Source organism: Chlamydotis macqueenii, chromosome 8, assembly GCF_036417535.1.
Source record: "Chlamydotis macqueenii isolate bChlMac1 chromosome 8, bChlMac1.mat, whole genome shotgun sequence".
Classification (NCBI taxonomy): Eukaryota; Metazoa; Chordata; class Aves; order Otidiformes; family Otididae; genus Chlamydotis; species Chlamydotis macqueenii.
This window is the reverse complement of record NC_141563.1, coordinates 1,059,224-1,112,520: the sequence shown is the minus strand read 5'-3', so window position 1 is coordinate 1,112,520 and position 53,297 is coordinate 1,059,224. Positions and strand designations below refer to the sequence as shown.

The 53,297-nt window shown below is 49.9% G+C and overlaps 1 protein-coding gene and 1 pseudogene across 1 annotated transcript; both read left to right on the top strand.

The window, feature by feature from the left end:
- Positions 1 to 12,698: 12,698 nt before the first annotated feature.
- Positions 12,699 to 23,101, top strand: LOC147599780 (olfactory receptor 14A16-like; annotated as a pseudogene).
- A 16,433-nt stretch (positions 23,102 to 39,534) lies between these two features.
- On the top strand, positions 39,535 to 40,554 carry LOC147599779 (olfactory receptor 14A16-like). Its single transcript, XM_086753550.1, has one exon. The coding sequence runs from the start codon at positions 39,535 to 39,537 to the stop codon at positions 40,552 to 40,554; it is 1,020 nt and encodes a 339-aa protein (XP_086609676.1).
- Positions 40,555 to 53,297: the final 12,743 nt, after the last annotated feature.

The window sequence follows — 53,297 nt, the reverse complement described above, 5'->3', positions numbered from 1 at the left end:
ATTCTGTAGTTGTTCAGGAGTGAAGTTCCAGACCATTGGAGGTGAGAAGTTCTCTAGGTACCTGCCCATCTTCTCCCACATACCATGCCACCCCTGCCCCTCCAACCTCAAGGCAGATCTCTGGGTGAATTTTTTAAATAGTTGTTTAATCCTAAACAACATCTGAAACCCATTCAGGAGACAGAGCAATAGGAGTATGCTGGCTTGCCCATCGCAAGGATATTCAAAATTCTCGAGAGCTGATGTAACTAGCTCAAAAGTAAAAGGTAAAGGAGTAGGGGAAGGTACCCTCCTCTGACTTCCCCATAGATTGGTTCTCCGGGGAGAAAAAGAAAAATGTGCAATTATTAATAATTCTTACCAAATGGCATCCAAAGTACGGAGTTGCCAGCAATGCCAAAAACAAGGACCAGACTAATTTCATGACCAGGGATGTTACCATATCCTAAGCCAGTAGGGCCCAGTAAATCAAAATAAGAATTCTCAACCATTTCCGAGAAGTGATAAACAGCACCAAAGGAAATATGTGATGCAACTTAGGACAGACATAACACAACCATGTGAACACGTAGTACAACATTGTGACCAGGGACTCAAATAAAATAATGAGCACTTGTAACAACTTTAACACACTCTAGTCAGATCTCTCCTTACCTCAACCCTTCGAGACCCACGTTGGGTGCCAAAAAGACTGTGATGGTTTAGCCCAAATCACCACACAGTTTCTCGCTCACCCTCCCCCTCCCCAGGGGGATGGGGGAGAGAATTGGGAAGGAAGGAGAACTTGTGGGTTGAGATAAAGATAATTTACTAAAATAAAAAGAGAAAACTACAATAATGACAGAATATAAGGATATTAAAAATATACAAAGTGAACAATATGTGTTTTCTCACCACCCGATGTCCCAACGACCGATACAGCCCGTCCTGAGCAGCGATCACGGAAACAAAACCGAGCAGCAAGCAAAGGAGCAAAAGGGAGCCAGCAAGGTAGAGGGAACGATGCCAGCAAAACGAGCAGGAAAGATGGATGCCAGGAAGGCAGATACCCAACCTCGCCTGCCTCCATGAGCATGACATTTATGGCATGGAATACTCTCTTTGGCCAGTTTGGGTCAGTTATTCTGTCTGTCTTTCTTCCAGCTTCCTGCATCTGCAAATTAGCGAGACTTGGAAAGCAGGACGGTGTCCTTGGTCTCATTCACAACAACTGGTATCATCAGGGTGTTTATCAACATTCTTCACACACAAAATCCAAAACATACCAGCTACTGAGAGGAAAGTTAACTCCATCCCTGCCAAAACCAGGACAGGGAGCGAGGCGTGTTTATTTTGTTCCTGTTTCCCCTCTCACATATGAGAAGGTTTTGATGAAGGTGGACATGCCTGGCATTTCTGCTAGTGCTATCTTTCTGCTACAGTGTGAGTCCTAGGAGGCAGAGGGACAGACCCTTAGTGCATAGAGAGGAGAGCTGGTCTGTCCATCAGTCTTGTTCCCAGATGGCCTTGGCTCACACTTCTTTGTTCTGGATGGTGATCACACTCAGATGTTCCCCTGAAAGGAAATTGGATACTGCTGAGAAAAGGGGAATCTAGTTTGAAAGTGCAGAGGATCTCCATGCTCCCATCCCTGGGGTAATCTGTCTGCTTCTGGACACCTGGATGCTCTGAAAATGAAGTGTCTTTATTGGAGGGTCAGTCATGCATCCCCATCCCAAGGACTATTGCCCATAGCCATCGTATGTTAGAGGGAGGATTGGGCACCTTGAACATATCTGCATGGTAGATTTGCAGGAGCAGTTGCTGAGCTGCTACTGAAACCCTCATCTGCAGAGAGAAAAATAAAAAAAAAAGAACAGCAGCAGCAGGGGCAGGTGGAGAAAGAAGAAATGCCCCAGTGCTTCTGCCCAGGGAAGCAAGGCCAGGGAGGGACAGAGGGGCACTCAGGAGAGTGTCCTGTGCTGGAGATCTGGCTGCAGAGGCTACAACTCACAGAGCCCATCCCACCCACCGTGTGCTCACCCCTGTCGTCAGGAAACCTCCTGGCAGCAGGACCCTGCCCAGGCCCATCTTTCTGTTGGCCAGCCCTAAGGAGTGGGTCAGAAAAACACTGAAGAGATGACTGAGCTTTCTGTAGGCAAAGGAATGATGAAGGAGCTTTATAAAGTTCCTCACAGACCTGCTCATCTGTCAGTGTAACGCTATAGGAGCGTCCTTCTCTTGTTCTGGTTTTGTTGGGTGGGGGGGGGCTAAGGTGGTAGCTTCTGTAGGAAACTGCTAGAAGTTGCTCCCCTTTGTTTAGTGGACTTGGCCGGGCCTAGGGCAGACCTGCTGCTGGCCAAGGCCGAGCCAACTGGTAGCAGAATGTCCCATGATAACGCCTCTGTGATAACGTATTTAAGAAGAGGGAAAACAGAAAAAAAAAATAGGGAGAGACGATGTCAGCTGAGCAGGGGGCAGAGAGGGGGAGGCGCGAGCCTTGTGGGCCTTGCAGGCCTCACCCTCTGGCCTCCTACTGGGCAGCCGACTGGGCCCAACTCGGCCCAGCCTGGCTGCAAGAAGTGGAGAGGAGATGAGAAGTGAATAAGATGTAAAAAGGATCCTGAGAGACATCTGCCTGCCTGTTGTGAGGAACGGCTGCAGACGCCAAGGTCAGTGAAGAAGGAGGGGGAGGAGTAATGCGGCTCCTGGCCAAGATTCCCCTGCAGCCTGTGGTGACGACCGTGGTGGAGCAGGTTGTCCTCCTGCAGCCCATGGAGGTCCACAGAGGGGCAGAGATCCACCTGCAGCCCGTGGAGGACCCTACGCCGGGGCAGGTGGATGCCTGAAGGCAGCTGTGGTCCATGGAGGTCCTGCTGGGACAGCTGTTCTGGAGGGACTGCACCCCGTGGAAGAGATGACCCACGCTGGAGCAGTTCCACGGAGGACTGTGGCCTGTGGGAGGGACCCCACAATGGAGCAGAGGAGGAATGCGAGGAGTTCTTCCCCCGACGATGATACAGCAGCGTAAAACAACACGTGATGAACTGACTGTGACCCCCATTCCCTTTTTCCCCCCTGTGCCGCTCAGGAGGGGAGGTAGTAGAGATAATGTTAAGCTTGGGAGAGGGAGGGGTGGGGGGAGGTTATCTTGTTCCCTGTCTCATTCTCCTGCTAGTTTTAGAAATAAATGAGTATTTTTCCCCAAGTCAAGTCTTTTTTGCCCGTGACGGTAACTTTAAGGATTTCTCCCCGTCCTTATCTCAAACCTCAAGCTGTTTTTCTTATATCGTCTCCTCCTATTCTCTCAGAGGGTGGGGGGAGCGAGAGAGAGACTGCGTAGTCTGGTCCCGGTCAGGGCTGAACTACGACACCAGTGCTCCAAGCTGCCTTGCGTTCATCGGACTGTTAACAAGCTGTGTGGCAGCCCCATGGACATCGGTCACAGAAAGAAGAAACATGTGGGTAACTATGGCTGGTGGCACAGGACAGGACACCATTTGTCTGTCTGTGTCATCTTCAAATAACCCTTTCAGAACATGCTTGGGCAATCTGCCAGATAATAGTAGGATGGCAACTCTGTGTAAAACAACCGCAGCCACAAACGCTGAACAACAAGAGATGGAAATTTTGGGATAAGTAAAGATGGACTTATGTCTATTTTTTTAACCATTCAGGAGCTAATGTTTCTAGAGGGGTAATGATTGTAAATGCTTTAAGACCTATACATCGCAATGACATAGTGTGGTTTAATCATGCGAGCCCTGACATATCAAAATCCAGCACTGCTCCAGTCGCCTCCCTGATGGTGTGTTTTTTATATATGGAGACTGTGCGTGGGCAGGGACACCTTTCCATAAAAAAGGGGGTCCCTGCACCATGGGAACTTTGGAGAAATTTATACCCAATAATACTGTGATTTTACAGCACAAAAAACCCCGAAATAAAGTACACATAGCTTTGAATCTGACTGCCAAGACAATATAGTCTTGGAACCTAAGTGAAATTATTGCCATTTCAATCTTTGCACCTGGTGTGGCAAGTGCCCAGGCGTTAGCTACACCAAATAAATCGGGCTGTTGGCTTCCTAAGCAAATAAATGCAACTGCATCAGCACTGTCAACGCTGTTAACTGATGTAGATTCTATACACTATGCTACTTTACAAAACAGAACCGCTGTTAGCCTGCAGAGCAAATATTTGACAGGCCTTGTTGTGTGCGCTGGCAACGCATGCAGCAACATCTGGTCAGTATTATTCTACTGAACCTGCTGACGGTGTAGATAGAGGTGACTCGAAGCAGGGAGAAGGGATCCAGAGAGCACAATGCGAACAACAGGGGATGCCCTGAAGGTACTGCGTCTGCCCCTGTTCACTGCTTTGACCCTGCTGATATTCACCCTCCTTCTTGGCGGAGTTTCCAGCATAGTCGGGTTGATAACGGAATAGAGTAACAGCAGATTTTAATTAGTAGTACAAAGTTACGGTTGAGAGAGTATTGATGGACTTTGCTACATGAATCTGTCTGAAAGTGCCATTATACCTAAAGGACAGGTGGAAAATACAGCTGATGGTGAAGAGAAAAGGAAACTGATCTCTCCCTGTGCTACTCCACGTACTCAGCTGAACACCTCTGCACTCTGCCCTGAACATCATGAGTAGGGAAAGGTTCGCTTGTCCTGCATGTGGGCTTCTGCTGTCCTTTCACCTCCTCAAAGGGATTCCCCACCAGCCTCCAAGAGACACCTTCAGGTGCTGCCCTGTCTCTCAGCACTGCCTCATTACAGCTTGCAGCCAGCTCCATGGAGAGGGATGCAAGATTTGCTTGCTGCTTTCTCCACTCATTATGACCTCACAAAATGTCTCGGAACAGCCCTGCTATGACATCATCCTGGTCTCTCAGCATCCTAAGATCCATCCCATCTGGTGCAATGGACTCTTAAGACTTGACCTTACCTAAGTAACCTCTGACTTCATCTCCATCCACTGCTGTGTTCTGGCTGGGCTCTGCCTTTTAGGCACAGGGAACTGAGAGACCTTGCTGGAGAAGACAAAGGCCGAGAGTACCTCAAACCTATCTATTACTCCTCTTACTAAACCCAGCAGTGGCCACACATTCTCTTCAGTTCTTCTTTCACTTTTCCTCAAGTAGGAACAGCTGATTGTTGTGCCCCTGAACTCCCTTGCAAGTGTCAACTCTGCAGCTTTCCTAAAACCAACCCTATTTCTGAATTCCTTCTTTCTTCCAAGTCTCTGCATCCATCTCCTGTATGCTTCCTTTTTGCCATGGAGCTTTCCCAGGAATTTCCTGCTTCCTCAAGCTTCTCTCCTGAAGATCTCTTCTTCTTTTCCTGACTCTTGGTGCAGAGGGTCTTGTACTTGCAAAGCGCTGTCCTTGAAGACCAGCTCTACTGAGCTCTGCTGCCCTTCTGTGCTGCTCACATGGGCTCCCCCACTAGAAATCACAAGACTAGGCCAAAGCCTCCTCCTCTGAGGTGGGGCCTCTGCACTTTTCTCTTTTCCTTCCTCAGTCATTGCTCAACTACAAAAGCAATTTTGATAAAGACTAACTCAGAAAGTCACAATCACTTCCCTGGCTCTGCTCAGGGAATCCGGTGAGGAAAACATGAGCTCAGCACTTTGCAGGACGTTCCTTTCCCCATGTTTGCACTGGTTTTACCTGCTGGTCAATAGATACCCAGGGAAAGTTTAAAGCTGCCTTCTTCCACTGCCTCTCCCGTTACGGCTGTGCTACGTGCAGGTCACCGCAGAAAACCCAGGGGCTGCCCTCGCACCTGCATCAGGGGAATGATCCCTCTGGCCCCTCGCCTCCTCCTACGGACCCCTCAGGGCAAAAAAACCTTGGGTTTTTTTACCCTGTTGGAACAGCTGCATAGGCTCAAAAAATTTGTCCAGTAATATCTGTCCTAAAATATTAAAAAATTGCCACATAATTGTCAAATCCATTTTTCTGACAGCTTACACTTCTCAGCTCACTAAATCTGTCACTCTCTGCAGTTCTGGTCAAAGAGAAATCTCATGGTATGAAATGCCAATTGGATGTAACAGGATGGTAAGAACATACCCTACACACACTGTGGGATTTTATTCTCCCCTCAGTACCCATGTGTAAGCCCAATTAGCATTGATTAGCATGAAAACACACGTTTACTGAGAGAATAGAACTCTGCGTTCAGGCAGAGGCAGGAGGAGGAAAGTTTCTCATCTTAAAGGCAATCTCTTCAGTACACAAATCATTTTCCCTAGTGTAATTAACAGGCAAGCTGTTCAGGATAAAAGACATGTTTAACAACTGCAGGAAAAAATGGTACTGTCACTTTATGCTGTTAAGAAGAGACCCAAAGTTCGACTTTGGAGGGTAAAGTTAAGAATTTTTCCTTTTTTTTTAATACAAACTCTAATAAAATCCTTGGCCATTACCAGCAAGTTAAAGCTGCAGTTTTCTTTCCTTGACAACGGCAGATGCTTATGCCATCTACTCAGAGAAAGAGAGAGAGGAAGATAAGTGAAAGGGAGAGACATTTTACATTTGAAAATACATTCTATATGAAAGAACAATAAAAGGGGATATTGCACCTTTATACAAGAGGGTCAAGAGACATGAAGTTGAAATACAGAAAGCAGAACAATCGAGCCAGGTTGTCAAATCTGATTAGCCCTTGCCTTGCTGAGGCTACTTTCTTACCCTAAAATATACTTTTCTTTTAGTCAGTGAGCCATCAGAATATGATTAAAGACAAGGGCGTAACTGCAGAGAAGCAGAGCTGTAGTTAATGCAATGAGAAGCAGTACAAACAAAAAGGCACTTGAGAGGACATACACTACCCAGTGCCAGGGACTTTTTTTGTTTAGCTTTTAGGCAGTGCACTCGCTTACCAGTTGTGTCTGATGATGGCACATATACTTTTATGGAGTTCACAAGCACAAAATTTAGTACAACACTGAAAAACATCAATAAATTTGACTGTCTTGCTTCGTAAACAGAGCTGACACACTATATCGGTACTGATGCAGCAGTACTTTCAAAAACATCCTAATCCTTCTTTGCCTATGCACAACACAAGCAATTATACACAAATACAGGTGCAGGAGTCCACCAAATTGCTGTTACTCCAATATTTTCTGGGCACGGAGCTACAGACACCATGTCCATCCAAAGGACCCCACTGAATACATTTTGTGACAGCACAGTAAAAACAAAATAATCCATTAACGGAAAACAAAAGAGAGGGAGAGAAAGAAAGACAAAATGAACTATAAACTCAGTCATACTTGGTCTCAACACCAGCATTTGATTATTTAAAATAAAACCAACAGAAAAAGCAGACTGTACATGATTCAGATTGTTAACACACATTGTTGTCCATGTTTGTCGGTTACACACTCATTGAAGCTCCTGAGAAAAGCTTGGCTCAGTGTTATCAATGCACTTTTCAGCCTGTACAGTAAAAGAAGATCAACAGTTCCCCAGCATGACCGAGCTACCTCCTTCCATCCCGATTCTCTGAAACTTCTCCAGCCGCTTTATGCCTTCATGCTTCCAAGTATGAATTCTGTGTATTTAGTTTATCTTTTTTTTTTTTCAGTTTTAGACCATCAACCAGTTCAAAATTGTAATTCTCCAGTGCAGACAAGTTCCTCTCTGACATCCCATTATGCCAATAAGCACAGTACAGGACAACTCCACAGATGGCTCCTAAAAGCACCCCGAGTGCGCTCATGGCTATGATGGTAATAAGAATTGGACCTAGGGTCTTCAGGACGTTGCCTGGTTTCCTGGAGATGTTATCAGCGTGGTCCTCACCAGTATGTTATGGAGGCGTAAACCGTGAAATGGAGGAAAGAATTGCAAAATTTTCAGAACTGATTCTTGTTAGAACTTTGTTTGATGAGTTGGAAATTTGGAGAAAGGACCTCAAGTTTTTTACATAACTTGCTACATAAATTGAAAACCTAGCTTCTTGGAGGTAGTCATAAATAGCTGAAAACTACAGTGCATCCCAAATAGTTGATTTTTTTCATACTGTTCTCCAGTCCTTGAGTCTGCTCTATATTAGTAGGGGTCTGATTCTGCCTTGGATTAAGTGGGAGTCTTGGGAATTAATCACCAGACTTTTTTTGCCAGCTCACAGTATTTAGCTCAAAAATATTAATTACATTTTATTTAGCTCAGTGCGAATGTTTATAGCCTCAGACACTGGTTGGGAATCTCCAGCCATTTTGCATCGATCTCCACTTCACTGACTTCAGGATTGGACCTTGAAATGGAAACAGTGACAGAACTGACACAGACGAGCACTCTGCCCGCCTGTGTAAAATATGCAATGGGTATCATAATGTTTTCTCTAAACTCTTTCAGGTAATGAAAGAGATACAATAAGCTTGCAAACCCTGCTAATTGTTGCAGGAAAAGCCAAAAAGTATTTTTGGACAAACCCTGCTTTCACTGAAATCAATGATAGCAATCTCGTTGACTGTAACAGAAAAAAAAAATAACCTCATTGCCTGAAAAATGAAAGTATATTTTATTATTGGGACAATTTGACAATTACAATGCATTTAATGATGCATTTACAGCTATCATCACTGAAAATGATAATGCTTTGTTAGACTGAACACAAAAGGACATTTTCAAAGAGGTCTGTGAAACAATTAGCCTGAAGATCTTTGAGCCTAATTACCTAGACACTGCATGAGTCATAAATTGGAAGATACAATGACAGCTGTTTCTTCAGCTATGGACAAGCCTTCTCAATAACAAAATATTAAGGAGATAGAGTGTGCATGCATATATGCAGTCAAAGACATCCCTGCTTCTTGCAGAGGTGTTGGACTAGATGACCTTTGAAGGTCACTTCCAACCCTAACCATTCTGTGATTCTGTGATTCTCCTTGGGAGGTGAGTCCCTCTTATCTAGTGATCATGACAACTAAGGCTGACTCTGGCTTTCACATCTCTCACGAGATCTTCCCTCTTGGTGAGTAACAGATGCAAATGAGTTTCACCATTGTTGGCCCATCTGACACCAGATCTACAGAGACCTGTTTCCCAAACTGTCCCAAGACGCTCCAGCAACCTCCACAATATTTGCCATGCTGTTTTACTCCCCTTCCAGGTACTCCCAGGGTCACTGCCCGTGAAATTCTCCATGAGGACTTGAATGGGTTCTTTGTCCTCCACAGCAGTGTGCTCCTCAGCCTGAGGACATTGGTGCATGTTTGGCCTGGAGGTGAAGCCCATCCCAGCAAAGAAAGAGAGGATTTGGAAAGTGGTTTTGGGTGTGGGCATCCTGTGATGCAGGAACATCACGAAACCTGTTGGATTAATCCATGGTGGTATCATCAATGGGAAGGGTAAATGATGGGGGAGAGAAGAACCAGGACAGTTTGAGAGTGACGGAACACTTGCAGAGACCTCCGTGTGAGATGTTTTGTGTTCATGTACTGCAATACATCTACTGGATGGAGAAGGGACAGCCCTTGTGTCTCTGCAGTGGTGGGATTCCGTCACTGGCCAAAGGCACTGAATTGGTCGGAGATGCCCTGGCTGGTGCCTGTCACACCGCTGCTCTGAATGGGGCTGGGGTTCCTGCCAGCCTGGATCCCCCACCAGCCACCCAGAGACACCTTCAGGTGCTTCCCTGTCTCTCAGCACTGCCTCATTACAGCTTGCAGCCAGCTCCATGTATCTTGGTCCACCTCTGGCACCTGAGATATCACCAGGTGTCTGTGTCTGAACAGCTCTCTCCTGACCTCCATCTCCATTAGTTACCATGGGAGCTGAAACAACGGTGTTTTGTGCACATCTGAGCTGAGGCAAGAGCAATCCTACCTGGTGTGGGTTTGCGGCAGCCGTGGGAGGGACGTGGGCCCTATTCTGTCCTCAGGACTGAAAACCCAAGAGGGATACCTCGATTTGCTCAAGTGAATCACTCCCCTCAGAAGGGGTAAAGGATATTCCTGCCTGCCACTGTCTGGGTGTCCTGCCTAAAACGGAGGTGTGAAAAGGTGACTCTTGAACCTAGAGCTGAGTATGGTAAGAGAAAGTTCACTGGTGGAAAGAACTCTCCAGCTGAGCGAGGGACCATCCCTGATGGCTTCAGGCTGTTTCCCAGCAGGTTCCCCTGCAGCCCCAGGGACAGCTGGAGGGAGCCCCAAGGGGACAGAGAAAGTGCTGCCTTGGGCTGGGCCTCTGCTGCTGAACTGGGCCAGGCTCCTGCAATGGAGGGAGCTGCTGGTTACAGGGCAGCGCTGCAGAGAGACAGCTCTGCCCAGGAGCAGCTCCTCTGCCAAGCGCAGCAGGGCTGAGGGCTCTGCCTGCAGGAGCTGAGGGGAGAGGAGCGAGGCAGAGAGAGGATAAAGGAAGCCTGGCGTGGGAGGAGAGAGGAGAGCTGACTTGGAGAAAAATCTTCACAGCCCTTTACAGGGTAAGTCTCTGGCTCCAGGGCAACCCATCTGTGGTTCCTCCTAATTCTGGCACATCCTGTACTCTATGGGATCTGTCAGGAGGACTCTCACAGTTTCCCCAGCGTAGAGAAAAAGGACATGCTTTGGAGCACAGCTTCCCTGCTGCACCGTCAGAGGGACAGAGCATGTCAGCTGTCTTCTCCCAGGGATGGCTGCAGGGCGGGAAGCCGAGTGTGCACTCAGGGGTACGCAGGCCTGTCCTTCAGAGCAGGGTCCCTGCACCCCAGGGTGCTGTGTGCCATGTAGGGACTCTGTGTGATACCAGGATCAACACTCAGCTTGCCCAGGGAGCTCCCAATAGTTTTCCAGGGAGATACTGTGGGTGGAAGAAGCAACTCCTGGCAGTAGAGGGTCCTTTTCCTGTGAAGAGGTTGCTGCGTTGGTCTAGGCTGCTCACAGCTCCAGATCACCCCAGGATGTTTCTGAGGGGGCTTTTCAAGAGCAAGGTCAAGGCAGAGTGTGCCTTAAAACTTAGGAGCTTTTTCAGTTTGTGGTTTCAGTTTCCTATTTAGAGGAGGATGAGAGGTGAAAAAAGAGAGAAGTAGAAAAGGAGCTGTCAAGCTTGGACAAGTCCTTGAGACCTCTGTACTGTAACTCTGAGTCAGCTGGTCTGCTAAGAGCCTCCTCAAGTGCCTTCAGCCACTCCTCTGCCCAGGGACAGCACCAGCATCACCCTTGCTGCACCCAGCAGGGTTGTCCTGCCCTGGCCTTTGGAACCTCCAAACAGGAACAGGCACCCAACCAGTGCCCTGCAAACAGGCAGGTGTGTGTAGGGCCAGGGTGAGTGCACAGAGGGTGGGATGGGGTCTGTGAGTGCTGACAGGGAAAAGAGATCAGACAGGGAAACAGCTGCCAGGAGGGAAATCCCCAGGCAGCAGGTTTATGATCAAGGAATGAGAGGAAAGTAAACCCAGAAATGTTGTGGGAGGGAGAATTCAGAAATCTCTGTATCATCCCCTCCAGTGCAGAGCCCTTCCTCTGAGCAAGCCCCCTGGCCTCCTCTCCCACCCACCCAAGCCTCTGCCCTCAGGGCTGTGGGGTCCCAGCCATGAACCCCCTCCTCTGCAGCCAGAGCTCCAGCAGAGCCATGCTGCAGCTCTCCAGCCACGTGTCCACGGCCCTCTGCAGAGCACAGGGGCTGAGAGCAGCTGCCCGGCAATGGTGGTGTCGGGGAGGGGGCACGCACAGCTGGGGGATGGGGACGCTGTCCCCAGTGCCCGCCTGCCTCTGCCCTGTCCTCTCTCAGCCGCACCCTGGCTGTATTTGCCCTTGTGCCTCCACCTCTCTGTGGTGTTGCTGCTGGGGTCTTGTTCTTGCTGTCAGGCTGTCTGGGGAGGGGAGTTCCAGCTGCAGAGTCACCCCCGATCTTGTGGGGGGGTGACTTGGCTATTTTCTTGGAGTGACATTCCAAGCTGTGAGCTACCCTCAAGGGTGGAAATCCTTCTCATACCATTTTTTTAATGTGTGTTTTCTGAAACTCCCTTGGAGCACTGGAGAGATGCTACCAGTGAGGAAATGCTGTTGGGTTGGTGAAACGAGCCATGGGTGTCTTTGGTTCGAAGTGGGATGCTGAGAACTTGAGAAAGGGTGAGACAGTTTCTGGTCTGCATCCAGCTTCAGTAGATCGCTCTTGTCTCAGCAGTGTCTGGTGGCTTCTCAGGATAATATGGGAGTGTGATCACTCTCCATCTGAGAAAGGTGTAATCCCAGGGCAGCTGGGAACAAGAAAGAGCTTACTGTGCACTAAGCCACTGCCAATCCTTTCCTTTGCAGCACTCTCTGTTTTATCTCTGAGTGCAGCAGAAATGTTGAGGCTTCTGACATCCAAGAATATTCCTGAGGGGAGAAGGAGGAAGAATCCTAAAAAAATCCCAAGCCCTTCAGCCTGCCTACTCCAATCCTGTTTCCTTAGCACTGGCAGTGCAGATCCTGACAAGCCCTTCTGCTTTAGGAGCGGTTTTATCTGAAAAAGTCAAACACCAGCACTGGCCCCTGACCCCGTCATTCTCATGACCCCACTGCCGCAGAAAGGCCTGACTCCTTGGTAGAGGCACTTCTCCTCACAGCAGTTCCAGGCAGAGAGCTGAGGGAAGGTCTCCCAGAAAATGTAAAGGACGTGCATAGCAGAGGAGGGTCTATGAGATACGGCTTTTTATCTGCTCAGAGAAATATTCCCTACGTTGTCACTGTCTTTCCTACCTTGGACAGGTTCACATGGCCAAAGAGACAAAATGTCCAACAGCAGCTCCACCACTGAGTTTCTCCTCCTGGCATTCGCAGACACACGGGAGCTGCAGCTCTTGCACTTTTGGGTCTTCCTGGGCATCTACCTGGCTGCCCTCCTGGGCAACGGCCTCATCGTCACTGCCATAGCCTGCGACCACTGCCTCCACACCCCCATGTACTTCTTCCTCCTCAACCTCTCTGTTATTGACCTGGGCTCCATCTCCACCACTTTCCCCAAAGCCATGGCCAATTCCGTCTGGCACACTGGGGCCATTTCTTACCAGGGATGTACAGCTCAAATATTTTTGTTTTTCTTTTTCTTTTCAGCAGAGGTTTATCTTCTCACTGTCATGGCCTATGACCGGTATGTTGCCATCTGCAAACCCCTGCACTACGGGACCCTCCTGGGCAGCAGAGCTTGTGTCCACATGGCAGCAGCTGCCTGGGGCACTGGGTTTCTCGAGGGTCTGGTGCACACGGCCAATACATTTTCACTGCCATTCTGCAAGGGAAATGCCCTGGACCAGTTCTTCTGTGAAATTCCCCCAGATCCTCAAGCTCTCCTGCTCTAACGTCTACCTCAGAGAAGTAAGGCTTCTTGCTTTCAGTGCTTTTCTGTTTTGTGGTTGTTTTGTGTTCATTGTTGTGTCCTATGTGCAGATCTTCAGGGCTGTGCTGAGGATCCCCTCTGAGCAGGGTCGGCACAAAGCCTTTTCCACGTGCCTCCCTCACCTGGCTGTGGTCTCCCTGTTTATCAGCACTGGTATCTTTGCCTACCTGAAACCCCCCTCCACCTCTTCCCGATTCCTGGACCCGTTGGTGTCATTTCTGTACTCGGTGGTGCCTCCAACATTGAACCCGCTCATCTACAGCTTGAGGATCCAGGAGCTGAAATTCACACTGAAGAAACTGATTCGGTCTTTTTTCTGTCAGTAGGAATAAGTGGCCCATGTCACTTCTGAAGTGATTTCTAATTCATCTGAGAATCTCTTGTGCATTCAGCATTTTATCTGTTATAACTATGTTTGTCCAGGAATGCCTACATCCACTACACTTCTCCAGAGGCATGAACCAGCCTGTCTGAGCTGGAGGCCTGTTTACTTGCATCTTGGGTCATCATACAGCTGGTCTCCTGTGTCATGTCTGAGTAATAAAAGGACATTTCCTCCATTCCAATATTTAGAGGTTGGATTCTTCTTCCACAGCTGTGGTCAGGCTGAAGAAATTGCCCTTATGATCCTTTCCTGCTGTGCTTGGGTCCTTCATGCATTCAGGGGAGGAGAGCATGGGGCAACATAAGCAATGGTCCTGGTTTGAGCCCCTTCACCTGTGGGTGCCCAGTTCCCCTGGAGATGGTGAATGACCTACAGGGATGCACCTTGGAGTGTCTCCCCGAGGTTTGCAGGCACCACAGCCTGCTCCATATGCAGAGCAGCACCACCAGCTCGGGGCCCTGCAGGAGCACATGGAGGGGCAGGAGGGGTCGGTCAGACCAGCATGGACACACTCCCCTGTGTAATTTTACCCCACTTTGACAAAGGGTAATCTTACTCTGCATCTTCTAAGCAGTCACTGATCCTCAGGAAGGCTCTCGTGGTCATACAGCCCTGTTGCTGATACCATATGCATAATCAAATGTTGACCCTCCTCATTAGCAGGATCAAGCAGAACACCACCTGGGCCACCATACGCTTGACCTTCATGCCTAGAGCCAGGTAGTCACACTCCATACTTTCTCCCTTGGGCTTCATCCTTGGTACTTACATGGAAGCGCAGCAGAGGGTAATAGTCCAAGGGCTGGAAAAGCTTCAGCAGACTCTTAACAATGCACAATTTGATCAAGGGCAGTGGACAGAGTTGGTTGGGAGCTTGTTGAGGTTGCTCACATCTTGCTGAGGGTCAAGGAATCCTGTGGCTGTTCCTACCTGGCAGCACAAGGCACACTCATCTTTGTTGGAGGGTTCCCAGGAGTGCACCAATGATCTTAGACCAAGTTCCTGGGAAATATTTTCAAGACATAGTTGGATAAAACTCTGAAGAATGGAATGGGAAATCACTGTTCTTTCTGATGTCAGAGCAAGGTTGGTCTGAAGTCCTCCCGAGGTTCCTTCTGACTTGAATGGCTCAGTTGTTCTGTCACCCCTGGGGACAGTTACTGTGGTTCTTACAGTCTTCAATTCCTCCTCTGCACGTGCATCAGCATCAAGCATGGCACCCACAGCACGAGTCTGTTCTCTTGTTGCCTTGGGTTTGAAACATTTTAGCTCCAATGTTCGATAGTGAATGACTAATTGTTCAGATTGGGTTCTCCTCACAGCCTGCAGCACCTGCACATGACAGGTTTGGCCTGGAGGTGAAGTCCATCCCAGCAAAGAAAGAGAGGATTTTGAAAGTGGTTTTGGGTGTGGACATCCTTTGATACTGGAACATCACGAAACCTGTTGGATTAATCCACAATGGTATCATCAATGGGAAGGTTAAAGGATGGGGAAGAGAAGAACCAGGACAGTTTGAGAGTGACAGAACACTTGCAGAGACCTCCGTGTGAGATGCTTTGTGTTCATGTGCTCTCATACATCTACTGGATGGAGAAGGGACAGACCTTGTGTCTCTGCAGTGGTGGGATTCAGTCACTGGCCAAAGGCACTGAATTGGTCTGAGATGCCCTGGCTGGTGCCCGTCACACCCCTGCTCTGAATGGGGCTGGGGTGGCTGAGGCAACAGCTTCGTAGTTGGCACGGTCGGCAGCGGCGCGGCACAGCGCAGCTCAGCCAGGATATTCCTGAAGCACCAAAGCTCAGTGTGGAGCGGAGCAAGGCGGCAGGAGCCCGCAGCTCATGCGACAGTGCCTGATGAGACGTGGGCGGAACCAGGGAGCACCGGCACCCCGGCCCCTCTCCCTGTATAAAGCAGGCCCTAGTGTGCGCCAGCGACCCGGAGCGCGGCAAACAGGATGGGCAAACTGGGTGTGGCGCGTCAGCAAGGACGGGGCGCGGCTGTTTTGGTGGCAGTTCACAAGGGTAGGGCCCGAGGTGTCCCTGCAGAACCGCTTTGCTGCTCTGCAGACTGAAGAAGTAAGAGCCAGCACCTCGGGGGAGGCACGGGAACCGTGCGAGGTAGCCCGACCAGCTCGCATAGTAACTAGCGCTACCAAGAAAAAGAGACGAGTGGTAGTAGTGGGTGACTCCCTCCTGACAGGTACGGAGGCACCCATCTGCCGCCCCGATGCGGTCTCTCGGGAGGTGTGCTGTCTCCCGGGGGCTTGTAACAGGGATGTCACCGAGAGACTACCTAGCCTCATACAGCCCACAGGCTACTATCCACTACTGGTGTTTCATGTGGGGGGCAGTGACACGGCCAGCAGCAGCCTGAGAAACATCAAAAGGGATTTCAGGGCCCTGGGTTCAACAGTCAAAGATTCTGGGGTGCAGGTGGTATTCTCATCAATCCTCCCGGTCGAAGGGCAGGGACCTGAAAGGGCCAGATGTATCTGGCAGGTTAACTCGTGGCTCAGGGAGTGGTGCTACAGCCAGGGCTTTGGGTATCTAGATCACGGGGCGTGCTTTGAGAAGCCCGGGCTGCTAGGGGCGGATGGCGTGCACCTAACCCAGAAGGGGAAGAGTGTGTTTGGACAAAGGCTTGCCAGGCTCGTCTGGAGGGCTTTAAACTGGTGTTGCTGGGGGAGGGGGAGCACAGTTCAGCCCACTGCTGTCAGCGTGGCGCCAGTGCCAGCACCGAGGGTCCAGAAGCTGAGGAAGGATCACAGATAAGTGCAAATGAACTTAAACTGCGGTCCAATAGAACCCCTGTCTCTCCAGCCAGCAAGTCGGCTTTGTCGGGGGCCCAGCTGAAGTGTCTCTATACCAATGCACGCAGCATGGGGAATAAACAGGAAGAGCTGGATATGCGTGCACACGAGCAGGGCTACGACCTCGTTGGCATCACAGAGATGTGGTGGGATGACTCATACTACTGGAGCGTCAACATGGAGGGGTATAGGCTTTTTAGAAAGGACAGGAAGGGGAGACGAGGAGGGGGTGTCACTCTCTACATCAGCAACCGGCTGGAGTGTGTGGAGCTCCACCTGGGGATGGAGGAGGAGCTGACAGAGAGCTTATGGGTCAAGATTAGAGGATGGGGACGGACAGGGGACATTACGGTGGGGGTCTGTTACAGGCCGCCTGGCCAGGAGGACAGAGCAGATGAAGTGCTCTGTAGCCAGATAGGAGCAGTCTCACGGTCACAGGCCCTGGTTCTCATGGGGGACTTCAACCACCCTGACGTCTGTTGGAGAGACAACACGGCAGGGCACAGGCAGTCCAGGAGGTTCCTGGAATGCGTGGACGACAACTTCCTCCTGCAGGCGACAGAGGAGCTGACAAGGAGGGGTGCCATGCTTGACCTTGTGATCACCAACAGGGAGGGGCTGGTGGGGGATGTGAAACTAAAGGACATCTTTGGCTGCAGCGACCACGACACGGTGGAGTTCAAGATCCATGGGGCAGCAAGGAAACTACAATGCAAGCTCTCAGCCCTAGACTTCAGGAAGGCGGACTTCAGCCTCTTCAGGGACCTGATGGGCCAAGTGCCATGGGAGGTGGCCCTGGAGGGAAGAGGGGCCCAGGAAAGTTGGTCCATATTCAAGGAGCACCTCCTCCAAGCTCAGCAGAGGTGCATCCTGACGAAGAACAAGTTGGGGAAAAAGGCCAGGAGGCCTGCGTGGATGAGCAAGGAGCTCCTGGACCAACTGAAAGTGAAGAGGATGTGAGGGCAATCTGGCTGCGACATCTGTCACCCCATCGATCGCCAGGGTTGATTCAGCCGATCTGGTTGGCTAGGTGGGTGTCCCCTTCCTCCCTCACCGCTCCGTGTGCATCCCTCCCGAAGCTGTGCGCTTGGTCGAAGAGGACGACCTTCCCTCATAGTGCCGTGCCGTTCAGCGGTCAAGGGTATACGCTAGCTGTGCTCCCCTGCCACAACCTCCACCCCAGTGCAAGGGCCACCGGTAGGAGACGTAGGGTAGGCAAGCTTCCAACACTGCAGAAAAAAAAAAAAAAAAGAAATACATGGCAATCTCTCTGCCCTACATGGCAAGCTCTCTGCCCTAGATTTCAGGAAGGCGGACTTCGGTCTCTTCAGGGACCTGATGGGCCAAGTGCCATGGGAGGCGGCCCTGGAGGGAAGAGGGGCCCAGGAAAGTTGGTCCATATTCAAGGAGCACCTCCTCCAAGCTCAGCAGAGGTGCATCCCGATGAAAAACAAGTCGGGCAAAAAGGCCAGGAGGCCGGCGTGGATGAGCAAGGAGCTCCTGGATCAACTGAAAGTGAAAAAGGAAGCCTATAGAGGGTGGAAGTGGGGACAGGTAGCCTGGGAGGACTACAAAGAGGCTGCGCGAGTGGCCAGGGATAAGGTAAGGAAGGCCAAAGCCCTGACAGAACTGAATCTGGCCAGGGATATAAAATGCAACAAGAAGAGCTTTTCTAGGTACGCAGGTGACAAAAGAAAGTCCAGGGAAAATGTAGGCCCCCTCCGGAAGGGAACTGGTGTCCTGGTTACCCAGGACATGGAGAAGGCTGAGGTTCTCAATGACTTTTTTGCCTCAGTCTTCACCGACAAGAGTTCCTCTCCCACCGCCCAAGCTGTAGAAGGTGCAAGCAGGGACTGCGAGAATGAAGAACTGCCCACTGTACTGGAAGAGCAGGTTCGGGATCATATGAGGAACTTAAAGGTACACAAGTCCATGGGACGTGATGAGATCCATCCCCGGGTCCTGAGGGAACTGGCGGATGAAGTTGCCAAGCCACTGGCTATCGTATTTGAGAAGTCGTGGCGGTCTGGTGAGGTCCCCGATGACTGGAAGAGAGGGAACATAACCCCAATTTTTAAAAAGGGGAATAAGGAAGACCCGGGTAACTACACGCCGGTCAGCCTCACCTCTGTGCCTGGCAAGGTCATGGAGAAGATTCTCCTGGAAACCATGCTAAGGCACATGGAGAGCAAGGAGTTGGTTGGTGACAGCCAACATGGCTTCACCAAGGGCAGATCATGCCTGACCAATTTGATGGCCTTCTATGACGGGGTGACAGCATCGAAGGACAAGGGACAAGCAACGGATATCATCTACCTGGCCTTGTGCAAGGCATTTGACACTGTCCCGCACAACATCCTTCTCTCTAAACTAGAGAGATATGGGTTTGATGGATGGACCACTCGGTGGATAAGGAGTTGGCTGGATGGCTGCACTCAGGGAGTGGTGGTCAACAGTTCCATGTCCATGTGGAGACCGGTGACGAGTGGCGTCACTCAGGGGTCCATGCTGGGCCTGGCCCTGTTCAACATCTTTGTCGGCAACATGGACAGTGGGATAGAGTGCACCCTCAGCAAGTTTGCCGATGACACCAAGCTGTGTGGTGCTGTTGACATGCTGGAGGGGAGGGATGCCATCCAGAGGGACCTGGACAGGCTGGAGAGGTGGGCCCGTGCCAACCTCATGAAGTTCAACCAGGCCAAGTGCAAGGTCCTGCACCTGTGTCGTGGCAACCCCAGGCACAAATACAGGCTGGGCAGGGAATGGATTGAGAGCAGCCCTGACGAAAAGGACTTGGGAGTGCTGGTGGACGAGAAGCTCTACATGAGCCAGCAATGCACCCTTGTGGCCCAGAAGGCCAACCGCATCCTGGGCTGCATCAAGAGGAGCGTGGCCAGCAGGTCGAGGGAGGTGATTCTCCCCCTCTACTCTGCCCTGGTGAGACCCCACCTGGAGTACTGTGTCCAGTTCTGGAGCCCCCAACACAAGAAGGACATGGACCAGTTGGAGAAGGTCCAGAGGAGGGCCACAAAGATGATAAAAGGGCTGGAGCACCTCTCCTGTGAGGCCAGGCTGACAGAATTGGGGCTGTTCAGCCTGGAGAAGAGGAGGCTCCGGGGACACCTTATAGCCATCTTCCAGTAACTCAAGGGGACCTACAAGAATGATAGGGAAAGGCTGTTCAGGAGGGCCTGTTGTGATAGGACGAGGGGTAATGGTTTTAAGGTAGACGGAGGTAGATTTGGATTGGATATTAGGATTATATTTTTTACACTGGGGGTTGTAGAACACTGGAACAGGTTGCCCAGAGAGGTGGTGGAGGCCCCATCTCTGGAAACGTTCAAGGCCAGGCTGGATGAGGCTCTGAGCAACCTGATCTAGTCGGGGATGTCCCTGCTTCTTGCAGGGGGGTTGGACTAGATGAGCTTTTAAGGTCCATTCCAACTCTAACCATTCTATGATTCTATGATTATATATGGACTGATTCAAAGTATGCTTTTGGAGCTGTGCATGCTCATGGAGCCATATGGAAAGTGAGAGGAATGCTGACAGCACAAGGAACATCCATCAAACATCGAGAGAAAAAAAAATTCTGCCCTTGCTCCAAGTGGTGCAGAAACCCAAAGAAGTTGCGATTATGAACTACAAAGCCCACCAATTTGGGAATTCCCCAGAGAATATTGAAAATGGATTAGCCGATCAAATGGCAGAGGAGGTAGCAGAAAAAGGCATCATGGCAGTAATACCAGTTAAAAAAAAATGAAATTTGAACAACAAACTCCAAATTACATTAAGGTTGCTTTGGAATTAGCTAAATCACTTAATTCAAATAAAAATGGAAAATGATGGATGATTACTCCTAAAAATCAAGTTGTGGTCTCACCACAATCGATGCTAAGAACAGAAAAATTCATTGGGACATAGAGACAATGATCAGTGATTGAAGAGGAAAGGTAATTAGTGTTAGCATGACAAAATTAATAGAATCAGTAATTAAAAGTGTGAAATTTGTTTAAAGAATAACCCTAGAAATATTAAACAACCACCCCCAGGAACCACATATAAAGGAAACTCGCCTGAAAATTATTGCCAGATTGATTTTTCAGCATTGCCACAACAAAATGGATATAGATACCTATTGGCATTAGGAGATATGTCCAAAAGTTTTTCCCTGTCACACCAATAAGCAAGAGAGGTGGCTAAAAATATGTTGAAAGAAATAATGCCACAGTTTGGAATTCCCAAAAGAATGTCATCAGATAGAGGTCCTCATTTTGGACCTGAGGTTATTCACATATTGAGCAGAATTCTTGGAGTTAAATGGGATTTACACATTCCTTGAAGGCCACAATCTAATAGATCAGCCAAATTTGTCAGGAAACATCCTTAAAGTGATATTTTCCATCCTAAATACTGCCACGGTGGGGTTTCCTGCATTTTTTCTTCTGCAGTTGTGAGCCCCGTGCTTGAAACTGCTTGGACTACTTGTCGTTTCACTTCTCGGGCTGTTTGCTCTGATTCCGCAGCAAGTAAGATGTCATCCATATAATGGTAGATTAGAACATTTTCAAAATACTTTCGTATTGGACTTAAAACTGCCACTACAAACTGGTGGCATAGCGTTGGACTGTTTTTCATGCCCTGCAGCAACACCTACCAGTGATATCTTTTGTGCGGCTCCACAGCATTGATAGAAGGCACAGAGAAGGCGAATCGCGGTGCATCTTGCGGAGCCAGAAACAGTCTTTCAGGTCGATGACAATAAGAGTCCATGCTTGTGGTAATGTTGTTGGCCAAGGGAGCCCAGGTTGTAAGGCTCCTATATCTTCAATGACCTCATTTATGTTTCTCAGGTCATGTACTAACCTCACGAAAAGCATTGCTGCGACTTAGCTGACAGCGCTGCAAAGGCTTCTGCAATCAGAGACAGATGGTGTTGCCTAGACGCAATGTTCATACAAGCATTCAGCATATCGTCGATGCTAGGATTCCTTAAAGGTCGTAATACTTTCTGACAGTCAGGGTTGGCATTTTCGACAGCAAGTTGTTTGAAAATATATTCCTGTGCCTGCTCATTATCGATCTGCTTTTCAAAAGCCTCATTAGGCCGCTCTAAAAAATTCATAAATTGTTCATTTGTTTCTTGTTTGATTTGGACAAAAGGCTGTCTCTGTTTACTGGTTTCAGGGTAAACAGATCTTAAAGCATGGAGTGCCAACTGTTTAACCTGCAGCAGACGCGCCTGGCAGATTCTAGCTTGTGCAGCATTGGTGCTGTGATCGCCTTGCCCCAATAACATGTCTGCAGTGACTGCTCGCAATGGGTCGCGCCCCCCTAATGTCAAATTTTCATCAGCCTGGGCGCCCGCAAGCTGCTTCATCTTTGACTCCCACAAAGTGTATTGCATGTCCGTCATTATTAAGTGAAACAACATTTTAAAATCATTTGGCGTAAACACATGAGTATCACAGAGAGACTGTATTAAATGTGTTGTATACGGAGCCCCAAGTGCATGGTCCATCACCGTTCCCCTGATATCCTTACTAAGAACATACAAGAGACCTCCCACCGCAGGTCGCGATCAGGCACAGACACCACAGGGAAAGCACACAGCATATCCGCATCCCCCGCGTGCCTCGCTTCTCCCCTTACAGCTGCCCATTTATCATGAGGGTCAGGAGGACATAAATCAGGCTCTGTTCCTGGATCATTAGGCTCTGGATGAAAAAGATCATCTGGGTCATCATCAGGATTAGCAGGTGGCAGGACCGCAAGAATGGCAGCAGCAGGTTTAGTTTAGGTCTTGTGGCAGGGTGGGCCAGAGGAGGTGGCGGCGAGACGCCGTTTATTTTTACAAGTGGGTTTTTATACATTTCTCTTCTTAAGCATTACCTTCCTTATTTCATTCTTGTCCAATCAACAGTTATCCCACATACAAGCTTACCCAATAAAATCACTGCTCACACACGATACATATTCAGAATTGCTAAGAAAAATTAAGTTTCAATACTTCCTAGTAATTTTCCACAGCAGCATTCTTCTACTATTACAGACAGAACAACTCCAGCAACTCTCTTATCTACAAGGCCAGTGACTAGTTTTTCTGTGAACATCGGGTGAAACAAGCCATAAATTCACTAACAATGTCTCCTGTCTTAAAGCTTCTCTTCTCACTCCCATGGCTTTCTTCCAACGAGCATGATTGCATCCCTCTCCCAAGGTTGGTTGCTGTTCACTGACGCCATACTGGCTCGAGAAATACCCACAGAAAACTTCAGCAAACAATCTGAATCAACAAGAAGATAAAAGCTTTGCTTTTAATCTGCAGACACCTGAAAGGAAGAGAAGGGCTACTGAAGTGAGCAGAGAGCGCTGGGTAGGACGGTGTTTGCTCATCGCAGAGCTGGCCTGTCTGCTGCTGGGGAAGCAACAAGCACTGAATTCGGGTAAAACCTGAGCTCAGAAGGGGATCAATGATTTGGGAGAAAGCCCCATACGCCCATAGCAGCCTTTGAGAAGGGTCTCTCTTTCCTTGCAGAATACTTAAGTTGTCCAGAACAAGATTCTGGGTCTCCACGTGTTTGCAAGCGCAAGAGCTGAGCCTCCCAAAAAGCTGAGAGAGCTGGGGGAAAAAAGCTGTAAAAAAGAAAAAGCCACAGAGAGAGAGTTCAGAAAAGATTTAATGAGAAGATAGAAGAAGACAGGACAGGCATCATCTGTGTCCTGCTATCAGTCACTCGTCGTCACCTGGAACTTCTTCCAAACGAATCAGTCTCCAGCTGTTGACGTCTATTTCCCATTTCTTTCTGCCTTTCACTCTGGGCTCTGCCTCCTGCAGCTGGCTTGGAAGATCTTGGTTTGGATGGCAGAATCTCGCTCCTCTCTCACTTGCCTTTCTTTCCCTTTCTGGCAATCTCATCTGCCCACGCAGGCGAGCATTTTCTTCAGCAGCTGGGTGTTCTCCTTTTGCAGCTCAGTCAGCTGCAGCTGGAACTTCTCACAAGTGTGGCACTGGCTGCTCACACCATAGGAGCCCTCTTCACCCGCAGCCTCTTGGGCCTGAAGCTCCTCAGCCACCTGAAGCTGCTCCCCCAGCCCAGCAGGCTTCTGCATGAGCCTCTCCAGCTCCTCTCGTGCTTGTGGAGAGCTTGCCTTCCTCAGAAGACAGATCTCCTCTTGAAGGACCCTGCATGGCCTCTCCAGGTCCTGGGGGGTACTCTGCGGGTGGATGTTCTGCTGCAGCAGCCTGCTGGGACGGCTACCAGGCAGCCAGTCCTCCTGCTGCCCTCCATGCTGGACATCCAGCTCTGGCACAGACCACGCGCCGCTGCTCATTCCTTGTGGCGGGGAGTCCCAGCAGCAATCAGCCAAGTCTGACCCAATAGCCCTGAGGGCCTCCTCCAGGCTGATCCTTCTCTCCTGGAGGCACGCATCTTTGAAGCTGTTGCATCTTTTGGGCTGCCCTTCTCCATGGAGGGTGGAAAACCCCATGGGGCTCTCCAAAGAGAAGGGCCCGATTCCCCCGCAGCCTAGCAGCCTCTGCTGGCAGAGCATGTCTGAAGCCTTGGCCCCGGCCTTGCTGCAGGAAGCAGGCTGCTCACCGTTGAACCGCTCCACGATGTACTTGAGGAAGGCTCTCCTCTGCAGCATCAGTTCCCGTTGGAGGCGGAGGATGTGAGCAGCCTGCTGGCCATTGCTCTCCCAGCACAGCTTGCTGAGGGCATCCTGGAGCTTCCCGCAGGCCTGGCTTCCGCTCCAGCCTGCTCTCACCAGCTCCTTGGCCAGCTGTTGACGCAGCTGCCACGCCTGATGGATGGCGTTGTCGCGCTGCTGCTGCAGCGTTGCTTGCGCCCTGCGCAGCTGATCCTCCTTGGAGCGCAGCAGCTGGCGGATCTCTGCCACCTGCTGCCGCTGGTTCAGCTCCCGCAGCCGCTGGAGCTCCTGTGCCTGCCGCTGCTCCCACGCAGAGTGGAGCTGTTTGGCCAGGAGCTGCTGCTTCTGCTCTGCCGCCTCCTTCAGCCGGCCAGTTTCAGCCTCGAAGCGTCGCTGCAGCTCTTGGCAGCGGAGTCGCTCAGCCTCCAGCTCAGCCCGCAGCCTCTCCAGCTCCCGCTGGTGCTCGTCCTTCTGCGCCAGGCCGTGGCGGGGCGAGGAGCGCCTGCGTGCCATGGAGCCCTGTCCCACAGCGTGCCGGCTCATGGCTGCAGGGATGGAACCAAACGCGGCCACCACCAGCCACTGACGTCGCACGTCACTCCCTCTCAGCAGCTGCTGCCTCCCTTGACCATGCAGGAGCAGAGACAGCGTCTGCAATGAGCCAGGGGTGGGCAGCTCTGGCCTTAGAGCCGTGTTCCGGCCCTGAGCACACAAAGGAGGGGCGGGGCCACATGGCCTTATAAGGTATGTTCCAGCCCTGAGCACACAAAGGAGGGGTGGGGCCACATGGCCTTATAAGGTATGTTCTGGCCCTGAGCACAAAAAAGGAAGGGCGGGGCCACATCGTGCTGAGCCCATCTCCACCCTGCTCCTGCCCTGGCAGCCAGTGCTCAGCTCCCAGCACAAACCCTGTGCCAGGCCCTGCTCAGCATGCCAGGGAACCTCCATCCCTGCTCCAAGAAGGAGACAAAGGCATTGTCTCCTCCCTGGGCTGCAGGGACGTGGTCAGCGGCACTCACCCGCTCGCTTCTACCTGCTCCCATCCCAGTGGGCACAGGCACTGGCTGGCGTCACAGGAGCTGTGCTGCAGGGAATGGTCTACAAAGGCCCCGTCCTCCTCCCAGGCAGCACCCCTGCAAGAGCAGGGGAGCGCTCTGCCGCAGGGGCGTGGGGGACACCCCACCGGCAGCCGGGGAGGCAGGAGGGGATCGGTGGGAGCATTGCCAATGAGGAGGGAGGCAGAGGGGAGGCCAGGGCACCCACCTGTCAGGGATTTTGATGCCCAGGCGGAACATCTCTGCCTGGAAGGTTGCCATATCCTGGCACAGAGCGCAGTGGAAGCGGTAGAGGGCAGAGCGCAGCACCGGGCCCAGGGGCAGAGATGGCATCAGCATGAGTGGCGGGGGGGTCCAATTCGCCTCCCACTGTAGCTGTGGGACAGGGTGCAAACCAGAGGTGACGATCACGTCAGGGACTGGGGGCGATACCGCCTACCTGGATGCAGTGGTGGTGGAACCAGGTGCTGGCTCAGGCGGGACAGACCAGGGTGTTGTAGCAGGGCTGCCCTTTCACCACCTCCTGGCAGATGAGGCAGAGGCTCTGCTCCTGCTGCAGCATTCACACCCTCTGCACTGGACGGTGCTTCCAGCAGAAAGATCTGTGGGACAGAGGTGACAGCTAAGCTCCAGCCTCCTCCAGCCTGGCCTTGGCCCCAGCCCCATGGGGCAGCTCTACTCACCTGTACGCCCCAAAGAACTGGGAGATGCAGCCTCGCTCGCTGCCGCAGGGGAAGCGGAAGATTCTACGGCAGCGCCAGTGCTGGCAGATGACCGAGGCGCCCTGCAGCTGGCAGATGCAGCACCGCTGGGGATGGCACAGTGGTGGACCGCGTCAGCGCCGCGCAGCCCCATTGTTGCATATTACGGCACAGACTCACTCATGGTTCAAGTGAGACAAAGTTGATTTTTACAAGCAGTGTTTGATACTCTTTACCCGGATGCTCTTTGTCTATGATTTCTATTCCTATAGGGCAAGTATTATCACGATCTCTACCACCCCACTATTTGTCCAATCAGCTTCATGCACCTGGCTGGCGTTGTAGCATTGTTCTTCATCACGTACTTCTTATTTTGTCCATCAGACTGTTGCTTCTCAGCACGTACTCTTGCTTTGTCCATTGTGCTCAGATTCTGTTCATTTTGATACATTTACCCACATTCCCAGCAGCATTACTCACTTTGCTCCATTTGCTTACATCCATACACTTGCTCATATTCCCATCCACTACATTTCCTCCTTCTTTGTTTAAGAATTCTAAAGCAAGCACTACATTGACATGCAAAAGTGTAATTTTGTTAATACTGCGTTCGATCATTCGCTGCATGCAAGTTAAAAAACATGGAGTACAGACACAAATCAGAAAAAACACAAATATTCCTAATAAGCATAAAATAACAAGTCTTTTAAGCCATAGCCCAGGGTTCCCAAACCATGGAAGAAAACCAAAGAAGTCCTCTTCTGAATGTAACTTCAATTGCTGGGTCAAAGCCTTCAGTTGATCAATATTTGCGTGAACTGATCCCGAGTGGTCACTAAGGTTCATACAACACATGCCTTCAAAATCCTGACATCCGTGGCCTTGAGCTAAGAGTAGAAAATCCATGGCTGCTCGGTTCTGTAATGTAGCATGCCTTATTGAGTTAACATCCATTAATAAGCCTTGCAAAGCGATACTAGTTGCATTGCTTTCTCTAGCAAGCCAACACCCTAACTTATTAACCATATTTAATGTGTGTGCAGTCCCTATGGATGCAATCAAGGAAGCAAAAATTCTCTCAGCTGCATTCCAGAATTTTACATTTAAATCACAGTTCTCTGGAAATGTTTTTACAGCTCGTCTCATACGACGACAGGGTTGATATGTCAAATTATGAGATGGGATATTAGGATGAAATAGCGTTAGTCGGCCAACAGCACATGGACCTCCCACAGCCTTCCCAGGAATACCTTTCCATGCCCTATCCCCACAAGTCAAAAAAATATCTTCAGGAAGGCCAATAGCATCGATCCCAGGGATAATTTGACTCAATGCAGTGTTATTACACCAAGTCCAGTTCTTAAAAAATTTTCTGTGTGGTGAAACATCAAACCCAGAACTATTCATGTATATTTTAGCCGTGTAGTTCAAAGAGAAACAAATGTGACTTTTCAGTGTACCCATAATGTCTAATTCCTGTGGTTGAATTGGCAAGGCTGGAAAATCATGTATCATATTTAGAGAGGTGTTATACCAACCTTGTGGTTGTGAGGCGGTCTTTCGCCATGTCTCGTGACACCACCAGAGAGGCTCAATGACACCTGATTTTTGCATGGACTTTGCACTGAAATATTGTAAAAAGTATCTAATTCTTGACTTGCTAATGGTACGCCTGCCAAACAGGTACGAAAAGGAGTGGTTGGTGCAGCGATAGAAAGACACATGGTACTTGTGTTCGTTGCTTTAGCAAGGGTAAGCCAGACATTGCTATCAGGCGCATTCAAGCCGACAGCGGGCAATCCTGTGACTCCTCCGATGAATCTGAGACATAGGGTCGCACAAAACGTGATGGAACCCATTGCAGTCGATCACCTGTAGAAACACAAGCATATCACCAACCCCAAGTTATTAAATCTTTTGGTCCTTCCCATTGTCCTGAAATTGGATTCTTTACCCTTACCAATGGTTCGCTTTGAAGAGGTACGGATAACCCATGTTGTTTTTCATATTTTGACTTATATGTCTCATCTTGATTCAAAAAATTAAGGACTTAAGTTGCTTTCCATAACCTTTCCTGTGGAGATTCCAACCCCATATTCCCCCTTTTTTGTTTATTGAGCTGTTCTTTCAAAATCCTGTGAGTTCACTCAGCAATTGCTTGACCTGTGGGTGAATGAGGAATACCTGTGACATGTTCAATACCCCATTGTTGTAAAAATACTCGAATGTGTGCAGAGCTATACGCAGGCCCATTGTCAGTCTTCACTCTTCGTGGAACACCTAAAATGGCAAAAAAGGTTAACCTGTTTACAAACATCACGTGCACTTTCTCCTGCTTGTGCAGTAGCAACAAGATACCCAGAAAAAGTACCTACTGTTACATGCACATATTTCACTTTTCCAAACTCTCCAAAGTGTGTGACATCTGTTTGCCACAACTCGTTACCTTTAATTCCACATGGGTTAACTCCTTCCTCGGCAGGCAACGGGGCTAAGAGTTGACAATCAGGACAGGTTGCAAGAATACTATGTGCCTGAGTCATGGTTAGCTGAAAATGTCTTTTAAGTGCTCTAGCATTTTGATGATAAAAGCAATGTGACAATTTAGCTTGCTCAAATCAATTAGGAACTATTGCAGACACAGTGTAGAAATCTGTTAATTGGTTACCTTCCATTATAGGACCAGGTAAATCAGTATGAGATCAAACATGCACCACATAGTGCATGCATCGTGTTTTCTTTGGTCTATTAAGGACCAAAGCATGCGAAGTTCAGCCATTAAAAGAGAATTATCCACATTGTTAATCATTGAATAATCAAGTCTCGCTACTATCCCTGCTACATAAAATGAACCTGTGACAAGATTAACAGGCTCATCCTTAATTTTTAACAAAGCCATGTTCACTGCTTGAGTTGAGCCTTGAGGAACAATTTTTACTTCATGTTGCCATTCCGCCTCTGGAGATGGTTTCCATACCATGGCTGATTTCCTTGATTTGCCAGAGCCATCTGTAAAAACAGTAATGCCTTGTACAGGGATTGGTCTGCAACGTAATTTTGTATACAGGGGCAATTTAGTAATTTCTGCCCAAATTCAATGTTTGGGATAATGAATAGAGATTTGGCCTTGAAAATCAGCCAAAGCAATTTGCATATTGAGATTCTCTGCAAGAAGCCAATTTAAATTTTCTTTGGTTGCAGGAATAAAAATTACAGATGGATCTACTCCATCACGAGCCTTAAATTGGCCCTTCCCTTTCATATCAATTTAGCACAAGCTTCAAGAATTGTTACTACTGTTTTTGTTTGAGAATGTGGCAAAAAGAGCCATTCAATTACACATAGAGGGTCTTTTTCACTCTCTTCCCATTGAAAGAGAACTGCAAAAGGCTGAAAGACATTAGCAATTGTTACCAACATGATTGATAGTTCAAGGAGACCTTGCCATTCTTGACGATTTTCGATTGCCTGTGAAAAGAAAAAATAGTGAAAAAACAGTCCTTTAGATCAATCACTGTTAAAGGCCAATTGGCTGGAAGCATAGATGGTGAGGGCATCCCTGGCTGAAGAGCTCCCCTACGCTCAATTACAGCATTAATTGCTCTGAGGTCGTGTAGCAAGCGCCATCTGCCGTTGTTTTTTTGGAATACAAAACACAGGAATGTTCCAAGGGCTCATGGAAGGTGTGATGTGGCCAGCTGGCAACTGCTCCTCCACCACTCTACATAGTTGTTCCAGGCGTGCTCGACGTAGGGGCCATTGGTCAACCCACACAGGTTGTTGTGTTAGCCAGGTGAGTTTGAAGATCGGTTGCTGCCAGGCTCTGATCGGTCATTTGATGTTCTCTGCATACAATTTCTCTGTTTTGGTTCTGCTATGTGGACTGTAGTTCCAAACTGTCCAAGCACGTCTCGTCCCCATAGGGTGCATGGAACTGGAGCAATGAAAGGAGCAGCACGGGCTACCTGTCCTTCTGGTCTGATGATCATTCGAAGAAGTGCACTTTGTTTTGGTTGCTGCATTCCTCCTATTGCCACAATCGTGGAAGCCGGGTCTGCTGTGGGCCATTCTGGTGGCCAGACAGAACTCTGGATTATAGAGACATCCACACCAGTATCTACAAGTCCTGTAAAACAATGTCCGTCAATGGCGCATGTTATCATAGGTTGTGTCCCCTTTACAGATTTTGTCCACAATACCTGCGGTTTTCCAGTGCTGTCAAAACCTTTTTTACCTGAATGTCCAGATTTCCCAGACGTTTCCCCTTGAAAAGGTACAAGCTGTGCGATACGCTGTCCTGCTGAGATAAAACATGGAGGCACCGGTGTCTATGCCATGATTTGAATTTCTCCACTGTAATCTGAATCATGATTGCAGGTAAAACAAAAAGTCCCAGTTTAGTGGTTGATGATTTACCAATTAGCATGCATCCCTTTTGCGAGGGGACCCCAAACTCCCGTCAGGATAAGAATTACATCAGTTGTTGTTATTGTGACTGAGTGGGCAGTGGCCAGCTCCAGCCCCAAATTCCTTGAGGTGGCTGGAGTGAGGTCGCCCACCACACAGTGTGACACAGATTTATTTGATTGTTCGGGGCACGTGATCTCACCCCCGCCTTGCGTTTCCCGAGCGATCTGATAAGGGCTGTCCATCAGTGTGATATCTGGAATGACATTCATTAGACCAATGTTTTCCTTTCCTACAACGAGGACAGTTTCGGGGTGGAAAATTTTTTCTGTCTGCATTTTCCGGGCAATCTCTCTTTAAATGTCCCAAAGCACCACAACAATAGCACCTGCCTTGTCCTGACTTTTTATCCATTAGATTCAACTGTGCTGCGAGGGCATTAGCTAAAGCATCAGCTTGGTATCCTGTTGAGCCAATATCTTGACACGCTCTGATCATATCAGCCAAAGAGGGATTACAGTTTTTCATAGTTTGCAATACACGCTTACAATCATTGTTAGCATTTTCAACAGCCAATTGTAATAGCAACAGCCCTCTTGCATCATCATTGTCGATCTGCTGCTCTAAAGTAGCTTGCAGTCGATCTCTGAAATCTGCATATGGCTCATCAGCTCCTTGCAGCACCTTAACAAAAGATTGAGGTCCTTCGCCCCTTGATGCTGGAATTTTTCTCATTGCCCGAAGAGCAATATGTCTGATTTGAGCATACGCTTCCCTCGGGAACTGTGCCTGCAGGAGCGGGTTACTATAAGCATTTTCTCCTGCCAATTGTTCATATCCTATTGGAATCTGTTGATTTAAATTTGTAACATGTTGCCGCTGGCCTTCATGTTCGGGATCGTTGGGACCTATAGGCAGCTACGGGTTACCCGCTTGTGGCCTATCTTGGAGTCCAGGGACATCCACCCTGGGGCCAATAAGCACCCTGACACTGATATGGTGGACATGCAAATCACGATTTATTAGGCTGCGTCACACGCTTATATACTGGCTGGCTCCGCCTTCGTGGGCGGCGCACTCCTAAGGGAGGAGTCAGCCTATCTTTCCGTCACAATGCGAGATCTTCCAAGCACCGTTCCCTACATCTCCCCCTCCCCATGATAAACCTTTTAAGGCACAACTTTATTCACCATGCATTCCTTAACAAATGATATACAACTTGCTGATGTCTATCATCCATTAATACACGTAAATGAACAATAACCCATCTTCCGAAAATCATGCAAACAGGCAAACCACAACATAACATTGCAAATACAATCACAAGAACTACCAGAACTGTGTATAACCAATCCCAACTGAAGAAGCTCGTAATCCACTCCCATACTGTGTTCAAATCTTTAACCAAATCTATACGCATTATGTCTGCGTTATCCACTATGTTATCTGCGAGCTTCTTTAAATATATATTCCTCCTTCCTATCTCCTCATAATCTGTGTTATCAAGGCAACAGAATGATAGATTTTGTATAACGGCTCCACCACAGCCTCCTTGACCCAGGAGCTCTAATGCTAAATCCATTGCCTTCGCATGTGCCTCCAATACCTTCTGAGTGTGCCCAAACCTCTTCTCCATGTCGGCAAGTAGACACACAAGTTCGTCAGGTTCCTCTTTGACATCCAATTCCTCCAGTAGCCACCCTCCACATCTCGACTTAGGCACAGCAGTCCTAGGATGCCGAGGACGACCTATAAGAAGAGACTCAACAGCACATTTAGTTTCACCGTGTGTTAATTCAGCATCTCTTAGTCCTTTTTCTTTTACCGCCTTATACAATGGTTGCACAAGCCTTGCGTCTAGGGGTGTCCACTCATGCCCTCCAGTTGGGTTTGCTTTTATAGGGAAGGCAGCTGTCACTCCTGACTGTAACTTCACGCCCTTCAAGATACACTCCTTCGCTATCAGGTTCCAGTCAGTTGGTTCCTGTTTCTCCCCCAGCAGGAGATTGCCCAGCGGGAGGTTACTTAGGAACCTTCTCTGATGAGCCTTCGGCAGCAGCCAGTTCCTGCATTCCCTTCATGAGACTTTGTAACACTTCTGCTGCGCTCATATCCTTATTTGTCTTGGACTCCTCCCTTCTCTCCCCTTTCTGCGCGTTTGCCTTTTTTGGCACTGTAGGCGTGTCGGCTCGCTCTTTGGGCCGCGCACCCTCCCGGCAGTCAGCAGGGCCGTCCCATTCTGGAACCCTCCCGACTCCCCCATCGTTGTAATCATGATTTCTGCCTTCTTCCTCGGACTCGGAGGAGTCCGAGGGGAAGGACGGTCAGGGCTGCCACCATTTTCTGGCGGGGATCGGGCACGGAGCCGATCCCTCTGCCTCCGAATCGCTATCAAAGGACAGCCTTTTGCCAGGGACCCAGTCAAGTAGTTGTTCTTTCCTCTTTTTATGTTTATGTTCTTCCCTCATTTCGCGCTTTTTATGGTCCCCCCTCGCCCACCCTCCGTCTTTCTGTGTTCGCTGCCTCCACCAAATCCTCCCAGGGGTACTGTGGTGGGGGTTCCTTCGACTCCTTCCTTCTCAGTGGGTAGGCAACAGGCGATTCGGGTGGCCAGTCCTCCTCGCCTGCCCTACCCCGCTCCGAACTCTTTGCCATGTTCTCTCCCCCCATCCCGGCAGCCATTTTCCCCTGAAAGCCCATGTTCTCCACAACCTCCCTCAATTTTTCTTCCACCATCTCCTCGTCCCCCATTAAGGAAAGTCCTGTTTGCATGTCCATTTCCCTCTCAGTTCTCCCTGTTATACACGCTTTCGCTCCCACCCACACTTGGCGTACCTCGCGCGCCTTTTCTAAGATCCTGATGACCTTCCACAAGGTCATCAGCCGACCCGACTTGCCTAAAACGGCAAGCTCCACGAATGCGCCCTTTATTTTCTCCCGTCTTTCTCTATCGAATATATCTGAGGGAGTCCCTATCACTCCTGTACGTATCATATAATCGATACAATCTCTGGTCGAGGCCGATTTGATGCAAATTCCCTGTACCCTTGCCAGATATTTCAATACCTTTATCGTAGTCTCCATGGTCGTGAGCCTTCACACAGGCATCCACTGTCCTGCAACCGCCTCACTCCTTCTTTGGCCGTGAAAGTTGTGCCGTCTGCTGACGCTCCAGGTGGCTAGCCCGACCCCACCTACTGCCGCGTTCCTCTCGAGGCCAATCTTGGCGTTGCAGGTGCTCCTCGATCCCATGGGGCTCTACACGGGCCCGTCGGTGTCTCTGATCTCGATCACGTCAGCCTCTCTCCCCAATTCACTGATCACGTCGGGGTCACCACTTGTTGCTGCTGGCCTTCATGTTCGGGATCGGTGGGACCTATAGGCGGCTACGGGTTACCCACGTGTGGCCTATCTTGGAGTCCAGGGACATCCACCCCGGGGCCAATAAGCACCCTGACACCAATATGGTGGAAATGCAAATGGCAATTTATTAGGCTGTGTCACATGCTTATATACTGGCTGGCTCCGCCTTCGTGGGCAGTGCACTCCTAAGAGAGGAGTCAGCCTATCTTTCCATCACAACGCGAGATCTTACGATCGCTGTTCCCTACAGCGTATAATGGCAATTGTCCCACATATGTCCCTCCTCTGCCTAACATCAATCAGGGCAGTTGAATGTCAGTTTGATGGCCAAGCATGGGCTTGTAGTGCTACGCGAGACGCCAGGGCTCTGCAGCACAGCTGCATGCAGCTGGCACAGACAGCACCGGCCCTGTGCAGGAACCCCAGCCCCATTCAGAGCTGTGGTGTGACGGGCACCAGCCAGGGCATCTCAGACCAATTCAGTGCCTTTGGCCAGTGACTGAATCCCACCACTGCAGAGACACAAGGGCTGTCCCTTCTCCATCCAGTAGATGTATGACAGCACATGAACACAAAACATCTTACACGAAGGTCTCTGCAAGTGTTCCGTCACTCTCAAACCCTCCTGGTTCTTCTCTTCCCCATCCTTTAACCTTCCCATTGATGATACCATCACGGATACAGGTTTCATGATGTTCCTGTATCACAGGATGCCCACACCCAAAACCACTTTCAAAATCCTCTCTTTCTTTGCTGGGATGGGCTTCACCTCCAGGCCTAATATGCACCAATGTCCTCAGGCTGAGGAGCACACTGCTGTGGGAGACAAAGAACCCATTCAAGTGCTCATGGAGAATTTCACGACCAGTGACCCTGGGAGTAGCTGGAAGGGGAGCAAAACAGCATGCCAAATATTGTGGAGGTTGCTGAAGGGTCTTGGGACAGTTTGGGAAACAGGTCTCTGCAGATGGGGTGTCAGATGGGCCAACAATGGTGAAACTGATTTGCATCTGTTACTCACCAAGAGGGAAGATCTGGTGACGGATGCGAAAACCAGAGTCAGCCTTAGTTGTCATGACCATTAGGTAACAGGGTCTCACCTCCCAAGGAGAATGAGGAAGGAAAAGAGAAAAGTGCAGATGGCCGACCTCAGAGGAGGAGGCTTTGGCCTAGTCTTGTGATTTGTAGTGGGGGGGCCCATATGAGCAGCACAGAAGGGCAGCAGAGCTCTGTAGAGCTGGTATTCAAGGACAGCGCTTTGCAAGTACAAGACCCTCTGCACCAAGAGTCAGGAAAACAAGAAGAGATATTCAGGAGAAAAGCTTGAGGAAGCAGGAAATTCCTGGGAAAACTCAATGAGAAAAGGAAGCATACAGGAGATGGATGCAGAGACTTGACAGAAAGAAGGAATTCAGAAATAGGGTTGGTTTTAGGAAAGCTGCAGAGTTGACACTTGCAAAGGAGTTCAGGGGCACAACAATCAGCTATTCCTACTTGAGGAAAAGTGAAAAAAGAAATGAAGAGAATGTGTGGCCACTGCTGGGTTTAGTAAGAGGAAGAATAGAGAGGTTTGAGGTACTCTCGGCCTTTGTCTTCTCCAGCAAGGTCTCTCAGTTGCGTGTGCCTAAAAGGCAGAGCCCTGCCAGAACACAGCAGTGGATGGAGATGAAGTCAGAGGTTACTTAGGTAAGGTCAAGCCTTAAGAGTCCATTGCACCAGATGGGATGGATCTTAGGATGCTGAGGGACCAGGATGATGTCATAGCAAGGCTGTTCCGAGATATTTTGTGAGGTCATAATGAGTGGAGAAAGCAAAAAGCCAATCTTGCGTCCATCTTCTAAAAAGACCCAAGGACTGAGCAGGGGAATTACAGGCTGCAGTGACAGAGGCCAGGAGTTGTGTGGCTGGGCAACAGCTCTGTGGGAAAAGGCTGTGGTGGTCCTTCAGTTTCATGAGGCAAAACGTGACCCAGCAGAGAAGGTGGCCAACAGCATCCAGGGCTGCATGAGCAGCACCACAGGCAGATGAAGTGATTATCTCCTTCTGCTCAGCACTTTTTACACTACACCCAAAATAGTTCAGGTTTAGACACTGTGCAATGGTGATGAGACCTTGCTGTGAGGAGGAGGAGGTTGGCTTAGAGACCTCCTGAGCTGCCTTGCAGCACGGGTGATGGTGCATTTCCTTCCACCACGGGGCTTCCCTTGACCATGCTAGGGAAAGCACTCTGGTTCCTCATGACCATGGAAGTGAGCAAACTTTGGCCACATCATCTTTCTTGTCTTCTGCAAGTCACCACTGCTCACATGCAGAGCTGCTTGGCAGGTACTTCCAGACCTCCTTGATCATGCCCTTTGCTTCATCTTCTGTTCCCTTTTCCCCTCTTTTCCCCCACCAGAGATCTTCCCTTTGATCATCCTTAGCTCCTCCCGTACAAACAGCCCTCCTTTGTTTGCTCTTTCCACACTGGTCTTGGCTTTGCTTGCTTTGTAGCTCTTTCTGAGGTGGTCAGCATGGATAATTCTATATTGGAAAGCAAATTCATTGAATTAATAGCCTATTTTAGTATTTGTAGTGCCCTGCAACTCATGCTGTTTTCTTGTGAGAGACACCAAAAGCAGGGTGAGCCATCTGCCTGCAAGATTAACAGCTGACAAAATGGAGCATCAGTCTGGGAGAACCCTGAGAATCTCTGGGATTCGGCCAACAGAAACACCTGAAGTTCACAAGGAGAAGCAACAAGTCCTGCATGGGGGGGAAAGAATAACCTTGTACCTCAGGGCAGCCTAGGACCTGGCTGGCTGAGCAGGGACCCTAAGGAGGAGGGCTTGAGCCCAAGGAGGGATGCCATATGAGCCAGTAGAACGCGCTCACCATAAGTGAGATCAACTGCGTAGGCAACTGCCTTAGGAACAATGTGGCCACTCAGAAAAGGGGAGTTACCATCCCCCTTGACTCAGCACTGTTGTGGCCACATTTGGACTGGTGAGTCCCTCTGTTGGGTTTCCTGCTCTAGGCAACTTGGGAGGAACTGGAGAGTGCCCAGAAGTGGTCTTCCAAGATGGCGTCTCGTGTACATGGCCTCTGTGGGGATGCTGAGGCACCTGGGCTTTTGCCTGCTGAAACACAGGCTCAGAACAGCACGATCAGAGATTTCAGCTCCTTGAACAATGGACTGACAGTGGATGGATTTGTGTGTGTGTGTGTCCACCCAGAGGGAGTTTGGACCAGCCCAAGGCTTTGTGTGCCAAGGCACAGCCAGGGACAGTGGAGAGAAATCAGTAGTGGTAGTGAGATACTCAGATGAGAACAAGAAGTAGAGGATTAGGTGTCCACAGGTTTCACGGAAACAGGTGCAGGCTTGGGGCAGCAGAGGACAGCCTGTGTTGGAGATTGTTGAGGGAGCTGACAATGCTGAATACCCTCATCAGAGCTGACTTCTTTCTCCCCTTGGCCATGGCTGTTCCCTGTGCCACCTAGGAGAAACTTTATCATGACAGCACGAGGGCCTCATGGACTCCTCTTCCCCACTCAGGAGCAGGGAGTTGTCACAGCCTGTTCTTGCACTTGGCGTTGCACATCATCCCCACATCACAGTGCCTCAGAAAGAGTTTCAAGAAATGTGAGGGACAGGATCTCCCTTTCCCGTGCCCAGGGGTCAGGGCTTGGTCCTCTGACTTGATATAACACGTCCAGGTTTACTCAGAATCTGTTCCACCTTTACATTGCTTTTCCCTGTCATTTCAGCTCTCACCAGCCCCAGGGAGGCTTTGTCAGTAACGTCCCTCAGTGGGACCCATTAAGGCTCCAAGAAACATTGGCGTTTGCATCTGACTTTGACTTCTGAAGAGGTTTCCTCAACTTCCTCACCGTGCCTGAGGTTCACGGACTCGGCCCCAAACCCACCAGAGAGGTCATTAAAATCCTTGGGCTGGTCCTCTGCTGCTGAGCTGCTCCAGGCTCCTGGGACGCAGGGAGCTCACGGCAAGGAGGCAGAACGGCAGAGAGACAGCTCTGCCCAGGAGCAGCTGCTCTGCCAAGCGCAGCAGGGCTGGGGGCACTGCTGCAGGCACTGAGTGGGGACAGGCAGGGCAGGGAGAGGTTAAAGGCGGCCTGGGCTGAGAGCTCACTGGAGGAGAAACTTTAACAGCCCTCTGCACGGTAAATCTCTGGCTGCAGGGCAATGAACAGGAGCTTCCTGGAGGGGTCTCGTCCAGCTGCCACAGCCCACAGAGATCTCTCTCCAGTGTAGAGGAGGAGGAGGAGATGCTCCAGAGCAGGAGTTCCCTGCTGCACCATCACAGGGACAGGGCACGACGGCTGCCTTCTCCCAGGGACGGCTGCAGGGTGTGAATGTGTGTGTGCAGCCAGGGGTGCCCAGGGCTGTCCTTCAGAGCAGGGTCCCTGTGCCCCAGGGGCTGTGTGCTGGGGCAGGGACTTTGCCTCTGCCAGGCTCAGCCCTCAGCCTGCCCGGGGAGCTCCCCATGGTGTTTGGGGAGAAGCTGTGGGTGGAAGGACAGACCCCCATCAGTGAGGGTCCTTCTGCTGTCCAGAGAGTGCTGCATGGCTCAGAGCTTCTCACAGCTGCAGGTCAATCCCAGGACACGGGCAGAGGCAGCTTTTCAAGAAGCACAAGCAGGCAGGGGCTGCCTGGAAGGAAAGGTGCTTTCCAGGGTCTGTGCTCTCAGTTTCCTGCTGTGACTGTGAGGGAACAGCAATGCAGATGTTGGGTTTGGACAAGAGAAGGAGGCTCCTATAGCGTTACAATGACAGAGCTGCAGGTCTGCGAGGAACTTGATAAAGCCCCTTCATCATTCCTTTGCCTACAGAAGGCTCAGTCATCTCTTCAGTGTTTTTCTGACCCACTCCTTAGGGCTGGCCAACAGAAAGATGGGCCTGGGCAGGGTCCTGCTGCCAGGAGGTTTCCTGATGACAGGGGTGAGCACATGGTGGGTGGGATGGGCTTTTTGAGTTGTAGCCTCTGCAGCCAGAGCTCCAGCACAGGAGACTCCCGAGTGCCCCTCTGTCTCTCCATGGCCTTGCTGCCCTGGGCAGAAGCACTGGGGCATTTCTCCTTCTTTCTCCACCTGCCCCTGCTGCTGCTGCTCTTGTTTTCGGGCTCTCTGGGGATGGGGGTTCAGCAGCAGCTCAGCCACTGACCCTGCAGGCCTTGCCGTGCAGATGTGTCCATGGGAGCAAGGTGTCCAAGCCCTCTTCTGGCCTCTGGGTCTCTGGGCAATGCAGGCCAGAGGGTGGGGATGAAGCTGGCTCTTTTTGCCAGACACCCCATCTTCAAGGGATCAGAAAGCTCACAGATCTTTACTGAGGGGAGTTTTACTGGGGAGGGGAGTTTTAAACTGAATTCCTCTGCTCTCAGCAGTATCCAATTTTCTTTTCAAGGGAACAGCTGGGTGTGATCATCCTCCAGATTAAAGAGGTGAAGCCCAGGGCAGCTGGGATTGAGTTTAATGGACTCACTCTGCACTAAGGGTCTGCCTGTTTGCAGCCCAGCTCTCCCAATGCAGCGCTTGTAGCAGAACAGAAAATTCAAGGCTGTCTGCCTTCAAAAAGTAAAACAAACACAACCAACCCCCACAGCTCTGCTCTGCAGCTGGGTGAGTTGGGAGGGACAATGCTGAAATGTCATTTATTTCATGAAGGGATTTAAACAGAGATCACTCCTGGTTCCTACCTGCCTGTTGGTGCACAGCAGCACTGACTCCTCAGGAGCCCACAGCAGAGTCCTCTGCTCCCCATTGCACCCTCAGCCAGCAGAACCCAGAGCTCAGCCGGCGAGCTGCACGACGGCCTTTCTGGAAGGACAGAGTCTGGGCGAATGATGGTTCCTTGAAAAATGGAGTCAGTTTTGCTTAGTGAACTCAGTCCTGACCCTTCACTGTCTTCTCCTGGATTGACAGACTCCCATGCCCAGAGGAAGCAAATGTCCTACAGCAGCTCCATCACTGAATTTCTCTTCCTGGCATTTGCAGACACACGGGAACTGCAGCTCTTGCACTTCTGGCTTTTCCTGGGTATCTACCTGGCTGCCCTCCTGGGCAACGGCCTCATCATCACTGCCATAGCCTGCGACCACCACCTCCACACCCCCATGTACTTCTTCCTCCTCAACCTCTCCCTCCTTGACCTGGGCTGCATCTCCACCACTGTTCCCAAAGCCATGGCCAATTCCCTCTGGGACACCAGGGCCATATCCTACTTGGGATGCACTGCACAGGCCTTTTTATTTCTCTTCTTGATCTCAGCTGAGTATTTTCTCCTCACCATCATGGCCTATGACCGCTACGTTGCCATCTGCAGACCCCTGCACTACGGGACCCTCCTGGGCAGCAGAGCTTGTGTCCACATGGCAGCAGCTGCCTGGGCCAGTGGGTTTCTCTATGCCCTGCTGCACACTGCCAATACATTTTCACTGCCACTCTGCCAGGGCAATGCTGTGGATCAGTTCTTCTGTGAAGTCCCCCAGATCCTCAAGCTCTCCTGCTCAGACGCCTACATCAGAGAATCTGGGGTACTTGTGGTCAGTGTCTTGCTTGCATTTGGCTGTTCTGTGTTCACTGTGGTGTCCTATGTGCAGATCTTCAGGGCTGTGCTGAGGATCCCCTCTGAGCAGGGACGGCACAAAGCCTTTTCCACATGCCTCCCTCACCTGGCTGTGGTCTCCCTGTTTATCAGCACTGGGATATTTGCCCACCTGAAGCCCCCCTCCATCTCTTCCCCACCTCTGAACCTCGTAGTTTCATTTCTGTACTCGGTGGTGCCTCCAGCAGTGAACCCCCTCATCTACAGCATGAGGAACCAGGATCTCAAGGATGCCCTGAGGAGACTATATGAATACATCTTTTTCCATCATTAGTAAGGAACCACCAGGAATGCAGTAAAATCCCAGTCTGTCTTTTTTTTTTTTTTAATTTTATTTTAAACTTGTGATAATATGAATTGTAATTATATATTATTCATACAACTTCTTCTTAATTTTGAGACCTCTTTTTTCTCTCTCGTAAAGCCAATGTACATAAGGAACTGGACTCATTGCAAAGATAAAGCAGCTGGAACATAGTCATTTGCCTCTACTCTCATCTCTCAGATCTCCTCTGCAGCTTGGGGCCCAGCCCCAGCAGGCAGAAGGGATTCAGGAGCCAAGGGCCCAGCTGTCACATAGCACAAGCATCACTAATGTTCACGTAGATGTTTGACCATGCAGGGCGAGGACATGCTGCAAGTGGGTGTGTGGTGCAGAGCCCAGTCTCCTGGAAGGCAGCTGAGACAGGCAAGTGCAGGAAAGAGGAGGCTGGTCCGTTCCCTTGGTGGCATGGAGAGTCCAAGAAGGTGCCCCAGGGCACCCGTCACCCCCCAGCCCCCCTTGTCACATATTTCTTGCACTGGCCACTCACACCAGTTTTTGGGTGGTTTTGCTCTGTGGCCATCTCCATCCTCCTGCTGGTCTCGACACCTGTGCTGGGGGAAGAGCCAGCCCTGCCCAGCCACTCTTCTCACCCAGACCTTGGCCACCCTAGAGCAGGGCTGTTTGTGAGCCCTTGCATGGACACGGCTGGGGCTTGGCTGGATCTGGGCACTGGGGGACTACAAAAGGAGGGCTGATGGGGATGGACACTGAGGTCTGGCATGGGGGGTCTGGTGACAGCAGTTTCCCCATCGAAACACACCCTGTCCTGTGCAGTGTCTGATGAGGGAGGTTGTAGGGGCGTGTGTTGGGCAGTGGGGCTGCGCTGGCTCAGGAACGGGTCACAGATTGGAGCCACAACACAACAGTCAGGAGGTGGAAGCAAGGACAGGCCGTGAAGGAGAAATTTGGAAGTGTGACCTCAGCGTACAGGCACGTGTTTAGGAAAGCTGACAATCACCTGGAGCTGATGGGGGCTGCAGGAATGGTCAAGAGAAAAATGAAGAGCTTCAATCACTGAGTTTGCAGTAACGGCTGAGCAAGGAACAGGCTGCTGAGGGATGGGGTGGAGGGGACATAACTGCAGACACAGAGGGGGCTGAGGCACTCGATGCCTTCTTTGCCTCAGGCTTTGCTGATAAGGTCTCCCAGGCCTCTCCTTAGTGACAGGGCTCAAGGAGGAGGAGAGGGTGTATTGAGAGGAACCTGGGCAGATCCCACAAGGACAAGTGCCAGTTCCTGGCCCTGCAGGGCACTCACCCTGGCCGTGGTACAGGCTGGGGAGCAGCTCTGTGGGAAAGGACTTGGTGGGCAGGGAGCTGGACAGGAGGCAGCCGTGTGCCCTGGTAGCAAGAGAGGAGAGCAGTGCCCTGGGCTGTACGACCAGGAGCGTGGCCAGGAGATGGGGGGAAAGGACCTTTCTCCTCTGTGTGGAGATTGTTAGGCCACATCCCCAACACTGTGTCCAGTTTTGGGAACCCCAGCACTGGAAAGGTGTTGGCAAGCTGGAGCAGGTTTAGTGAAGGGCCCTGAAGATGTTCAGGGGCTGGATCACTTTCCCTGTGAGGAAAAGCTGATGAAGCTGGCATTGTTCTGCCTGGTAAAGGGATAGCTGAGGGGCACCTCCAAGCAAGGGGAGGCCTCATCTTTTTCCACCATGAGGCTAGCCCAACATTTGTCTATGTCACCACAAGACACTGAGAAGTCATAGAAGCATGGAATGTTTAGAGTTGGAAGGGTCATCTAAGGTCATCTACTCCAACCTCCTTGCTAGGAGCAGGGACATCTTCGACTAAATCAGGTGTCTCAGAGCCTCATCCAACCTGGCCTTGAATGTTTCCAGTGATGGGGCATCCACCAACTCTCTCGGCAATCAGTTCCAGTGTTCTATCACCCTCATTGTAAAAGTCCTTTGTCTTTTGAGATTTTCAAGACCCAGATGGAGCGAGTCCCGAGCAGCCAGCTCTGACCCTGCTTTGAGGTACTATGGATATCTCAAGGTCTGGTCTGAACCTCAGTGTTTTTATCATCCTAGAATCTCTTGTCCGACATCTGCTCAGCAGATGAGAGAGGAGATGTATATGGGGCACAAAACCTCCTGTGGTTTACGTGACCATCTAAACCAAGTCAGGTGAACATCTCCTCCACTCCGTTGACTGCAAGGGGTGCCTGGGAGGCACTGCCTCAGACAGCTCCACATTACCCATGAAGATCCTACCATCCAGCTTTAACACCCTCAAAGGCCATGGTCTGGAACCTGAAGCTCCTATCTGTTGATTTTGGAGAGTGCCCAGAGGAGGTCTCCCAAGATGGGGTTCAGAGCCCCATAGTATATGATCTATGTATAGAGGAGGAGAGACCTGGGCATCTTTGGCCCAGTGGCAGAGAGGGTCAGAGCAGTGTAGGAGTAGCCTGAGAGTGCTTGAAGGGTGGTTTCAGAGATGTTGGACCTTTGCTTCACAGTGAGAAACAAAACGAGACAGAAATAACAGAAGAAAGTACAGCTATGGGAGGCTGAGATTTGACACAAAGAGAAAGACATGTAGACATGTAGTCTTCACCAAAGGTAGTTCTGTGCTACAACAGGTCACCCTGAGGAAGTCTAGATTAGCCCATATCTTTCTGTTTTAAGGAACAACCAGGGAGCACAGAGAGAGATCAGTAATGTTAGGGAGATGGTCTGGTGAGATCAAGACAGGGAAGCAAGGAAGATTTTGACAGTGTGCAGGGAGAGAGCCGCAGGAGTGTGCTAGACTTTGCACTGCTGATCACCTGATCACTGCTGATCTGGGTCCTACCATTCGGTTTTCCATCCACCTCACAGTCTGCTCATCCAGTCCATACAGCAACAGCTTCTGTATGAGGATCCTAGGGCAGACAGTGTCAAAAGCCTTCCCGAAGGCCAGGTAGAGAATATCCACTGCTCTCCCCTCATCTACCAGGCCACTCACTTCACTGCAGAAGTTTATGAATTTTTTAAGCATGATTTCCCCTTGGTGGAGCCATGCTGACAATTTCTGATTATTTTCTTGTCTTTAAAGTGCCTGGTAATGGTTTCCAGGATTAGCTGCTCCATCACCTTCCTAGGGCTCAAGGTGATGCTGACAGACCTGCAGTTCCCTGGTTCTTCCTTCTTGCCACTCTTGAAGATGGGACTGACATTTGCTTTCCTCCCGTCTTCAGGCACTTCTCCCAGTCACCATCATCGATCAAAGATTATCAAGGGTGTCCTCAAAATGACATCTGCCAGCTCCCTCAGCATTCTTGGGTGCATCCCATCAGGGCCCAGAGTCTTTTGTGTCGGCAGCCCACGGCCAGTTTGGTCAGTTTACCATCAAGTCACTGTTCCCTGACCTGAAACTCTTCTACCAAGAGTGCATTTTCCTTGCTCCAGCCCTTCCCACTGCTCTCTAGGACCTGGGATTCCTGAAAGCCAGTCTGCTAGTAAAGGCAGAGGTGAAGAAAGCGTTCAGTACCTCTCTGTTATACATATCTTGTCTAAGCCAGTCCCTTCTCTCCTTGAGCAGTGGGCCCACATTTTCGTAGCCTTCCTTTTGTCACCTCTGTACTTGTTGAGGCCATTCTTGTTGTCTTTGATTTGACATCCCTGGCCAGATTCAATTCCATCTGGGCTTTAGCTTTCCTAACTTCACTCCTGGATGCTTGGACAGTATCTGTTTATTTATCCCAGTTATCCATCCTTATTTTCACCCACTGTCAACCTCATTTTTGCATCTGAGTCAGCTGAGAGCTCAGGGGTCTGCAGCAGAAGGCAGAAGAACTTAGGCCAGCTCCTGGTTATACGAAGGGTGGAAGACCAGCTCCTGGAGGGAGTCATATTGCCTGTCTCTCTCTGTGGGTAAACCTTTTTCCTCTAACACAGCCTGGCACACCAACCCTCATGTACTTTATCCACTGGTCCTTGTTTTGTTTGCTTTGTATCCTGATTCGCTATTGCAGAGACGGTTGTCACAATAATTCTTACCTGGACCAGAAATTAAACTAGTACATCCTTTTATTTTCTATAGTATCCTGAAACTCCTCCTGCTGTTATTGTGTCAGACACACCTCAGTCAGGGTGAGCCATCAGCACACAGACATTAACAGCCGACCAAATGGAGCTTGGGGAACCTTGAGTAACTTGGGGAATTGGCCAAGAGAAACCTCTTGAAGTTTACCAGAAGAAGTGGCCAGTCCTGCATCGGAGGGGAGAATAACCCCATTTATTGGGCCAACTGTAACCTGACCAGCTGAGAAGTGACTCTGAGGAGAAGGCACTGCGAGGGATGCCATACAAGCCAGTGGTGCCTGCTCCCCATGAACAAGGCCAGCTGGGGCTGCATTAGGAAGAATATGTCAAATCAGACCACTTGAGTTACCTTCCCCTTCACCTCAGCACTGGTGTGCTTCCACAGACATGTGTGTCCCTATCTGCAGCACCACATTTTGGAGGAGTTGGGAGAAGCTGGAGAGTGCCCAGAGGTGGTCTGCCAAGATGGGCTTCAGAGCCTCAAGAATATGTTCTGTGAATAGAGGCTGAGGGACCCGGGCATCTTTGGCTCAGCGGCAGAGGCGCCCAGGGCAGATTAGGAGTAGCCTGAGAGTGCTTGAAGGGTGGTTTCAGAGATGGTGGAGCTTTGCTTCACAGTAGTAAAAGCATGACGAGGAAATAATGGAAGAAAGTGTAACTTAGGGTGTTGAGACAGGGAAAAAACGAGAAAGAAATGTCTCTCCAAGGGTAGTTCTGTGCTGTACAGGTCACCAACAGAGATCCTGGACCATCCCATCGCTTTGTGTTTCAAGGAACAGCTAGAGAGGATGGAAAGATATCAGTAAGGGCAGCGAGATCCTCAGGTGAGCGTGAGGTGGGGAAGCAAGGAAGACTTTTAAAGCCTGCAGGGAAAGAGCTGTGGGTATGAGACTCTGTAGGACACCCAGTGGTGGAGATGGTTGAGGGCTGTGGCAAGGCTAAAAGCCCCCAACAGAGACAAGGTCTTTATCCCCACTATGGCTGGTATGTGGACCACCAAGGCCTACCAGGAGACACCATACCTTGATGGACCAGGACATGAAGACCTCCTCACCCCACCAAGGAGAGACCCATAAGCATCGCACCGTAGTCCTGCACTTGGCACCACACATTCCCACATCACACTGCCCCAGGAAAAGCCCTGAGCAATGTGTGACCCACAGGATCTCCCTTCCCAGGGGCTGGGGGTCAGGCCATGGCCCTTTGTCTTCATGCAACACATGGAGGTTCACTCAGCATCAGAGCCACCTTTACATGGCCTTTGCCTGCCTCTCATCTCTGCCTCCAGTTTTCTCCTCTAAGCAGCCCCCAGGGAGGCTTTGTTGGTAACGATCCTCAGTGGGACCCATTAATACTCCCTGAAACTGTAGGGGTTGCTTCTGATGTTGACTTCTTCAGGGGTTTGTCCAGGCTCCTCTCAGTGTCTGAGGTTCACGGTCTCAGCACCAAATGCACCCTGGGGCTCGTTAAAATGCAAGAAGCCATGTCTCTTCCAATTATTTCCTTCAATCTTCAAGTCTTGGACAGCTAATTGGAGAGGTCTCCAGAGTGGACATAAAGGGGAAGTTTTCACTGAGTATTCAATACAACAGTATTTTTTTTTATTTTTAAGTTTCTTTTTTTTTTTTTCAATTTTATTACTTTATCAGTTGTCAGAAGGAGTGATTGCAGCATTGTCCAGTTGATATGGATGCAGGGGATTTGCTAATGGTATCAGGATGGGTAGGACCAGCTCCTCCTGGAGGTCAGACACTGCATGGACAACCTGATTCCTCACCACTCCAGCCCCACCATTTCTCTCATCACCCCCCTGGGACTTGCATCACTTTTCCTGACATCAGACTTCTCCAGTCTGCAGCTGGAGGTGACAGCTCCTCTGCACCAACTCCCACCTGCTTTCCTGAGAGACCTGGCTGCACCCAGGCACAGCAGGGTTTCCTTCATTGCAAACAAAGGGAAGGAGAGGATGGTAAAGTTTAATAAATAAGAACCCACGCTTCTCAACTGTATGCTGAGTTGGAGCTGCCTCCAAGGAGATTCACCACCCACAGGGGATAACCTCACTGGAAGAGTTTCAAACAAAGAGGTGGCCAAGGGTAGATCTACACACAGCGAAGGAGCTGGCTGAAGGGATAATTAGACAGGGGTGGGCTTCCAACTCCCTGGAGCGCCAAGCTTCAACCTGGGTGGTTGAGTGGGATCTGACTGAGCAAGGAGTGAGGAGAAAGGGAAACGAGAGAGCAGTGGAAACGACATTGATTCAGATGTTCTGCGGAGAAGGCGGAAAAATCAGGTGGAAAAATCAGGGAGGTTAAATGCACCGTACAGACTTCTGGCAATGAGAGTACAGGGACAATTACAGAACCATATTTCCTCCCCTGCAATTAATATGCATCCTAGAAATCCCCATTTTGTCGTGGTGCAAAATCATCATTTTACTAAAGTTTTCTTTAATCTCAGGTGATGGAAAGGTGCTCCAGTGTTCTTTAAGTGCTGCAAGCAGTTGTTTCCCTTTCCAGGCAGAGCTCAGCTGTCTGACCATGGACATCGAGTGCCACTCATAGACGCCCCGGTGTATGTGATGCTTTTCCCTGTGAGCAGTCGCTGTCACACAGGACAGGAGTTCTCCTGCAGGAGACCAGAGTCAGTCAATGACTGACAAATTCAATGACATTCAATGAAATTCAATGACAGGTGGAAAATGCAGATGATGGTGAAGAGAAAGGGAAACTGAGCTCTCCCTGTGCTACTCCACGTGCTCAGCTGAACACCTCTGCCCTCTGCCCTGAACATCATGAGCAGGGAAAGGTTCGCTTGTCCTGCATGTGGGCTTCTGCTGTCCTTTCACCTGCTCAAAGGCATTCCCAACCAGCCTCCAAGAGACACCTTCAGGTGCTGCCCTGTCTCTCAGCACTGCCTCATTGCAGCTTGCAGCCAGCTCCATGGAGAGGGATGCAAGATTTGCTTGTGGCTTCCTCCACTCATTATGACCTCACAAAATGTCTTGGAACAGCCTTGCTATGACATCATCCTGGTCTCTCAGCATCTTAGCATTCATCCCATCTGGTGCAACAGACTCTTCAGGGTTGACCTCACCTAAGGAACCTCTGACTTCATCTCCATCCACTGCTGTGTTCTGGCTGGGCTCTGCCTTTTAGGCACACAGAACTGAGAGACCTTGCTGGAGAAGACAAAGGCCAAGAGTACCTCAAACCTATCTCTTCCTCCTCTTACTAAACCCAGCAGTGGCCACACATTCTCTTCAGTTCTTCTTTAACTTTTCCCCAAGTAGGAACAGCTGATTGTTGTGCCCATGAACTCCTTTGCAAGTGTCAACTCTGCAGCTTTCCTAAAACCAACCCTATTTCTGAATTCCTTCTTTGTTTCCAGTCTCTGCATCCATATCCTGTATGCTTCCTTTTTGCCATGGAGCTTTCCCAAGAATTTCCTGCTTCCTCAAGCATCTCTCCTGAATATCTCTTCTTGTTTTCCTGACTCTTGGTGCAGAGGGTCTTGTACTTGCAAAGCGCTGTCCTTGAAGACCAGCTCTACTGAGCTCTGCTGCCCTTCTGTGCTGCTCACATGGGCTCCCCCACTACAAATCACAAGACTAGGCCAAAGCCTCCTCTTCTGAGGTCGGCCATCTGCACTTTTATCTTTTCGTTCCTCATTCTCCTTGGGAGGTGAGACCCTGTTACCTAATGGTCATGACAACTAAGGCTGACTCTGGCTTTCACATCCCTCACCAGATCTTCCCTCTTGGTGAGTAACAGATGCAAATCAGTTTCACCATTGTTGGCCCATCAGACATCCGAAATACAGAGACCTGTTTCCCAAACTGTCCCAAGACCCTCCAGAAACCTCCACAGTATTTGGCATGCTGTCTTGCTCCCCTTCCAGCTACTCCCAGGGTCATGGGTTGTGAAATTCTCCATGAGGACTTGAATGGGTTCTTTGTCCTCCACAGAAGTGTGCTCCTCAGCCTGAGGACATTGGTGCATCTTTGGCCTGGAGGTGAAGCCCATCCCAGGAAAGAAAGAGAGGATTTTGAAAGTGGATTTGGGTGTGGGCATCCTGTGATATAGGAAGATCGTGAAACCAGTTGGATTAATCCATGATGGTATCATCAATGGGAAGGTTAAAGGATGGGGAAGAGAAGAACCAGGAGGGTTTGAGAGTGACGGAACACTTACAGAGTGTCCTGGTTCTGGCTAAGATAGAGTTAATATTCACCTGAGATGGGTGGAGAACTGAAGCTGGTAGCCCCTATGGCTGGGATAGTTAACTAATTTGCTAACAGCTGGGGTTAATTTGCCCAAATTAGCCAAAGGGCTATTCCATCCCATCTGACATCATGCTCAGTATATAAGTGAGGAGCGTGTTGAAGAGAGACTTCTGCTACTTGAAAGAAACTGGCTGTGGAGATTTGTTGTAAGCCACTATACTAGGTTTGTGTTCCATCGCTGTTTTGTTTTTTTCTGTCATTACTGTTGAATTTACTTTTTGTTCAATCTCAACCCACGTGGTTTTTTTTCCTGGTTTTCTTTCATTTACCAGTTCTCCCCCTGTTCTCTTGGAGGGTGGGGGGGGAGTGAGAGAGAGACTGCGTAGTCTGGTCCCGACTGGGGCTGAACCACGACAGTTATTTTGGTGCCCAACGTGGGTCTCGAAGGGTTGAGATAATAACAGATCTGACTTTTTTGTTGTTGTTGTTTGAAACCAATTTGTTTATACTCGCTCATTGTATTGGTTGTCAGTTATTGGTCATGATGTTGCAGTGGTTGGTTATGTTGTTGTATTGTCTATGTTCCTGTATGTACTGTGTGTTCCCAGTGGTGGTGTTTATCACCTCAGGGAAAATGATGAGAATTATCCTTCTGTTACATTACGCCATATCCATCTATGACATGGTGACATCAACGGCCTTAGAGATAAATTGGTATTCCTATGTGGACAGCTTCCCGAATTCTTTCATTTCCAGTGTAGTTAAACCAATTTTTGAGAACTTTGAAGATCTGGGGGATATTCAAGCCACTATGATGTTGTTGCTATGTATTTTGAATGTGTGCCAAGTCTTGTCTAGGGCTGCAAAACCACTTTTTGGGAATCTCCTCCTGAGATTTACCTTAAGGCAAGATACTAATATGTGGCATGGTATGAGGGAGAACAAACTGACCTGCAATGTTAGGGACTCAAACTCCAGCAGCAGACATTGCAGCTGAATCAGAGGGTGAACCCGTGCTGGTATCAGTTGCCCCTGTATACAAGAAGACTTGGAAGCGGAAGTCAGCTCGTTTAGTGAGGGATGAAGAAGCCCCTTCTAGGAGGGAGCAGGATGAAGAAGAGGAAGGTTTATTTGCTTCATGCCAAGGAAGAACTCGGCAGGTAGGCTCTTCCTCAGAGGAAGAGCTCCTAAAGGAGACAGTGAGCACCAGATTTCTATCCCTGAGTGAGCTGCGAGACATGCAAAAAGATTTTAGCCGTCATCCTGGGGAGCACATTATCAGCTGGCTGCTGCGATGCTGGGATAATGGGGCCAATAGCTTGGAATTAGAAGGCAGATAAGCTAGGCAACTGGGATCCATTTCTAGAGAAGCGAGCATTGACAAAGCAGTTGGAAAAGGGACACAAGCCCTCAGCCTCTGGAGGCGACTCCTGTCAGGTGTGAAGGAGAGGTGTCCTTTCAAGGAGGATGTAATGTGTCACCCAGGCAAGTGGGCTACCATGGAGAAGGGTATCCAGTACCTGAGGGAACTGGCTGTGCTGGAGATTATTTATGATGACCTGGACAATGATCAGTTACCTAAGGATCCAGATGAAGTCAGGTGCACATGACAAACGTGGCGGAAGTTTGTTCAAAGTGCACCATCATCATATGCCAACTCATTGGCAGTTATGACCTGGAAAGATGGAGAGGAAGAAACAGTGGATGAACTGGCTGGCTGACTCCAGCAGTACGAGGAAAGCCTGTCTTCCTCCCTACGGGCCTGTGTCTCGGCTGTGGAGAAACTGTCCCAGGAGTTCCAGCAATTCAAAGCAGATATGTCCCATTCCCCACTGGTGTGGGCCAATATTTCAGCTCTTAGGAGCAAACGTTTCCCTGCTCAAGAGAGATGGTCTACGCGGCGGAGTACCCTGTGGTTTACCTTGCGTAACCAAGGAGAGGACATGACGGAGTGGGATGGGAAGCCTACCTCTGCCCTAGAGACACAGGTACGTGAGTTGCATGGGAAAACCATTGCAAATAGAAGTTCTCCCCGGAATATTGTTGCACCAGTCTCCAATAGGCAGAGGAGAAGGAATAGCTTTAGTTCTGACCCTCTTGAAGGGACCTCTTGTGCATATTTAAAAGAAATGAACAATGAATACTGTGGCCAGGATTAGAGAGGCCCTGCCTCCAGCCAGGTGGAGGAGAAGGGACAACAGAGTTTATTGGACTGTGTGGATCCGATCGCCTGGCACATCAGACCCACAAGAGTAGAAAGCTCCAGTGGATACTGGTGCACAATGTACCTCGATGCCATCAAGCTATAACGGGGCAGAACCCATTTGTATTTCTGGAGTGACAGGAGGATCCCAACAGCTGTCTGTATTGGAGGCTGAAGTGAGCCTGACAGGGAATGAGTGGCAAAAGCACCCCATAGTGACTGGCCCAGATGCTCCATGCATTCTTGGTATAGATTACCTCAGAAGGGGATATTTCTTGGACCCAAAAGGGTATCAGTGGGCTTTTGGTGTAGGTGCTTTGGAGATGGAGGAAATTATACAGTTGTCCACCTTGCCTAGTCTGTCAGAGGATCCTTCTGTTGTGGAGTTGCTGAAGGTTGAAGAACAAGAGGTGCCAATTGCTACCACAACTGTGCACCGGTGGCAGTATTGCACCAACCGAGACTCCCTGATGCCCATCCATAAGCTGATTCGTCGGCTGGAGAGCCAGGGAATGATCAGCAAGTCCCGCTCACCTTTTAACAGTCCCATATGGCCAGTGAGAAAATCAAGTGGAGAGTGGAGGTTAACAGTGGACTATCGTGGCCTGAATGAGGTAACACCACCACTGAGTGCTGCTGTGCCAGATATGCTAGAACTTCAGTATGAACTGGAATCCAAGGCAGCCAAGTGGTATGCCACCATTGATATTACCAAGGTGTCTTTTTCAATCCCATTGGCAGCAGAATGCAGGCCACAGTTTGCTTTCACTTGGAGGGTGGTCCAGTACACTTGGAATCGATTGCCCCAGGGGTGGAAACACAGCCCAACCATTTGCCATGGACTGATCCAGACTGCACTGGAAAAGGGTGGCGCTCCAGAGCACCTGCAGTACATTGACATCATCGTATGGGGCAACACAGCAGCAGAAGCTTTTCAAAAAGGGGAGAAAATAATTAAAATCCTCCTGAAAGCTGGATTTGCCATAAAACAAAGTAAGGTGAAAGGACTTGCAAGAGAGATACAGTTTTGGGGGATAAAATGGCAAGATGGGCGTTGTCAGATTCCAATAGATATAGTCAACAAAATAACAGCTATGGCTGCATCGACTGACAAAAAGGAAACGCAAGCTTTCCTGGGCGTTGTGGGTTTCTGGAGGATGCATATTCCAAATTATAGTATGATTGTAAGCCCTCTGTGTAAAGACACCTGAAAGAAGAATGATTTTAAATGGGGCCCTGAACAACAGCAGGCTTTTGAACAAATTAAACAGGAAATTGTTCACGCGGTGGCTCTTGGGCCAGTCTGGACAGGGCAAGAGGTAAGAAATGTGCTCTACACCGCAGCTGGGAAGAATGGCCCTGCCTGGAGTCTGTGGCAGAGAACTTCAGGGGAGACTCGAGGTCGACCCCTTGGGTTTTGGAGCCAGGGATATAAAGGATCTGAGGCCTGCTATACTCCAACTGAAAAAGAAATCCTGTCAGCATATGAAGGAGTTTGAGCTGCTTCAGAAGTGATTGGTGCCAAAGCACAGCTCCTTTTGGCACCCCGACTGCCAGTGCTGGGCTGGATGTTCAAAGGGAAGGTCCCCTCTACACATCATGCAACTGATGCTACATGGAGCAAGTGGGTTGCACTGCTCACACAGTGGGCCCGAATAGGAAACCTCAGTCGCCCAGGCATATTAGAAGTAATTACAGACTGGCCAGAAGGCAAAGATTTTGGGAAGCCACCAGAGGAAGAGGTAACGCGTGCTGAAGAGCCCCCACCATACAACAACCTCCCAGAAAATGAGAAACAGTGCGCCCTATGTACTGATGGGTCCTGTCGTATTGTAGGAAAACGTCTGAAGTGGAAAGCTGCTGTGTGGAGTCCTACACGACGAGTTGCAGAAGCTGCTGAAGGCCAAGGTGAATTGAGTCAGTTTGCGGAGGTGGAGGCCATCCAGTTGGCTTTAGACATTGCTGAACGGGGAAAATGGCCTGTGCTCTATCTCTGCACCGACTCATGGATGGTGGCAAACGCTCTGTGGGGATGGTTAAAGCAATGGAAGCAGAGCAACTGGCAGCGTAGGGGCAAACCTATCTGGGCTACCGCATTGTGGCAAGATATTGCTGCCTGGTTAGAGCACCTGGTTGTAAAAGTACGTCACGTAGATGCCCACGTACCCAAGAGTCGAGCCACTGAAGAACACCAAAACAACCAGCAAGTGGATCAAGCTGCCGAAATTGAAGTGGCT

Excerpts from the sequence above, each read along its gene's own strand:
- LOC147599779 (XM_086753550.1), top strand. The coding sequence starts at position 39,535 with ATGGAGTCAGTTTTGCTTAGTGAACTCAGTCCTGACCCTTCACTGTCT.